The sequence below is a fragment of the Geotrypetes seraphini genome, chromosome 2 (assembly GCF_902459505.1).
Source record: "Geotrypetes seraphini chromosome 2, aGeoSer1.1, whole genome shotgun sequence".
In the NCBI taxonomy this organism is placed as follows: Eukaryota; Metazoa; Chordata; class Amphibia; order Gymnophiona; family Dermophiidae; genus Geotrypetes; species Geotrypetes seraphini.
The window spans coordinates 247,844,591-247,916,679 of NC_047085.1; the positions used below are offsets into that span (position 1 = coordinate 247,844,591).

General features: G+C 42.2%; 1 long non-coding RNA gene across 1 annotated transcript; it reads left to right on the plus strand.

The window, feature by feature from the left end:
* The first annotated feature begins 27,762 nt into the window (after window positions 1-27,762).
* LOC117356041 lies at window positions 27,763-56,694 on the plus strand. The gene is made up of 5 exons (XR_004538518.1): window positions 27,763-27,846; window positions 28,367-28,403; window positions 39,805-40,051; window positions 51,248-51,311; window positions 56,319-56,694. It is a non-coding gene; the product is annotated as an uncharacterized LOC117356041 (long non-coding RNA).
* The last annotated feature ends 15,395 nt before the right edge of the window (window positions 56,695-72,089 follow it).

Below are 72,089 nucleotides of genomic sequence, written 5' to 3' on the forward strand. Positions count from 1 at the left end.
AAGACTCGAACTGTCTGATTCATGAAGAAAAAAAAAAAGATGTATTTAGTTGTCTTATTAATTGTTTTGCTGGTTTTCAGTCAAAACTGCCAAAACAATGGACTAATACAAATACAATCTGTAACTTATATTGTAAAAGTTTTCACACCCAAGTATCCTAGCCTTTTCTAATGTGTGCGTGACCTCTCAGCATTGCTGTTACAATGCCGGCATTTCTGCTCCGCTGTAATAGCACAAAACTTTTCAACAAAATTTTTTTGGCTGTGCTGAATTTCTCAAGCACTGCCAAAATTATTACTTAACAGCTCAGCCCCTACCCCCAAATCAGCAAGGAGCAGTCATCTTCAGTGGGGGGGGGGGGGAGATCTCCCCATAACCCTGCCATAGCAGCTATCTTGGAGGGGGGTAAAATTCCCTTGCAATCAGGGCAGGATTAATTCGAGGCCCCCTAGGCATACAAGTCCACTGGACCCCCGACCCTCTCTCTTGTCCCTTCCATCCACTGCCCTCTCTGCTCTCTCCATCCAGTGTCTGCCCTCTCTCTTTTCCATATGGCATCTTCCCTCTTTCCATGTCCCTTCAATAAACTGTTGTCCTGTGCCCCTTCTCTCCTTTGTACATGATTCATTTCTCTCTCCTTTTCTTCTCTTCTATCTTTCCCTCCCCCTTCATGCTCTGGCATGTCCTCTACTTCCTTTCCCTCTGGTCTGGCAGCTGTCTCCTTAGATTCCCTTCCCTACCCCATCTTTCTGCTCTCCTTCTCTTCTATCTCCCTCCCCCTGAAGAGCGCAGCAGTCAAATTCCCCGTGTGCATGGCGGCAGTCAGCTGATTGCTGGCTGCCGAGGAACGTCGGGAGAAAAATGTATTGGCGCATGCGCGGGTTCCCGCACATGCGTGAAGATGCCCCAAAGTAGGTTGCACGTCTGGCTAAGGCACAGGAGCACGCCAAAGACTCCTAAAGGGCCAGGAAGAGCAGAAAAGCCAAGGGAAGCCAGAAGACAATGTCGGGTAGGTGTTTGGACCCCAGCCTGGTGGATGCTGGGGTCTGGAAGAGTAATTGTACCCCAATTGGGGCCCGAGTGTGGGGGATTTTGCCAGCAGGCATCAGGAGTGCTCAGCTCAGCATTTGGTAAGGAGAAGGGTAGCCGGCGCAGTGTTAAGGCCCCGCGGCCTGGGTTCAGTTCACTTGCGGGCGGTGGGAGGGAAGCTGACCTCACCAGGCAGTCAAGGGCCCCCTGCCCTGCTCCCCCACTAATGCCGGTCCTGGGGCCTCCCCCTGTTATTTTTGGCCCCGAGGCATGTGCCTACAGGGCCTACCCTTTAATCCGGCCCTGCTTGCTATCTCTGCCACAACAGCCATCTTTGGGGGGAAAGCCCCCAGCCCCCACCATAGCAGCCATCTTTGATGGGGAGAATCTGCCTCTTACACATCTTACCGCTGGCTGCCTACCCTGCATGGCCCAGGAGGTTCTGGAGAGCAGGTCCTTGATCAAAAGTGAAATGTGGGCTGCCCCAGTTGGTGCCTATAAGGGAAAACAGTTCTTCAGAAAGCATGTTTTGTGCCCCCTCACAGGTACTGCCTCAGACAATCTGTATTTCTCTTTGGATCAAGGACTCCCTGGCTGTTCCCCAGAACTAGTCAGGCCATGCAGAGCAGGTAGCCAGTGGTAAGAGGTACAGTGGGGTTGGTGTTGGAGATGCAAGGGAATGTTAAGATGCTATAGGAGTAGGGGAGTGTGTGGGGCTTCCCCCTGAAGATGGACGCTGGGGGTTGAGGGCACTGAACAATAACTTTGGTAGTGCTGAAAAATCCACCACGGCCAAAATTATTGCATTGAAAAATTCTGCACTTTTACAGCAGAGAGGAAATGATGGTGCTATAACAGTAATGCTGAGAGATCCTCCTTTGTTTTCTTCCTGTTTGGCTACTTTTAGATCATCATATTTGATCATCTCCAAATCCTGCTCCCCTTTCAATGCATAAAAGTACTTCACCTCCTAAACTGTACTACCCACTTGCCCCCCTCCCCCTTTACAAAAGCATACCACAGCTTTTAGTACCGGCCGTGGTAGTAACAGCTCCAATACCCAAAGAATTCCTATGAAAATCGGAGCTGTTACCGCCACAGCCAGTGCCATAAACTATGCTATGCTTTTGTAAAAAAAAAAAAAAAAAAAAGTGGGAGTTTAGATTTTTGCATGACCTTGCAATTTTTTTTAGCATTTAATCTTATTTGCCAAATTCTAGACTCATTCTTCAAGCTTTGCTAGGTCCCTCCTCATGGTATCCACACCATCAGGAGTACCTACCCCATTGCAGATTTTGGTATCATCCACAAAGAGGAAAGCCTTACCAGACAACCCTACGACAATATTGCTTACAAAACCATTAAAAAGAATCGGCCCAAGAACCAAATCTTGTGACATACCACTGGTATCCCTCAGAATGAGCTTTATTTACTACTAAACTCTATTGCCTTCTACTCAATCAGTAACTGACCCAGTCAGTCACTTTAAGGCTCATACTGAGGTCACTCATTTTATTTATTAGTTCTCTGTGTGGAACCATGTCAAAGACTTTGCTAAAATCTAAATACACTACATCTAGTATAATCATTCAATCCAGCTGTCACCCAGTCAAATAAATTAATGAGATTTGTCTTACAAGACCTACCTCTAGTGAAACCATGCTGCCTCAGGTCCTGCAATCCATTAGAAGCAACAAACCTCACTATTCAATTTTTTAGAAGTGTTTCCATTAATTTACTTATCACAAAGGCACCGTCAGACTAATTGGCCTATAGATCCCAACCTCTTCCTTACTTCTGCTTTACTGTAGAGAGACCATATCTGCCTTCTCCAGTTCTGCAGATCAAGTTTCCAGTTTATTGTTTCCTTGATATACCATCTATCAAATATATCTAAACAGTTTACAATAAGATACTGTAAATAATTAAAATTTGTATATACATAACAATAGACAATAAATAAATAACTGACATGATACCAGGTGGAACAGTGTGAAGGGAGTACATAATTACAATATAATAAATTTTAAAAAAGGAGGAGGGGAAAGGGGAGCACATAAGAACATAAGAATTGCCGCTGCTGGGTCAGTCCAATGGTCCATTGTGCCCAGCGGTCCGCTCCCATGGCAGCTCCTTAGGTCAAAAACCAGTGCCCTAACTGAGACTAGTCTTACCTGCGTACGTTTTGTTTCAGAAGGAACTTGTCTAACTTCGTCTTGAATCCATGGAGAATGTTTTCACCTATAACAGCCTCCGGAAGAGCGTTCCAGTTTTCCACCACTCTCTGGGTGAAGAAGAACTTCCTTACATTTGTAAGGAATTGATCCTAGAGAATGACACGGTGGCGGTTTACCCGCGGCCACCGCATTTTAGCCGCGGGTCACCCGCCGAAAACGGGGAAGAAAACTAGCAGTCGCTGCGGCGACGGGGACAAGGCCATTCACCGCCCGCGGGGCGGTGAATGGGTCTTGTCCCCGCAGTGAGGCATGAAGGATCGCGCGGTCCCCGCAGCTCACACCCGCCTGCCCAATCGATTCTAGTGTTTAGCCAGCTCTCTCCCTTCTCCTCACCTTAGTTTGTAGATTTTCTTTTTCGGTGACCCGCATGCTATCAGAGAGCCACGCACCCGCCGCTGCTCAGTTTCGATCTTCTGCTCTGACGCAACCGGAAACAGGAAGTTGCAGCAGAGCAGAAGATTGAACACTGAGCAGCCGCGCGTGTGCGGCTCTTTGGGAAAGCGTGCAGGTCGCTGAAAAAGAAAGCCTGCAAACTAAGGTGAGGAGAAGGGAGAGAGCTGGCTAATCACTACGATCGATTGGGCAGGCGGGTGGGGGCTGCGAGGACCGTGCGATCACCCGTGTTCCCGGCTCAAACTGTAAGGAGGGAGTGAAAGGGAAAAGGATTCTGGGCCAAGGGGATGAAAACGGAAAATGGATGCAGTGGGGACGGTGACGGGGCGGTGAATGGGATGGCAGTGGCGGTGACGGGGCGGTGAAAGGGATGGCGGTGACAGTGACGGAGCGGTGAAGGAAACGGTGGTGACGGGGCGGTGCAGAGGATGGTGGGCCGGTGACGGGGCGGTGACGGGGACAGATTTTTTCCCCGTGTCATTCTCTAATTGATCCCCTTTTAACTTTAGAGAGTGCCCTCTCGTTCTCCTTACCTTGGAGAAGGGAACAACCTGTCTTTATCTACTAAGTCTATTCCCTTCAGTATCTTGAATGTTTCTATCATGTCCCCTCTCAGTCTTCTCTTTTTAAGGGAGAAGAGGCCCAGTTTCTCTAATCTCTCACAGTACGGCAACTCCTCCAGCCCCTTAACCATATTAGTCGCTCTTCTCTGGACCCTTTTGAGTAGTACCGTATCTTTCTTCATGTACGGCGAGCAGTACTTTACGCAGTATTCCAGGTGAGGGCATACTATGGCCCAGTTTAGCGGCATGATAACCTTCTCCGATCTGTTTGTGATCCCCTTCTTAATCATTCCTAGCATTCTGTTCGCCCTTTTCACCACTGCCGCACATTGCGCAGATGGCTTCTTCGATTTGTTGACCTATACTCTCAAGTCTCTTTCCTGGGGGGGTCTCTCCAAGTACCGCCCCAGACATCTTGTATTCGTGTGTAAGATTTTTGTTACTGACATGCATTACCTTACACTTATCCATGTTGAACTTCATTTGCCATGTCACGGCCCATTTCTTGAGCATGTTTATGTCACGTTGCAGGTCTTCGCAATCCTCCTGCATCTTCACTACTCTGAATAGCTTCATATCGTCTGCAAATTTAATCACCTCACTCGTCGTTTATAAATTTGTTGAAGAGCACATGAGGTAAAGTTAGGTAGAGAAAAAGAAAAAAAAAGTTAACCTCCAAAATAGAAGATGATTCTCATGCATCGAATGCATCCTTGATTAAGAACATTTTCAGGAAGATAAAGGGGGCACACCAGCCCTACTGTGGCTTGTAACTGTTTTTGTCATGCCCATTCTCTTTTGATTCTGTAATAAACTATTGATATATATAAAAAAATAATATTTTGAGCTTAGATTTAAAGTTTATAACAGAAGATTCTAGTCTGAGATCCTGAGGCATGGTGTTCCATAGCTGAGGGGCCATAACAGACAAAATCGTTTTGTGTGTAGTATCTGGTGGATTAATGGAATTGCTAAGAGATTTCGTGAGTTTGGTCGTAATAATCTTGATGAGGTATATGGAATGAGAATTTTGTCAACAAAAGTGAGAGAATGCTCAATTCTAGTTTTAAAGGTGAGAAGTAGGATTTTATAGTTTATGTGATGCTGAATAGACAGCCAATGTGCCTTTCAGAGAAGGGGGGGTCAAATAGTCAAATTTTTTAGCTTTGAAAATAATTTTTACTGCTATGTTCTGGAGAATTTGTTGTCAATGAAGTTCCTTCTGTGTTATACTCTGATAAAGGGAGTTGCAATGGTCTAAGTCCACTCTTGACTCTACAAAGGCATTGCAAAGGTCATCCAGCAAAGCCACCAAAACTTCCCTAAGTTCTTTCAGTACCCTTGGATACATGTCATCTGGCCCAATTCTATGCCCACCTTTAGTTTAGATCAGGGATGTCAAAGTCCCTCCTTGAAGGCCGCAATCCAGTCGGGTTTTGGGGATCTTCCCAATGAATATGCATGAGATCTATTAGCATACAATGAAAAGCAGTGCTTGCAAATAGATCTCATGCATATTCATTGGGGAAATCCTGAAAATCCGACTGGATTGAGAGATTCCAGAATTTTATTTTATTTTTTAAAATTCCCTTCATAAGTATACACTAGAATAGATGACATGTACGTTGTGTACACAAGAGTCTGTCAATGTTATGAGCATCTGTGTGCTTAAGGATACAACTGCCCAGACAAGCATCATTCTTTTATGTGATTGATTCTTGATAACTAACAGCAAGTTTAGTTTTAATTTTTTTATGCAGTAGTTATCCTAACTTGAGCAACAAAGAAATCAAGGCTTTGTTACCATTTGGATCCTCTTATCTTTGCGAACTTGGATTTCAACTCTGACAGAAATTATTTTTTTTAAAAAAAAAGAGAACTGCAGGTAGTGGATGATGAAATGCAACTATTGAGCTACATTTTGAGTTAATTTGCATTCAAAAACAAGCAAATCCATTGCATTGATTACAATTCTATTCAATCTACTTTAGTTTCACCGTTGTTACAATTACCCATACATAGCTTAAAGAACTAGCTTAAAGAACTTAAATACGGTAATTCTCAAATTTAATTTTTTTGTTGGTTTTACAATTTTATAAGTTCAGTTATAATGTGCCACAAAAAAACATTTGCTCCGTTTAGTGTGCCGGAGCCAAAAAAAAAGGTTTGAGAGACACTGGCTTATTCAATGCTGCACCATGTGTAGGTACCAGCATTGAACATTTAGACCTGACTGGATAGTAAGTAGGTGCCAGGATTTATGGGGCCTGGCTGATATTCTACTGGGCATCCGCATAAGACTCTTTTGTGGGTGCCTGGCTGTACCAACATAAAGGTGACACCTGCAGGTATGAGGGCTGTTGGGGTAGTATACAGTTGGGTACAGTAGGTTTTGGGTGAGTTTGGGAGAATTCACCATATAATGTAAGAAGCTTATGGTGAGATGTGTACATGGGACCTTGTATGTGAAGTTCACAGCAGTGCCCTCTAGGTTGCTCCACTGATCTGCTGGGATATTTGTGTGGCCAGCCTTCTAAGAAAGCTGGCCCGCTCCTATGTCCCAAAGGCTGTTTTTATATGTTTTTCATTTAGGGCCTCTTTTACAAAGCCATATAGCGCGGGCTGCTGCGGTAATGGCCCCGGAGCCCATAGAGATTTAAAGGGCTTTGGGGCTGTTGCCATGCGGCAGCCACTAGCGTGGCTTTGTAAAAGAGCGGGATAGACTTTTTTTTTTTTTTTTTTAATGATTCAAAAAGAGAGACATGTCAAAGACAAACACATCTAAGAAACGGCAATTTTTGCAACAAAACAGACATTTTTCTGGTTTGAAACTGGTCATTTTCTCTACCGGATTTTTGGATGTTTTCTGCAAAACATTTAGGGCTCCTTTTACGAAGGTGCGCTACCGGTTTTAGCGCACGCAGAGTAGCGTGCGCTATCTGAAAATCTACCGCCTGCTTAAAAGGAGGTGGTAGCGGCTAGTGCACGCGGCACTTTAGCGCATGCTATTCCGCGCGTTAAGGCCCTAACACACCTTCGTAAAAGGAGCCCTTAAACTCGGTTTAGATGTTTTGCAGAAAATGCCCCTCTAGGTTTAGATGTCATATTGAAAATGCTCCTCTGTATTAACTGGCTAACCTTTAACTATATGTTTATTCATGCTTTAAAAAAATGTAGTAGAGGAGAGACTTCCCTGTTACAAATTTGACTTTCTTCATTAATTGGGATGAAACAAACATAAAAGAACATATACAGTACTCCCCCGAGATTTGCGGGGATTCCGTTCCAGGAACCCCTGTGAATCTCGAAAAACCACGAATAAGGTTTTTTATGTGGGAGCCTTAAGAGGGCAGTGGGAGAGGGCAGCAGGAGAGCAGCCAGAGTGTCGCGAGTGCAGGAAATCACTTGCGTTATGCTCCGACCGCCTCTTCCTGCACTAAGTTGGGCCTTATCCAATCAGGAGCTGCTTTGACATGCAGCTCCTGATTGGATAAGGCCCAACTTAGTGCAGGAAGAGGCGGTTGTAGCGTACCGTGAGTGATTTCCTGCACTCATGGTGCTCCGGCTGCTCTCTCCTACCTCTCCCACTGCCCTCTCCTTGTTGGCAGTTCGCGGTCAGAAAATACCGCGAATGACCGGGACCGCGAACCATCGGAGGAACACTGTACCTACTTTTACAAAACTGTGGTAGCTGCTGCGGTAATTGCTCCGACGCCCATAAGGATTTAATAGACATCGGAGTGTTTGCCATGCGGAAGCTGCTACCACATGATGCTGAAACAGAAGCAGTAAAACAGATGAAATGGAAGAAATAAATAGAGGCATGCTCCTTCATCTTATCTAAATTCCATTGTGCATGCAAGAATTAGCATACATGGCTGCAAGGTAAAGAATGGATGTTCTGTTCTGAATTCTTGGTTTTAATCATATCCTTAGTATAATTGTATTCTATTATTACACTGATATGTTATACTGTTTCTGCTTTATTTGATTTTCTACTTTATTCATTTAGGATTTAGTTTACCTAGAGTCAAAATTTAGAAGATAAATAGAGCTGTTAAATATTCAGTGACTTTGTAAACAGAAAATAATCACATCTTAGCTTTAAAGAGTTGACCCCGAGGAATAGAATATATTTGGGGGGAAGGGGGAGACATAACATGCATTTTTATGGATTTTTAAAAGCACCCAAAGAAAATAGTGTACATATTATCAGTTTCCTTGCACCATAGGTAAGGACTCATAATATCTTTACCAGGAGAAGGAGTTTCTGATTGCGAGAACAGAGTGTAGTTGATGAGAAAGGACTGAACTACGTATATGCTGAGGATGATACCTTGGGAAGTGATACGATTGTTCTCTTGGATATGATGTGGAGGGGAATTTTAGATATGACAGACCCCTACATACACCCCCAGTGATCACTGACCGCCCCCAGTGATCCTCCTCCCCAGGAATCGCTGACACACACACATACACACACCTCCAGAACATCAGCACATGGCATAGGAAACCCTAGTAGAGCTGCACAGAAGGGGATTAAGTAGTCTGGGGTGTGGACTAGTGAACTATAGAGAGGAGGACCCATAAGCCACTCTGACCACTGCATTCATGGTAAAAAAAAAAAAAATGCACCCATCACCCCACGCCTACTGTACTGCTATATAGGTGACACCTGTAGCTATAAGGGCTATTGGGGTGGTAGACAGGTGGGTATAGTAGGTCTTGGGAGTGTTTTGGGGGACTCACCATGAACTATAAGGGAGTTGTGATGAGATGTTTATGCGGCACTCTTTTTGTGAAGTTCACAGCAGTGCCCTGGTAAGGTGCCTCACTACTCTGTTGCCATGTCTGGGTGGCCAGTCCATCACTTTGCTGACCTCCTCCCACATCCAAAAGGTCTTTTACTAGGCATTTTGGGCTTGGACGATTATTTGGATGAGAATGTGGTATAAAGATAGACGACTTAGCAGTCTGGACGATCAAACGGCTGGACGTAGAAGTAGGTCATTCTTGGAAAAAAAAAATATTTTGCAAGTATTTTTCAAGAATGGACTGTGGACACTGCCAACTTTGGACGACTAGTGCCTTAGACCCAAAACGGACTTAGACTTTTTTTTTTCTTATTATTATGCTGCTCCACTTGTTTCCGAGGCTGATGTGTACAATCCTTTCCCCACATGCTTCTCTGTTCTGGTTGACGTTATGTGGAGTAGCTTTTTCATTTTTCTTGTGGATTGTATTACATCCTTCAATGGTCATCTGATCAGTTTGGGTACCTTCTTGCCACTTATTCGTTGTTAAAACAGGTCTAGCCCCAAATGTCCAAATTGTGCCCAGGACATATTCTAAAATGTTTGATTATAATAATAATAATAACTATTTTTATATAACGCCATACCACAAACAGTTCTAAGCGGTTTACAAGGGAAGAGACTGTATAAAGACAGCGACTTTACAGAGAACTTTCAAAATTACATTGGCCTGCTAAGTTTAGTCAGGTTTATCTAGAAGTGTTTTGGAAGTACATCAAGGTTGAAGTGGGGTCAAAGAAATTTGTCAGAGATAAGTTTTTATTGACTTTCTAAACGTTTGGTACGAAAATGCATTTGAGATGAAGTTGGTTAAACATTTGCTCCATTTGGATTATGGCATAAAAATGTCCAGGTCATAAGCCCATCCTAGTATGCCCCTGTGAGATTTAGATATATTTTCTACGACTGCCAAACTGCTGTAGCCTGATGATTCCGAGGCTTCTGCTCAGCGTCAGTCATTCCTGAAGAAGGGGGAGTGTTCCCCCGAAACGGAGTCCCGTAGGACGTTTAGTGACCTGCTGGCTGCTTGTTTCAGAGAAGCTAAGTACCTTCCTTTGGCTTTATTTGGTCGAAATTGGACACTTGAACTTTCTTGTTAGCCCCCCTGGATCAGGGGTAGAGACTACTTGTAGTGAGTGTGCTTTGATTTTGTTTGCACCCTTCAGCACTTTTTGTGTTATTTATCACTTAAATTCACGGAGAGCCCGGGGATGTTTCACAGTTGACACCTTTCTGGGTGTAAGCCAGTGGCAGCCGTTACCTCTGGGGGTCCGGAGGAGGGCTGTGTGACCGAGGGCTCTCTAAAACATTCACACAATTATTTTAGGTGGAGTGGTAATTCTTTTGCTACTACAGGCAGTCTCTCCCCCTGATCTCAGTTTCCTTCTTGGGGCTTGGGAGATTTTTTTGCTTTCACTTTAAGTCGGCACTTAGACATCCTAATCGCTGGAACATACAAGTGCAGATTTTCAAAACCATTTTCTGGGCATCTAGCGAGATATTTTGTCTTCTGTTGGTCCAGAGTTCAAGGGGGCATGTTATGGCATGTTTTGGATAGGCTGTGGGCATGCTAAACTTAGATGTCTTGTGTGGTTAATCAAACCTTTCCCAAGATGTCCTGGATGGCACTTAGATATTTTGGGCTAGAGCTCTTTTGGAAGCGTTTAAGTGCCAAAAAGGTACCCGAACTGACCAGATGACCACTGGTGGGATTAAGTAATAACCCCCCTACACTCCCTTAGTGGTCAATGACCTCCCTCCCACCCCCAAAAGATCTGAATGAAACAGTACATACCTGTCTCTGGAACAGCAGCATCTGGTATGGGAAATCCTTATAGGGCATCACGCAGGTGTCTTAAGTATTTTTATTTCTTTTAGTATTTATATACCACTTATTACCTAAGTGGTTTACATTCAGGTACTCAAGCATTTTACCCTATCCGTCCTGGTGGGCTCACACTATATATAATGTACCTGGGGCAATGGAGGATTAAGTGACTTGCCCAAGGTCACAAGGAGCAGCTTGGCCAATCAGGGACTTACTTAGCCTACTCATTAAGGAAGTCCCTGATTGGCTCAGGTGCCTCAGGCCCCTCCCAAGGGAGGAGCCTGAGGCACCTGAGCCAATCAGGGCCTTAGGCTCCTCCCCATGCATCACATGATATACCAGGGCAGGGCTTAAGTCATGTCGCTGGAGGCTTAGGAGCAGGAGGGACTGATCAACCCTCCTGCTCCCTTACAGGTACGGAGGAGGAGAACAAGAATAGGGAGGGGGCATTAGGTGGCAGGAGGGAGTTGGCATCCCTCCTGCCGTTTGTTTGTTTTTGGGTGGGGGAGACGGCCCAATGGCAAGAGAGAGTGGGAATCCCTCTTGCCATAATTTTGAAGCAGCAGCGGGCATTGGCAGGGGGCATTTTTTGGGTTCAGGGAGGGAGGGGGAGGGGGTACTTTGTTGGGAGGGGGGCAAAAAAAGATAGTGAATCAATCGCTGTTTTAAAATCAGCCAGGAATCGGCCAACAGCAATTGAATCGCTATCTTTAGTGAATCTGGGCCATAGTGAGTACTAGGCAGACAGTGGTAGTCATTAGCCACAAACTCTGAAAAAAGCTGTAAAGTACACAGATCTGTCTCAGATAAAGAGATGTATGATCTTTGAGTGATTTTTTGACACCTTCCTCCATTTCAACAAAAGGATTATTTTCTTTTTACTGAAGCACAGCAGCATGAATGTGATATTTTTTTTCTGTCTGAAAGCCTGAGAGAAAGGTTACCCTGCCCCTCATCCTTTGCTGTCTCTTCCTGCTGACATCATCACCTATAAGATTTAGATGTCATGCAGGTATAGGTATATAAGCTATTTGTCAAGAAGTTTCAATGTGGTTGGCTAAAGTGCCTGTTGCTTGCCCCCTTCTCATCCATCACCATCCCTAAAGGGCTGTGGATTTAATATACCGACTTTCTGTGGTACAACCAAAGTGGTTTACATTTATTACATATGATAGCTCCAAATATGTCTTGTGCTGAAAACAAATGAAACCAATGGCAATTCTGTTAAAATTATGGTTCTATTCATTCAGCTTGACAGAGGCAAAATGAACTGAAAATGCTCCTATTTGTCACATTTTCTCATCCATGCACAACCCTAATAATTCACCAGCTTACTCCGTAAGCTGACCCTGTGCATATCAGTCTACAGTTTGTGCAGAAGATTTTTCAGTGTGCTATAAAGTTGATGCAGCAGCTTAAATGATGGTATTAACCTTTGACAAGCAATAATCTGCAAATAACTGACTGCTCGGTCCAATAGAAGCACTGGTGCAGTCAGACGATATTAGCAGTGGTTTCATAGTTACAGAAAATTGTTTTGGGTGATTAGCAGCATCACTAATCCTCCTTGGGGAAAAAAAAATGCTTTATTAGCACTATTGACTTGGTTGTGATAGAAATTCTTACTCTTCAAGGAGAGTGCTTTCCTCCAATACCTCTTAGTTATTTGAAAGCTATTTTTGTCTGCAGTCTACCGAGTACAAGGGGTCAACAACAGCAAACGTGCACTTATCTTTATGTTCTGCGGGTCATTGAATTACAAGTATCACATGAGTGCTGTTCTAAGAACATACCTTAGTTCTAATGGCATTGTCTAAAAATGTCTCCCTCGAGGTCACCTAATGAGATTCCTCTATATGAACGGGTCATTGATTTTCTTTTTTTTAATCTTTACATCATACAAAGATAGGATAGTAAACTGTTATATCAGCAAACTATTCCCCCTTTTACAAAGCCATACTGCAATGGCACTGAAGCCCATTACGAGGGGGTGCTGAAAAGTTCTCGGCTCAACCAATCAAAATTCCTAAATTCTGAGCGTTATTTTGCCACTGTAGCTGAAAAAGTGTTATCTTATTTTGTTAAGTGCCAGGTTTCAGGAATGAAATTCTGGTGTCAGGTCAAAAGCGCGTCGGGACAAAGGCGCGCGCAGACAATTGAGCGTAGCGCGGAGGCGCGCGCCGCAGAAAATTACTGTTTTTAGGGCTCCGACGGGGGGGGCGTGGGGGGGATCCCTCCCACTTTACTTAATAGAGATCACTTTACTTAATAGAGATCGCGCCGCGTTGTGGGGGCGTTGTGGGGGGTTTGGGGGGTTGTAACCCCCCACATTTTACTGAAAACTTCACTTTTTTCCTGTTTTTAGGGAAAAAGTTAAGTTTACAGTAAAATGTGGACGGTTACAAACCCCCATAACGCCGGCGCGATCTCTATTAAGTAAACTGGGGGGGCTCCCCAACAAAACCCCCCATCGGAGCCCCTAAAAACTGTAATTTTCTTCAGCGCTCCTTCGTCTTGCGCTCAGTTGTCGGTGCGCGCCTTTGTCTTTTGCGGGGTTGTCTATGAACCGAAATTCTAGGTGTTGACATTCTTTCAGATCATTGATTGGACCATATTCACGTCATTCTCTTCTTGGTTGGGCTTAGAACTTTTCAGTACCCCTTTGTAATTCCCAGTGGGCTTTGGTGAGATTACCGCGTGCCGCTGCAGTAATCAGCTTTGTATCTATATGGCCCTGAAAAACTCATGCAAAAGAACTAAATCCTTTATATGTTATTTTTATGATATTTAACATGTTTATATCATATTATTATCTAAGTTTAATGGCTGCTTGATATTCAAAGCTTCTCCAGCCCAGTTAAATCACTACTGAATGCCTAAGTGCTGATATTCAGCAGCACTTAACTGAATAGTACCACTGGATATCACGACAGACCTTCCATGCACTGTGATCTCTTTTCCGTATTTTCATGGCCCTCTCTCACTTCTGTTTAGCTCCTGGGTGGCAATCCTTACTGCTTTATGGATAATATACAGTTCTTCCATTAACCACTACTATTTCGGTCTTTGCCAGATACTTGTGACTTGGATTGGCCTCTGTGAAGACGAGATACTGGGCTAGATGGACCATTGTTCTGATCCAGTGAGGCTATTTTTATGTTATGTTCTTAAGTGCTGCCTTCAGATTGCTTCATGATAATCATCTGTTCCTGAATTCTTTAAAATGTGAAACCATTCATTTTCCTAATTCTTGTGCCTCTGGTTCTCCATCCTTATTTCAAACCGCTTATTGTAATATCAAGGTTCAGTAAGAGTATTAGGTTTTGTTCTTGTCTCTAAGCTAACTTTTCTAAGCAGTCCATTTATTTATTTACCACATTTACATACCGCATTAACCAAAGCGGTTTACAATAAAACATATATAAGAAAAACATATACAAAACATAAATACAAAAAAAAAAAAATCAATAATACCAATCATACAATACAATCGACAGGTCATTGCAACACTTAAAATCCAACACATACCAACACAAATCAATCACCCACTGGAGAACGCTTGCAGGAACTGATAGGTGTTCAATGATTTCTTGAACTTCTGCATTTAAGGGCTGAAAATAATATAGCAAAATTCAAAATAAAAATGGAAATTTAACTAAAAAAAACCCCTATAACTTATTTAGAAAAACATGTAAATATCTCTCAATCAAAAATCAAATACACAAGTACGTCATCTGTAGAAAGGAGGCAGGACCTCAGACCATATTATTCCCAGATGCAGCACTATGGTCTATTTTGCATTAAGAATTTTACACTGATTCTCTGAAGAAGTTTTGGCGAAACAGGTCCGTCAGAATCAGTTCCTGTGACCACTAAGATAAGTGGTTTTTATATTTATAAATTTTTTGAGGTTTAAACAAACAATTAAATTATAGATAAGTTGCTGTTTTTTGCACAATATTTATTATACTGTGGAATGCTGCACATGCATTGGAGGGGATGGAAGAGGACCGATGATTAAAAACCAATTTGTATTGGTTGGACAGCCATTGGCTGGTATGAGATACAATATGGTCTGAGGTCCGGCCTCCTTTCTACAGATGACCTATTTGTGTATTTGATTTTTGATTGAGAGATATTTATATGTTTTTGAAACTAATATAGTCCAGTCGATCATTCCAAAGCTGTGGATCAAAAATGCTTGAGTTACCTGAATAATTTGTAATCCACATAGAATTGTAGGATATGCAGAATATAAATAAATAAATAAAAACAGAGAACATGCTGGATATTGTCTCAGCATCGTGCACCTGACACAAATCTGATACGATCACTTTCCTCTCAGCCGATCATAGTCTCCGAGCTGGCCAATAGAATTTAATTATCTGAAGCTGTCTCATGAAGACATTGAAAAATCTGTGTGAGAACTTTAAATTGAACTAAGACGTCTAATGGCAACCTGTGAAGCTGCTTCAATTTTGGGGAAATATGAACCAATCGACTCCTTCCCCCCTCCCCCCAGGATTTGCCTCCCTGCAGAGTTTTGAACAAATTGCCATTTCTATAGCATTATTAGACATATGCATAGCTGTACATTAAACATGTAAGATACAATCCCTGCTCAATAGAGCTTAAAATCTAATTAAAACAGATAGGCAGGACAAAAAGGGATTAGGGCATTTCTCACAGAAAGAATGATGGAAACAGACATGGGTCCTTTACATGTGAGTGGGCATTAGGAGTTAAACGCAGCCTTGAAAAAGTGGGCTTTTAGTCTGGATTTAAATACTGCAAGAGATGGAGCATGATGTACTGACTCAGGCAATCTGTTCCAGGCATAAGTTGCAGCAAGATAGAAGGGACGGAGTCTGGAGCTGGCAGTTGAGGAGAAGGGTACAGATGAGAGAGATTTACCCAGTGAACAAAGTTCCTGGAGAGAGGAGAGATACTGAGGAGCTGCAGAATAAATGCACTTGAAAGTCAATAAGAGGAGTTTGAACTGTACAGTATATGGAAATGGATAGGAAGCCAATGAAGTGACTTGAGAAGAGAGGTAATGTGAGCATAATGACACTAGCAGAATATAAGTTGTGCAGCAGAATTTTTAACAGATTGATAGGGAGAGAGAGGTTTAGTGAAAGACCTGTGAGAAGCAAGCTGCAATAATCTAAGCAAGAGGTGATAAGAGTGCAGACAAGGGTTTTGGTAGTGTGCTCAGAAAGGAAAACCCAGATTTTGGTGATATTTTAGAGAAAAAAACAGGCACCTAAATCCAAAACACGCCAATGACCCGCCCCTAACCATGCCCGTTTTTAGGTAGGCGCTTTGAACAAGGTGCCTAACTAATAAAGAATCACGCCTACCAAGGTAGGTACCTGTCAATTCCAATTAATGTCAATTATGAGGTGTTAAATGCCAGTTATTGGTGCCAATTAAGCATATTAATTAAGTTATAATGTTCAATCTTAGATGACTTATTTTTTATATATATTGTGGCGGGGCCAGGGATAAACCTAGCGCTGGCAACCCAGCTCCCGCCCCAGGCGTAGGACGGAGCGCTCCCTGGAGGACTCCCGCTGGATAATTTCAGTAGAATAATTAGCATACACTGCTCTCTTGGTAAAGTTCAAATTTTCCTCTTTATTATCCCCAGTTCACGGCACTGGGGCTCCAGTAGTCCCTCTTGGCTGAGTGGATTTAAAACAAACACCACATCCACAATGCTTCTCTTTTATCATACAGTCCAGCCTGTTGCTCAGGCAGATAAGCCAAAATAAACAAAAACGTTTTCTCTTCAGTTTTACTAATTGTGCCTGTGGATACTTCAGGAAGCTTTTCCCACCTGACCCACCTGAAGTACAATGCCCCCACTACCCTTATGCTCATGGGTAGGGGCTGGGGAACCATCCACCCTTTGCTGACTGGTGTAAGTCCCCTCCCAAAAAGTTCCCCTATTCAGGGTTATGTAATGTCAGATCACTGAATTCCCATTCAGGCTTTTCTGGGAAGCTAATTAGGGTTCCCACCTCCTTCACTCTCTCTGCAAGGCCTATCTCTCGGGCTCTAATTGACTCATTCACACTTTCTTACTGTCCTGAACGCTGCACAGAAATACGTTAATTTTCATTCCCCTCCCTCATTCATACCTTATTGACTGTGATTAGATAGGAGATCCCAGGCTGCTAGACTGCAATCCATTTCACTGCCTTCAGAGACATCTCTCTCTATCTCCATTAGGGACTCTCCGCTCTCTGAGGCTGGATAGGAATTCCCTTCAGTGCCCGTTACTGGCCAGCCCTGCTCTGGAAGCCTTTCTCCTCCCTTGAGCTTCTGCCTAAGAGCCAGAAGTCTGTTAGTTCGGGAGGGCTGTAAGACAGCCGGTTCCCTAGCCCTGGACTGGGAAAGAGAACTCCTAGCTGGCTCCTTCCTGCTCTGCACTGCACATCTCTCTCTAGCAGTTCCTGAATTCCCCCGAGTGTTCCCAGGTGTACTGGTTTTATGCTGCAGGCTCGTTCCCCCTCTCCCTCTGGGTTCGTCTTGCCTGTCAGCTCTGCCCCTTTCCTTAACCCTTCCTGGGCTAGTTTTCTTTACCAGAGGCTTTGCTGGAGAACTGCCCAAGGAGTTATAAAAGGGATTATAGTGCCCTAAACCAGATATTGTGGTTTCTGCCCTTCTCTCTCTGCCTTGCCCTGCCTGTTGCCTCTTCGTGATAGGAACAGGGTTACTGGGCAGCTTCCTGGGCTTAGGAATAGGGGCAGCCCTTTGCATGGCAGGGTTTAAAACCGGGTTTAAACTGGTGACAGGAGCTTCCCTGTCACAATATATATATATATATATATAAATATATGATATGCTCACTTAGAGAATCAACAGTAATACCAATAATATTTTTACTCTAAGGTCTCCTTTTACAAAGGTGCACTAGCGTTTTTAACGCACGCACCGGATTAGTGGCTAGCGCATGTGGCAATTTAGCATGCGCTATTCTGCGTGTTAAGGCCCTAGCACGCCTTTGTAAAAGGAGCCCTAAGCTTCAGAGCCTCAGCGGCACCACTCCACCACTCAAATAAACTTTCATAGCGGTGAGCTTGAAGCTGGTATGAATGACTAGTAAACTTAGGGCTCCTTTTACTAAGCTGCGTTAGGGCATTAACACGTGGAATAGTGCGTGCTACAGTGCCGTGCGCGCTAGACGCTAACACCAGCATTGAGCTGGCGTTAGTTCTAGCTGCATAGCGTGGGGTTAGCGCGCGCTAATCTGCTGCGTGCGCTAAAAACGCTAGCACACTTAGAGTAAAAATATTATCAGTATTACTATTAATTAAGTTAGGCATCTGCATCAGCTAGTTATACCGATGGGGGACCTTATAGAACCTTTGGGGGACTTTATAGAATTTATCCCTGTGTATATAAGATAGACATGGAAGATCTGGGGATTCACATAATAGAAATAAAATAACAATAATCTTGGTAGAATTTAATTTAAGGCTATTATCTGAAAGCCAGTTAGCAATAACGTTTAGCTTGTGAAAGATATCAGTAGTAGTTTGAACTGAACTTGAATAAAGAAAAAGATACCCACAGTTTGGATCAAGAGAGCTAAAGGGGCCAAAACAATGTTGAACAGATAGGTCCCAATAGCAAACCCTGAGGGACTCCACATGTCAAGCTGTGTTTTTTAGGTGAAGAATCAGACCAAGGGGCCTGAAAGGATCTATGTAGTAAACAGGAAGCAAACGAAGATCCTGAGATACCCAACAGAGAATGGCACAAATGACACAGGAACTCAATCTCCCCATCCCATCCTCATGAGTTTTGTCACTGTCCCTGCCCCATTCCTGTAAGTTCTACTTTAACTGTGCACATGCACAGGTCTTGCATGTGCAAGACCGGAGGGTTAGGACTACGATGGGAAGATAGGACTTCAATGAGAAACCAAGGTGGCAAGGGAGCCCCTTCTGGTGATTCAGACAGGTCGTGACCTGTTTGGGCCGCCGCGGGAGCGGACTGCCGGGCAGGATGGACCTATGGTCTGACCCGGCGGAGGCACTGCTTATGTTCTTAACTGCAAAAGCATTGAAAAGTTATGATTTTAAAATAGTTGAGGCTTGTGAAGATGAGGACAGAGCTTGCAGAAATGGGACAGGGACGGGACAGGAAAATGAGCTCCCACGGGGACGGGGGAAAAAATGTGTCCCTGTGTCATTCTCTAATGCCCAAGCCCATCAGGGTTCATAGACAATGGCGCGAAAGACAAAAGCGCGCGTCAACAATTGACCCGCAGCGCGTGCCGCCACACCGCCGCGCCGCTCTAAATTACAGTTTTTAGGTGCTCCGACGGGGGGTTTTGTTGGGGAACCCCCCCAGTTTACTTAATAGACATCGCGCTGGCGTTATGGGGGATGTGGGGGGTTGTAACCCTCCACATTTTACTGTAAACTGAACTTTTTCCCTAAAAACAGGGAAAAAGTGAAGTTTTCAGTAAAATGTGGGGGGTTACAACCCCCCACACCCCACACAACGCCCCCACAACGCAGCACGATGTCTATTAAGTAAAGTGGGGGGGTTCCCCCATGCCCCCCCGTCGGAGCACTAAAAACAGTAATTTAGAGCGGCGCAGCAGCGCGCGCTGCACTCAAATGTCTGGGCGCGCCTTTGTCCCGGCGCGCTTTTGACCTGACACCGCCCATCAGATGATGCAAAAGACTAGAGCGGCTGGTGAGATCTAAGACCTTCACTATAAGTTCCTATGCTGAGACCAAAGTTTCAATGACAGGACTGTATCTTGGAGGTATATAGCTTAACTGATATCATCCAAACACCACATTCCATCTTGTTACTGCGTTAAGACCTTCCAACTTACCTTGGTACTCCATTGGCCTTCTTTCATGTTTTCCTCTAACCTTCTGTGAAGTAGTCCGTCTAAATACCACTATCTAAGCAACAAGATTAACTATCACTGATACTACCATGCCCTATCATACATTCCATACCATATCATACCTGACACATGTTATCAGCTGCTGTTATGTATAATCATGCCATGCCACATACTGTCATTCACTGTCATTGCTGACACTTCCACACTTTGCCAGACATTCATTGTTATACCATACCTAGCATATATTATCATTCAAGGTTATGTATTGTCCTGTCAGACCTTGCACCATTATGTTCCTGCCATGCTCTAATACGTACTGTCTGCCCTACCATGCATTGTTGCGCTCTATTATGTACTGGCTTATCACGCTTCTTACTGTCAGGCACTATAATGTACTGTCGAGCTCTATTAGTTACCCCAATGTCAAACCAGATTCATAACCTCACCACCTCATGCTGTATAAGCTCTTGCCCTGTCATATCCTATTAAGTAAAGCCTTGCTTTTTGAGTACTATCATTCTCCCTATGTATTGTCCTATCATGTCATGGTCTAAAATGTATTGTCATGCTCTACATTATTATACCCAGTTATGTTTTATTATGTTCTGAGCTCTTCTGGGAAAATGGGATATAAATACAAATAAATCAAGTTTCAAGTTTAATTAATTTTAATATACCAACCATCGACGTGCACCTGGCCGGTTTTCAATGCTAAAAATGAAAGGTTAAAATAAATTATTATACGGGGAGGGGAAATGTGAACATTAAATGGACAAATTACAGATACGAACATGAGCTTGAGGGTGAAGGGGAAAATTAATAATTGCATTATTAAAAATAAATTAAAAAGGGGGAAGAGGGGGGAGGATATAACATCAGGAAAGGGGATCGCTTCTTGAAAGCGGGTCATATTTAATTCACTCACACAACATTGTGGTCACCCGTCCTATGTTGTTGCTTTATACCTCTGTCAATGTATTGGATTCTTAACTATTAATGTTGATACTGTACTTTGGTGTATTCCTATCAACATTGGTACTGCTTTGCCAAATTCTTCTGCCTTGGATTATTCATTCCTCTCCTTGTTCTGCTTCTGCGGGGTGGAGAGATGCCAGCGCCCCCACCGATCTGGCACTCGGGCAGTCCGCACCTCCTTACTACGCCACTGTGCACATGTACCAGCAGAGAGACCAGTAATACCGAGTGCCCACAGAAACACTCCTTGATTTTAAATGGGTACAAAACCAAAATTTATTGGAATATTCTTTCACCTTTGAGGCTACAGTTTCATCAGCTCATAAAGATTCATATGATATCTGCTGATTATATACACTCGATGTACGCCCTACATGTTACTCAGCAAAAATCGATGTGATAATCGAGCTCGGACAAGACTCTTGGAAGCATTAATAGCGTTTATAGCTTCAGTGATGCGTTCCTGCAGCTCACCCATAGTTGCAGGTAGTGGAGGTACATACGCTCTGTCTTTCACATACCCCCAAAGGAAAAAGTCACAAACAGTAATGTCCGGTGATCTCGGGGGGACACTTGAGAAACACCTGGTCATTTTGTCACATTGCATTGTCTGAAGGTTGTAACTTCTGCACCAATTGCAGTTTATAAGAGTGAAAGTGCAAGCGATTGTGTAAGATCTTGCTAACCGTGCTTTTTGGGACTTGTGTTTGCTGTCATCTTATTTATAAACATATTCCAATAAGTTTTGATTTTGTAACCATCGAAAATCAACGAGTGTTATTTGTGGGCAGGAACAACTCTTATATGCAAGACTATACATTGATATTCTGCAACATTTACCCTCAAATTCTATACATGTATATAGCACTATAAGTTGTGAATGCAAATGGGTGTGTACAGCTGATTTGTGCACAAAACTTAATTGGTGATTAACACCTCATAATTTATGCTAATTGGCACCAATTAGAAGTTACGCTCAGGACTTGGTAGCCACAATCTATAAAGTGCTGCATGTCATTTTTTGTGCATTTCCTTGGCCTAAATCAGGGGTAGGGAACTCCGGTCCTTGAGAGCCGTATTCCAGTCGTGTTTTCAGGATTTCCCCAATGAATATGCATTGAAAGCAGTGCATGCAAATAGATCTCATGCGTATTCATTAGGGAAATCCTGAAAACCCAACTGGAATACGGCTCTCGAGGACCGGAGTTCCCTACCTCTGGCCTAAATGGAAACACCTAAAAGTTATGACATGCACTGGCGCTAATGGCAATTCTATAAGGTATATAAGATAGCTTTTATAGAATTGTGATGAGCACTGTTCTATCCAGTGCCGATTTTATGGTGCTATATATAGAATCAGGCCTTTAATGGCGTAGTGCTACTGAATATAGGTGCCAATTTTTCAAAACCCCAAAGAAAACCGTTCTCCCTGGACTCAATCAAAATGTTTGTTCAGTAGTGGCGGTGCTCGCACTCACAGCACCCTCGGGGCTGGCTCCTATGCTGCTGAATATCAGTAGTAATCGATAAATTGAAACCCAGCAATTGTGTAGGTGGTCTGGGGGGTGGAGTTGGAACTTATGCGGTTAAGTGCTAACATTCAACACTTAACCATGTAAGTTAAGTGGACAAACTGGACCTCATAAAACTCAATCCTATCTTTATCCAGTTTTGCTTAGGCAGATAAGTGCTGAATAGTGCTACTTAACTGCATAAGTGCTGACTTCGCCCTGAACCCTCACAAAATAATTGGTATTCACTTTAGCTTGGAGAAGACATCTCAGGCAGGGCAGGATTAATTCTTTGAGGGCCCCTAAGCATACAAGTATACTGGTATCCCTAGCCCTGCCCCACCCACATCCCACCCACACCATGCCCCCTGCCCCGCCCACATTTATTTACCTGTTTTCTTATTTACTTCTTTATTTCCACTTGTATTTCTTTTTTTCTTTTATTATAAAATTCAAAACAAATAACAAAGATTACCATACCAGTGCAGTGTACAGTTTTAGTTCTATGCAAGCCCCAAACATCTTTGAACAAAATCCACCTTCCTTCCCTTCCCACTCAGCATGGATAATGAGACACCAGCGCACTCATAAAGCTGCAGCTGCCAATTAAGCTGCTAGCTTTCACTCAAGGTGTGCAAAATAACAAAAACATGGAAATGATGCATAACGCAAGGTTAACCAAAATAATTATTTATTGCTTTTATTTTTCCATCATGGACCTCAAAAGGCTAGTTGCGTTAGTGGGAGGTCGTTATAGTTACCAAAATGCTGGCGTTCTGATAACAATCTCAGTTCGATACTTCGAAGTTCCCCAATATATACCTTCATTCCAGTTTGACATCATTGGCCATCAGCCAATCAATTAACAGAGGCTGTACTTAAATTTAGAAAAAGACCTTCTTTTTAACATGGAATAAAAGTTCCAGAAATCATAATTTTTTTGTTTACATTCATCCTTGAATATACATTAACATTTTATAACATATTCAATATTCTTTTTGTCCTTCTTAAAACTTATTTCAGATAGTTTGTCTATGTATCAGGCAAGCTGCTGAAATATTCTCAGCCTTATCCTGGAGGAGGGGTACTCCCTCCTCCTGCTTTGAACAACTGACAGTTTCAAATTACACTGATACTTACACAGAAGCCTTTCTAAGAGTGGGCTTCTTCTATGCTAGAGACTACTACAGGTCTCTGATTCTAACTTAACCATTTCCAGATGCTGTGTTCAGGGTTTTTCCTTAGTGTTCTTTCTATAAACCATTTTATTTTTAGTACATCTTCTTTTATATATATTGTTCATACATCCATCCACACTTGGGGCCCCTTCATTCATCCATCCATATATTTCATTCATATTTAATGCATGTTATATCTCAGTTTGGGATACATAATCTAATATGCTCTTCCTAACCAGCATAAAGCACATCTGGTATCAATTAGAACCACAAGACTAAAAGCGGGAAAAACCTGAACAAAGACTAGGGATATAGGCTGAACACAAAATGGAGTAAAGCCAAGCAGAAGACAGAGAAAAACAGAGATGGAGTTCCTCATGATTTCCTCTATGATCTAGCTTAATAGCAAAGTACATAAAAAAGAATATTATTATGCTTTTCCTTAATATTAATCTGTAGTGTGTTTTTCTGGCCTTGGCTACATCCATATTCAGATTTTTATTCACCAATTTTTCGTACGCTTCTATTGGATGTGGCCTTAACTAACACATATGCTTGTATCTAACTAGAGTTACTCAGAATCATACGAAAAGAAGGTGCTTTTGTAGAAAAACTCCACAAAATACTGCACCATCATGTCCTGACGTCCATTCCATTACCGTCCCATAGACATTGCCCCCTACTGGCCATGAGCCACTATTCCTCACCACCTACTTGCCCAGGACTTTAACTCTAAACCCTTTCCATACATATATAAAAGTGTTCAAATGCATTGTAAAGCAGTAATACTATCCGAAACATAAGTCTATATTAATAACCAAGTTTGCAACTCCTCTTAACTGCCTCACTCTATGTCTTCCAACTGTAACCCATATGTATGTATAAAACTACATACATATGGGTAACTCCTCTAGTATGTTCCACTCCATGTATGTTAATTTGTAACAAAACAACAAGCCAAGTGGTCCACCAAAGAATCCAACGTGTAACAAAAGAAGATTGACAGCCAATAAGGAGATTCAAATCAGGTATATTCAAGGTGCTCCCAGGAACCATGCCTGATGCATTTCGCCAAACAAGGCTGGTCAACGCTAACAGAAAACCATGTCTTTCATACACACAGGACACAGAACCAGGACACAGAAACTAAACTCCCTACCCCCTTTTTACAAAAGCACAGAAGAGGTTTTTAGCGCTGGCTGGCGGGTTCTGTGCTGTTCTGACAATCATAGAAATTTTGTGACCATCGGAGCAGTGCAAAGCATTCAGCATGCTGCCTTATGTTACAAACTGAAGGAATGGTACAGTTTAGTGGTGAAGAAACAGTGGTGCATATCCCCCAATACTGAACAAAATATAAAGATAGAAGATGTACATTTGGGAAAAAAATAGAAATAACAAATCATTTTACAAATTAACAAATAAAAATAAAACAAAAAATGGAAAATAAAATACCATTTTATTGGACTAATACATTTTGTAATTAGATTTCAGAGGTCAAACCCTCTTTCCTTAGGTCAGTAAAGTATACTGCTGTTACAGTATCCTGTCCTGACCTGAGGAAGGAGAATTTGGTCTCTGAAAGTTAACCAAAAATATATTAAAATTAGTCCAATAAAAGGATCACCATTTCTATTTCTAAACATTTACCAACACAGCTACAATATACTACTTTATCCTAAAGCAATACAATTAAAAAATATATATATATATTTTTCTACCTCTTTCATGTGGTTTCTGCTTTCCTCATCTTCTTGTAATTCGCTTCTTTCTATCCAGTGTCTGCCCCTTCCAGAAAATCTCTACCTCCCTCTTCCATCTCTCCTTCTGCTCCCCCAGCCCCCTTTGGTCTAGCATCCATCATCATCCCTCTGTTCCCCCCATGGTCTGGCATCTCTTTCATTCCATCTCTCCTTCTCTCCCCCCTGTGGTTTTTAGCGTCTCTCTCTTCTCATTTCCTCCATTAAGATCTGATATCTGTCTCCCCCGTTTTTGGGAATTCTCCTCTCTCTTCCCTTTTCTTCTCTGTTCTTCCTTCTCTATTTCCTGTCTCCGTCTAAATTAAATTATTTCTTACTATTCAGTCCTCAGTTTCCCTCTTTTCACTGTGTCTACTCACTGCTTGCCACCCCTTTCCTTCATCCCTCCTCTATCTCACTAACTCTATCTTATTCCCTCCATCCAGAATGGTGGAAAGCAGCAGCAGTGGTGAGGAGGTGAGGGTCCCATATGCACCTGAAGCTGATGGCACAAGTTCTCCCATTTCCATCATCTGTCCCCTTCTCTCTCTCTCCACCCCAGGCAATTCCATCAGTTATCCTGCCCCCCTCAGTGAATTGCCTGGGGTGGAGGGAGGGAGAGAATAGGGCAGATGATGGAAGTGGGAAGAACTTGTGCCGTCAGCGTCAGGCGCATATGGGAAAGCAGCAGCAGTGAGGGGCTAGAGGTTATCTTCCTCTCATTCATGTCCTTGTTAACCCCGTCCCTTGGTCGGTCCCACAATTTCACAATTTCTAGCATATTCCCTCCCTCCATTCTTGTAGCCCAGCATCTCCTCTCCTGACATCTCCCTGTCCTTTTTCCTTCACTATCTTCCTATCCCATCTCTATTCCCTTCTGTCCCTCTCCCCATAATCAATCATCTCACCAGCTCTCTCTTCCTTCCCCCTCAGGGTTGAAGATTGCTTCCGCTCTCTTTCCTGAAATTCTCTCCCCCATCACCCTATGATCTAGCACCCTTCCTGCCCTTGTCCAACATTTTCCCTTCTCTCCCTCCCTCTCATCCCCTGTTCCAACATAGCGTATTTCGACAGCCCTTCCATCTTCCCCTCCCCAAGCCTGCCGACTTCCATTCATTCACTGCTTTCTCCCGCCTCTGTCGAAGCCTATAAATAACTTAACACACGCCGTAAAACTCTAGCAGTGCACGTGCTGCTGACGGCTTCCTTCCTCCTTCCTCCCCTCCATGACGTAACTTCCTATTTGGTTGACGGAGGAGGAGGAGGGAAGCCTGTAGCGTCACACACACTGTTAGAGCCCCGCAGCGTGTATTAAATATGTTTACAGGCTTCGCAAGCAGCGGGAGAAAGTCGCCGGCCCTGTTTCGCTGCTCAAGGGAAGCCCTGTTTCGCCGATTGAGGGGGAGGCCTGATGTTGCCAATTGAGGGGGGGGCTGGTGTTGCCAATCGAAGGGGGGCCCGGTGTTGGGGATCGCTGTGGGGGGGCCGGGACTTTGCCGTCTGAAAATTTTTTGGGGGAGTGGTCTCCTTCAGTGGGGCCCCCTGACCATTTTGGGCCCCAGGCACGTGCCTACTGGGCCTATCCTTTAATCCGGCCCTGATCTCAGGGGAGATGATAGAGGCCTGTAAATTAGTGAGTGGAGTGGAACAGGTTGATGTGAATCATTTGTTTACTCTTTCCAAAAATACTAGGACAAGGGGGCATGCATTGAAGCTACTAAGTAGCAAATTCTTCACTCAGTGTGCAATTGACCTCTACAATTTGTTGCCGGAGAATTTGGTAAAAGCAATTAGCTTAGCAGGGTTTAAAAAAAGTTTTAGATAAATTCCCTAAAAGCCCATAAGCTATTATTAGGATGGACTTCGGAAAATTCATTGCTTATCTTAGGATAAGCAGCATAAAATCTGTTTTATTCTTTTGGGATCTTGTCAGGTACTTATGATCTGGACTGATTATGGTTGAAAACATGATACTGGGCTTGATGCACCTTTGGTCTGTCTCAGTATGCCAACTGTTATGTTCTTATGTACAAGAGAAAGCTGACCATACAAACCTGGATATTCAGTGCTGGTGCCCAGACAAGTCCCAGTATTGGCGTCTAGAAACCATTCAGTGCTGTTGGCAGAATATTTACCCTATCATATTTAGTTTTTCTGGTTCTCAGGGGTGTTCTCATAGCATAAATTAATGCTGACTTGCATTGGAAATCTCAGATAAAATGGCACAAAATGATTATTTTAACATAAGCAGGAGTACTTTTATGTTATTTGAATATACCAAACTATATAAAATCATGCTTTGCTCTAAAATCTTTTCCCCAGAGTCATTCTCTCTGTGCTTTCAATTTAGGATTTTATCTTACAAAACCAATTTCTAAATATCTGCAAAATCTTGGATTCATCCACAAATATACAGTTATTTGAGTAGATTAAAATCTTTAAAAGTATCCATTATACTGTATACCCAAGGTGCCTGTAGGATAGACACAGCTATGATTATTCAGCTTATATGGTACTGCAGGGAATACAAAGACAGTTGTCATTTTATTTTATTTTTTTTCTATTCTGTTAGCCAACTCCCTCCTGATAATCATCTTTCTTAGAACATGACCTTGCTTTAAACAACTGGATTTTTAGAGACATCTACATCTAAAGAAGTGATCTGCTGAGCTTCAGTTCTTCCAAAGCAAAAAAAAACGTAAGCATCGCCAGTAATTCCTCATAGCAATGTGTTGTTTTGCTAAGGCCTTCTTTTGTTACAGGGTGTTCTGCTTTAGGCAAGTTCTTCACATATCTTGGTACAGCTAAATGTTATTTAGCAGATGGTACAATGTAAAAATGTTTTAGGGTAACTTACAAATGCAATAGGATGTTACAATTTATGGTTTACCCTCTAAAGCTGGCACAGATTCAATATCCCCTTTAATTTCTATAACCTACAGAATGTTCTATAACATAGAAACATAGAAACATAGAAATAGACGGCAGATAAGGGCCCACGGCCCATCTAGTCTGCCCACCTTAATGTCCCTCCCCTACCTTTGCCCTGTGAATAGATCCCATAATTCAACTACTGGAGCTCAAATTCTGCGACTAACCTTTAAAGAACATAACATCAGATAAGAACAAAACTATTCCTCCTCACTTATATGATTTCAATTCTCTCCACTAAGATTTTAGTTCTTTGTTCTCAAATTATTCTATGTTTTTCTTTCCAGGTATCAATAGACTCACATTTAACCAGGATTCCTTCAGGTAAGTATACTACAATACACATTTACCAATAACTTAGATCTGAAGTGTGTTTTGTTGGAAAAAATATGACCTATTACAACACATTCTTGTGCACACAGTGTTACCAGTCATAGAAAAGTCACCAGAAACATTGCAGTTATCTCATGTTTAGTACCATGATCCTTTGGGGTCCACATCTCCGCAGGCAGTTGGGATCAGCTCGCCGACTCAGGAACTCTGGGGTACCTACTGACCTAACTTAAATCAACAAAGCAAAACCCTAACTGCTGGTCCTCAGTCAGTGAAGGGGGATTTCTGGCAAAGAGACTGTATAGACTACATATAAAAGAAAAGAAAATATGCGGCGGGAGGGGGGCATTCCTAATTAGCCTTCCCCAACAGCAGTGACTTCTGTGTTCCTTTCAGTTTGGCTCCTCCTACCCTTTCTGTACTAGCTACAATCACTAACTATCACTAAGCCTAGAGGCAGGCTTTAAATCAAGTTCTTGGAAGCAGGCCTTAAAGTCAAACTTCTCAAAGACAGGCTTTTACAATAAAGTTCTTGGAGGCAGGCTCCTGAAGAAAAGTTATCAGGGGAATGGGCTGTAGCTGCTTGGGGCTCATCTGTGCTTTCTCTTTCGCTCAGGGGTCCCACATGCAGCTCTCCTCACTGTTTCCCGCTGGCCTCTCTCTCTCTATCCCTCCTGAAGCAGATGTAGGGCATACCTCCTTCATTTACTGCATAGCCTTTAAACTTTGAATGTTACATTTTGCATCAAATGTTGTGGTCAGTGCAAGGACTCTCATAGTAAAAGGATTCTCATATGTGTTATGGTCACCTTAAGCTCTTAATTCTTACAGTCCCACATTGTGGAATACTTTACCAGAAGAAACTCCTAAAGGTATTAGCTTACCGTCCTTTTGCATAAAATGGGAAGCTTCTCTATTTGTTCAAGCTTTCTCAGTTTGAAATGAAGTAAAAAAAGAAATGAGGAAAGATTTTGTTTTTATTGCTTGAGGGATTTGATATGCTTTTAATTTGTACAAAATGTATTCTTATGTTGTTTATATGTGAACTAAAAAAACTTAGAGCTTTTTAAATGTAATCTAATATATCAATTAGAATAATACATACATAAATACATATAAACATTTTATTATCTTGGTTAAAAAAATTAGTGATATTGTAAAATTTAAGATTATTCAGTTCAATGTAAAAATTCATATGTGATAGGAAAAAAAGGAAAAAATCTATAACTCAAATCAAAAAGCAGCCATAGCATCAATATTAATTGATGTATTTTACTGTTATGTTCTTGCTTCATAAAAACTTCAACGATTGTGTTTATAAAAATAACACTAGGAATCATTGAACAGTTCTGTTTATATTTAACTTTCACGTTGATTTCATTTCTGGTTTGCAAATGCAACTGTGATCAATCTTTCTCATTTGCTTCCTTATGTTAAGTATCGTTGCTATGTTTTCTTTTATTACTAGTCTCTTTTCAATAACAGGCCTTCTATTATTGGGTTGTTGTTATTTTCAAATAAAAATGTTGTAATAGTTGTCGGAGTGGAACCGAAGCATGCCCTTCTAATATCAAAGTTGAGCCAATACCATATAGAGAAAGCTTTTAATAAAGTTCTTCATGAGAGGCTCCTGAGAAAATTAAAGATCAGATAGAAAACAGAGGGTAGGGTTAAATTGTTATTTTTCTCAATGGAGGAGAGTAAACAGTGGAGTGCCGCAGGGGTCTGTACTAGGACCAGTGCTATTTAACTTATTTATAAATGATCTGGAAATTGGAACGGCGAGTGAGGTGATTAAATTTGCAGATGACACTAAACTGTTCAAAGTTGATAACACGCTTGCAGATTGTGAAAAATTGCAGGCAGACCTTAGAAAATTGGAAGACATGCTGTCCAAGTAGCAGATGAATTTAGGGCTCCTTTTACTAAACTGCATTAGGGCTTTAACGCGTGGAATAGCGTGTGCTACAATGCCGTGCGCGCTAGACGCTAACGCCTGCATTGAGCTTAATGCGGACAAATGCAAAGCGATGCACATTGGGAAGAATAAGCCAAATCACAGTTACCGGATGCTAGGGTCCACCTTGGGAGTTAGCACCCAAGAAAAGGATCTGGGTGTCATTGTAGACAATACAATGAAACTTTCCACGCAATGTGTGGTGACGGCCAAAAAAGCAAATAGGATGCTATGAATTATTAAAAAAGGGATGGTTAACAAGACTAAGAATAATAATAATAATAATAATAATAACAATTTATATACCGCAGGACCGTGAAGTTCTATGCAGTTTACAATGATTAAAGATGTTACAGATTGAGTGGAATAAACAATCTTAGTGATTTACAGTTCTAGAGATCGTTTGTTGAGGACTAAGATTGTATAGGTTGGTTTCCTAAGTATTTCAGGAATAGATGTGTTTTTAGGTGTTTTCTGAATTCTCTATAGGTAGTAGGCACGAGTAATTGTTCTAGGTCTTTACTCCATAGTGCTGCTTAATGTGAGAAAAGATGTTGGTGATGACTTTTAAATTTACAACCTCTAACCGGTGGAGAAACAAAGTTTGGGTGTGAGCTTCGCTTGTGTCTGTTGGTTGTGAAAGAGAAAAGGTCTGTTATGTATTTAGGGGCTAAGCCATAAAGTACCGTATTTTCACGCATATAACGCGCGCGTTATACGTGTTTTTACAAACCGTGCATAACCTTGCGCGGTATACGCGTGAGCGCGTTGTACAAATTTTTTTTTACATAGTTCCCCCCCCGACGTCCGATTCACCCCCCCCCGCAGGACCGCTCGCACCCCCACCCCGAAGGACCGCTCGCACGCACCCGCACCCCCACCCCGAAGGACCGCTCGCATGCGCTCCCACCCGCACCCGCATCCCCACCCTGAAGGACCGCTCGCACGCACTCCCACCCGCACCCGCACCCCCACCCTGAAGGACCGCTCACACGCACTCCCGTCCTCTTGCCCCAGCCAACCGCAGCACCCCTGACACGATCGGGGCAAGAGGGAGCTCAAGCCCTCTTGCCCCAGCCAACCGCGGCACCCCCGACACGATCGGGGCAAGAGGAAGCCCAAGCCCTCTTGCCTCCCCCTACACGATCGGGGCAAAAGGGAGCCCAAGCCCTCTTGCCCCGCCGACTCCCCAACTCCCCGACAATATCGGGCCAGGAGGGAGCCCAAACCCTTCTGGCCATGGCGACCCCCTACCCCCACCCCGCACTACATTACGGGTAGGAGGGATCCCAGGCCCTCCTGCCCTCGACGCATACCCCCTCCCCCCAACGCCCGCCCTCTCCCAATAACCTCCGACCGGCCCCCCAGCCGATCCTCGACCCCCCTGGCCGACCCCCACGACACCCCCACCCGCCTTCCCCGTACCTTTATGTAGTTGGCCGGACAGACGGGAGCCAAACCCGCCTGTCCGGCAGGCAGCCAATGACGGAATGAGGCCGGATTGGCCCATCCGTCCCAAAGCTCCGCCTACTGGTGGGGCCTAAGGCACCTGAGCCAATCAGAATAGGCCCGGGAGCCTTAGGTCCCTCCTGGGGGCGGGGCCTTGGGCACATGGTCGGGTTGGGCCCATGTGCTCAGGCCCCGCCCCCAGGAGGGACCTAAGGCTCCCGGGCCTATTCTGATTGGCTCAGGTGCCTTAGGCCCCACCAGTAGGCGTTCGTGTCGCGTTCGTGTCGGGGGGGGCAAGAGGGCTTGAGCTCCCTCTTGCCCCGATCATGTCGGGGGTGCCGCGGTTGGCTGGGGCAAGAGGGCTTGAGCTCCCTCTTGCCCCGATCGTGTCGGGGGTGCCGCGGTTGGCTGGGGCAAGAGGACGGGAGTGCTTGCGAGCGGTCCTTCGGGGTGGGGGTGCGAGCGGTCCTGCATTGGGGTGAATCGGACGTCGGTGGGGGGGGGATCAGGTTTTCAGGGTGGGGACAGGACTTCAAGGGGGAGAGGAGAGTCGGGGCGGGCGAAAGGAGAGTCGGGGAGGCCAGAGGAGAGTTGGGGCGGGCAAAAGGAGAGTCGGGCGGCGATGGGAGAGTCGGGCAGCATGCGCGGTATACGGGTGTGCGCGGTATATAAAAATTTCTGTACATAGATTTGTGTTTTCCGCGCGCTATACCCGTGTGCGCGTTTTACACGGGTGCGCGTTATCTACGTGAAAATACGGTACATTGAAGCAAAAACAACCAAACTTGAATTTCACACGTGCCTCCATCGGCAGCCAGTGTAGAATTCGATAGGAAGGTGTTACGTGATCAAACTTCTTCAGTCCACAAAGTAGTCTAACCGCTGCATTTTGTACCAGTTGCAATCGCCGCATATTCTTCTGGGGGAGTGCCAACTAGGCGATGTTACAATAATCGAGTTGACTCAGTATAAGGGATTTTACCAGAATTCGAAATGATGAGACATCGAAGTAAGCTCTGATGGACCGAAGCTTTCAGAGGGTGAGAAAAATTTTTTAAATCAAGGAGTCTACCTAGTCTTTCATGGTCAGGTTCTGGTCCAGTGTTACTCCCAATATCTTCATAGTGGGTTGAATGGGATAACTAAGGTTACTGATGCACATTGATGCTTTAGTGTCAAGTGGGTGTGGTGAGAGGAAGAGGAAAATGCGGTAAGCTCTTGTATGAAGGAGAATACAGTAAGTAAGTCCTTGTATGATACAGATGAAGCAAAATAAGCCCTTTAGATAAAGGTAAAGAAACAGACATCAAAATGGCAGAATTCCCTTTCTCCTTTCCTGCAATAATAAACCAGTATATTAACAGTCTAAAAATGAATCATGAGACATTCTGACTACACTTGCTACACTTGTCAGTTGTCATATGCTTTTTGGGAAATATCCTGCTAGGAGAAGCGAAACTTATGATTAGCAAAAACAAGCAAAAGTTCAACTATTCTGTTACTGGCAACAGGCACCATGTCTGCTAAAATATCATAAAGGATTAACACATATCCTGGTCAAGAATAGAATATCAAAGAACATTATTGAGCAAAAGTACCTTGTGATAAAAGGGCAGAAGGGTAAGACTTGAAATTACTGACATTGATAAATTAAAAGGGCATATACGGGAAAAGGATAGATTTTCTGGTAAACAGGACGTACGTATAGCATGACACAAATATTATAAACCAATTAATGAATTAACAAGTGTAATGACGTGTAAGAAATAACCAATAAAGATTAATCATGTGATTTAGACCAATGCGGTGCTGGCCACCTAGAAATGTATAAAAATAGGCCTTTTAGAGGAAGTAACTAGAACAGACGTCAGAGGATCCTCAGGCCTGAAGATCACATTCTGTTACTTTATATGCTGAATGATTTATTCTTGTAAGCTGTTACTGATTTATTAATAAATATACTTATTGATTGATACCAGTATATAGTGTGTGAGGTCTCTATCTAGGTGTAGGCTCCAACAGCGGCCTACATCAGTGGCGATGCTATGAAAACTTTGTTTTCTCTGAGTTTAATGTTTTAATAAGAACATAAGAACATAAGAATTGCCACTGCTGAGTCAGACCAGTGGTCCATCATGCCCAGCAGTCCACTCACGCGGCAGCCCTCTAGTCAAAGACCAGCACCCTAACTGAGACTAGTCCCACCAGCGCACGTTCCTGTTCAGCAGAAACTTCTCTAACTTTGTCTTGAATCCTTGGAGGGTGTTTTCCCCTATAACAGCACTCCAACTTTCTACCACTCTCTGGATGAAGAAGAACTTCCTTACATTTGTACGGAATCTATCCCCTTTCAACTTTAGAGAGTGCCCTCTTGTTCTCCTTACCTTGGAGAGGGTGAACAACCTGTCCTTATCTACTAAGTCTATCCCCTTCAGTACCTTGAATGTTTTGATTATGTCCCCTCTCAATCTCCTCTGTTCGAGGGAGAAGAGGTCCAGTTTCTCTAATCTTTCGCTGTACGGCAGCTCCTCCAGCCCCTTAACCATCTTAGTCGCTCTTCTCTGGACCCTTTCGAGTAGTACAGTGTCCTTTTTCATGTACGGAGACCAGTGCTGGACGCAGTACTCCAGGTGAGGGCGTACCATGGCCCGGTACAGCGGCATAATAACCTTCTCTGATCTGTTCGTGATCCCCTTCTTTATAATTCCTAGCATTCTGTTTGCCCTTTTTCCTGCCGCCGCACATTGTGTGGACGGCTTCATCGATTTGTCGATCAGAACTCCCAAGTCCTTTTCCTGGGAGGTTTCTCCAAGGACCGCCCCGGACATCCTGTATTCGTGCATGAGATTTTTGTTACCGACATGCATCACTTTACACTTATCCACGTTGAACCTCATCTACCATGTTGATGCCCATTCCTCGAGCTTGATTATGTCACGTTGCAGATCTTTGCAATCCCCCTGCATCTTTACTACTCTGAATAACTTTGTATCATCCGCAAATTTAATCACCTCGCTCGTCGTACCTATATCCAGATCATTTATAAAGATGTTATAGAGCACGGGTCCAAGCACCGAGCCCTGTGGCACCCCACTGGTGATGCTCTTCCAGTCCGAGTATTGTCCATTTACCCCCACTTTCTGTTTCCTATGCTCCAGCCAGTTTTTAATCCACGTGAGTAATGCCTCTGTAACGCTCCATGGTGTGACCTCAAATAGAGTATTGTGTTCAATTCTGGTCTCCTTATCTCAAGAAAGATATAGTGGCACTAGAAAAGGTTCAAAGAAGAGTGACCAAGATGATAAAAGGGGATGGAACTCCTCTCATATGAGGAAAGCCTAAAAAAGTTAGGGCTCTTCAGCTTGGAAAAGAGATGGCTAAGGAGAGATATGACTGAAGTCTACAAAATCCTGGGTGGAGTAGAATGGGTACAAGTGGATCGATTTTTCGCTCCGTCAAAAATGACAAAAATTAGTGGACACTCAAAGTTACAGGAAAAATACTTTTAAAACCAAATATTTTTTTCACTCAGAGAATAGTTAAGCTCTGAAACGCGTTGCTAGAGGTTGTGGTAAGAGCAGATAGCATAGCTTGTTTTAAGAAAGGTTTGGACAATTTCCTAGAGGAAAAGTCCATAGTCTGTTATTGAGAAAGACATGAGCAAAGACATTGCTTGTCCTGGATCAGTAGTATGGAATGTTGCTACTCCTTAGGTTTTGGCCAGGTACTAGTGACCTGGATTGGCCACTGTGAGAATGGGCTACTGGGCTTGATGAACCATTGGTCTGACACAGTAAGGCTGTTCTTATGTTCACTCAGCCAGTCAGGTTTCCAGAACAACCCTAATAAATATGCATAAATGCATATAAAAGCTAAATGCAATTCTTTATAAACTGGTAAAGAACATAGTTTATGATCAACTCACACAATGTGTTGAAGTTTCTTATCTTTTCAGTCTGATTTTCTTAAGGCTTGCGCCGCTGAAACTCTCATTGATTCCTCTCTTAAGAAAACTGTCAAAGGCTTTGCTAAAATCTAAATACACCACATCTAGCACACTCCCTCTAGAGAAGCTGAGCCACCAGAACTTCCTTAAATTCCTTCAGCAACCTCAGATGTACACCATCCAGTTACATTGCTTTGTCTACCATTAATTTAGCTAGCCCCTCATGAATACAACCCTCTGAAAATTGATCAGGGTCTACCACTTCTCTATCTCTATTTGCATTTGTCTTCTGCAGTCCTGCTCCTGGTGCTTCAACTGTGAACACAGAACAGAAATATTTCTTAAGCAATTTAGCCTTTTCTTTATCATCTTCCACATTTCTCCCCTTCACCTTTGAATCTCACAGTACCACTTTTGCACTTCTTCCTATCACTGATATATCTAAAAAATGTCTGGTATCCCCATTTTACCATGTCGACTATTTATTCTTCTATTTGTATCTTTGCTTTCCTGACTACTTGACCAGAAAAACAGTCTCCTCACATACACACACACACACACACAAAAAAACTTAGAGAACCAGTCAGGATAGAAACATAGAAACACGATGGCAGATAAAGGCCAAATGGCCCATCCAGTCTGCCCATCCGCAATAACCATTATCTCTTCCTCTCTCTAAGAGATCCCACACGCCCATCCCAAGCTTTCTTGAAATCAGATACCTCTTTTGAGAGTCTGTTCCATGCATCTATCACCCCTTCTGTAAAAAAAATGTCCTTAGATTACTCCTGAGCCTATCACCTATTAACTTCATCCTAAGCCCTCTCATTCCAGAGCTTCCTTTCAAATGAAATAGGCTTGACTCATGCGCATTTATGCCATGTAGGTATTTAAATGTCTCTATCATATCTCCCCTCTCTCTCCTTTTCTCCAAAGTATACAGATTAAGATCTTTAAGTCTGTCCCCAAGCACCTTATGATGAAGACCACGCACCATTTTAGTAGCCTTCCTCTGGACCGACTCCAGTACTATTTTAGGCTGAGACAGGAAGATGCCACTGAATGAGCCCTGTATGTACTTTGCAACATCTTGGAGATAATTATGCAACAGGGGAGCTTTATGTTTGTTGATTATTTAGACAGCTGCAAATTATGCTGAAACGCGCATATACACATATATCTTTAAATGGATATTGAGCAGTTATATCTATATAATTTAGAGTAATGAAATTGCAGAATATATTATTTCTATAGCTTATCAGGTCAATATTCAGCTGGCAGCTGTTGTCAGCTAAATTAGGCCATATTTTTCAAAGGAAATGTTCTCCTATTCAAGTTACAGGTTTTTCTGGGGGAAAACAATGTCATGAAGAAATAGCTTCTTTGTTTGTTATTGTTTATATGTGTGTTTATATGGAAACGGTCTAAGTATAGATGGTATATACATTTTTTAAAAAATAAATAATAAATAATGCCAGACCAAGTCCAGGCACTTGCTGTATAAATATCGGAGGCTCACTAGACCCCCCCCGCAGGCTGCTAGAGTTTATGTGGGATACGGTAATATTCAGCTGAGGCCCTCATAAGACAGTTATGCAGGACACAGATTTATTTATTTAAAACATTTCTAATCGGCCTTTATCCAAGGTGGCTCTCAATATCACATACACAATTCAAATTTAGACATCTTAAAAAAAATCACATACATCAATAAAAATCATAAAGTTATACCATCTTAACATATAGATTACATCTCAACCATTATGAATATCTTTCATAACTTGCATAACATTCAAGAAGGTCCTCTGCCCCTCTGATCCCCCTTCCACCCCCCACCCCCAGTCACTATAGCCTTCTGGGACCACCTAAGATCCTGGGCCTCCATCAGGAACAATGGTGCATGAGTGAACCCCACTTACTGTTGCCCATAGCAGCTGCTTCAACAAAATGTCTGCCAAGATCTCTGATGGCAGCCATTTTGTTGAGGCAACTGTAAGAAGCAGAAACAAGTGGGGATCATTCCTGTCCCCATCAACCTTGCTGGACCACCAAGGATCTTTGATAGGCCTGGGGAGGGGGCTATTGCGACTAGGGATGTAATTAGGATCAGAAGGGGGACTATTCTGGGAGGGAGGGGATCCAAACAAGGGGACATCATAGCGGGTAGGGGGGGGGTCAGAGGGGCCGAGGACCCTTTTGAATGTTATGGTCTGGCTTATAGCCTGAGTGAGGAGAATTAGAAGGGTGACTGTTCTGGGGGGAGGAGGATTGAAATAGCGGAGCAAGTTTCTCCTGCCACTATCTAGAGGTTACATAAGAATGTAAGACAGTCATACTAGATCAGACCAATGGTCTATATAGCCCAGTTTCCTGTTTCTAACAGTGGCCAATCTATATCACATTAACTGGCAGAAACCCACATAAAAGTAATATTCCATGCTATTATTCCAGAGCAAGCAGTGGCTTCCCCCATGTAGTCTCAATAGCAGACTATGAACTTTTTCTCCAGGAACTTGTCCAGACCTTTCTTAAACCCAGCTATGCTGACCACTGTAGCCACATCCTCTGGCAATGAGTTCTAGAGTAACTATTTTTGGAGTAAAAAAAATATTTCCTCCTATTTATTTTTAAAGTATTCCCATGTAATTGCATTGAATGTGCCCTGTTTTTGTACTTTTTGAAAGGGTACAAAATCGATTCACTTTTATCCATTCTACACCACTAGGGATTTTGTAGACCACAATTATATCCCCACTCAACCATCTATTTTCCAAGCTAAATTACCCCAAGCTTTCCTTATATGAGAGGCGTTCCATCCTCTTTATCATTTTGGTTACTATTCTTTGAACCTTTTCTAATTCCGCTATATCTTTTTTGAGATACAGTGGCCAGAACTGTGCTGAAGAGGATGGTCTTTATCCCTTTCTTATAGGATGAGGGGTAACTAGAGAGGCTGAACATATATCAAGGTAGGGAAGGTGATTTATGTCTTGTTTGGTTTCTGGTGGTCATACCTTTTGTTTGTGTGTGTTTGTGGGAGGGGTAAGGTATTTTCCAAATAGATAGGTTTTCAGGATTCTATAAAAATTCTGGTAGGATGGGATGTTTTGCTGCCAGGTATGGGAAGGTTGCAAATTGAAGGGTTTTGTATTTGATTTCTCTAGGATTTGGGAATCTTATTCTCATATGATTGCTGATAGTTAAATAATGCCGCTATCTGCATAAACTTACTTCCCAGCTTCTCCTCCTGATCGAGGGATACATGTTTGCTTTTTATCGACTTTCGCAACTAAATGAATCTGTTGAGTAACCTGGAACATTCAAATACAAGCACTCTATGAAGTCAACACCCAACACTGGATTTAATTTGAATTTCCTAGCTTACTCAACAGATGCATTTTGTATTAACCTTACTGTTTTCGCTAGACACATACCTTCTTTTGAAAACTGACCTGAGGCTTCCTGGTTATGGTTTACCAAGGCCAAAAACCAGTGAGGGAGTACCGGTAGTTACTTTCTTAAAGATAGTCTCAGTTGTAACAGCTCTTTCTTATCCAGAAAGTATGAGAGCTTTCACACTTGGAGTTGCTGTATAAATGATTAACGCTCTGATCCAAATAAACCAAAACAAGAAAACATTTAAGCAACTTTAAAACAAAACCTGCATTTGCTGCTGATTCATTCATTAGCCTTTATCAGTCTCTCAGGTCCTGCAGCAATTCAGACTGTTTCACACACAATTGCTGCAATAAACAACTCTCCCAACTGCATCATCTAAATCATGCCATCCCCCTGAATTAACTTAATCTCCCCATTCATTCTACTGTTCTCCTTTCTAAAGAGCTGTAAAAGCTAGACACACAGACCAGCTTGTGATATACACAAAGTGTACATATGATTGGCTTAAGTAGCTAAGGGCCCCTTTTACTAAAATGTGCTAGAATTTGAATTTAATGTGTTTTATGGTGGGATTTTATCTTGCAAAAATTGCAAATTTTATGCAGTACTTTTTGAGGAGTTTACTTCTTGTTTTTTTTCAGGTTGTGTACATGGTACCAGCAGAACACTTACCACATGTGAAGGAGTCTATAGGACTCTACCACTCTCCCTGCAGGATACTCCTTCACAGTGTCAGAGCTACTTTAACTTAGGAGGTGATACAGGAGGGGAGGAAGCAACTGCAAGGGCCAAATCAAGGTTAAGAGGGCACAGGGGAGGAGAAGAAAGAGAAGAGTGAATCTAACCATATGCCTTGACTACAATCATTGGACATTCTGCTTGGCTGAGGTAAGCCAACTATTTTTGCTGAAGTACTATGAAGCAAAATGAGGAAGGAGGGGAAGAAGACCTGTGCAGGTACATACAGGTGAAGATAGGTAAGCCCTCCATGATACTGGAGGTGAAGACAGATCCCCTGAAATCCCCAGAATAATAGAAATATGACGAACCGCAAGGCACAGGCGGAATAGAAATCACTAATGTAATGTAATATATTTTAAAGGCCTGAAAGTAGGCCTAAAAGACACCCTGAATAAAAACTGTCAGCTTTTACACAATCTATTCTTGCTAAGATAAGCAAGCCAAGCAAAATGCTGAGAAAGTAAGTCAAGTGGAACTTATTCTTTCACATAGTGACTGACATGAACATCTGTTGATGTATCATAAAAATAAGGAAGTGAACACAAGAGGATTAGCACAGACTATTGACCAAGAATATAAAATTAGCTGTTATACAAGAAAAGTCCTGAAATGGGCGGACCCTTGGCTAGAAATTGATGACCTTGATGTTAAAATGGCATCTGTCAGGAAATAGGTAGCATTTCTAGCAAATGGGCGTTATGCACAGTATGACTCAAGAAAAATAAAATTACTAACCAATTAAGAAACTGATAAGTGAAATGACAATTGTAAGTAACCAATGAAAACTAAAAATGTAATATATACCAACGTGGTCTCAGATTGTCAAAAATATATAAAAGGACAGTCTCTTGAGGCCTGTTTAAGGACAGACACCCAGATATACCCAAAGCGCTTGATGTATATTAATCTGTCAGCTCCATATGCTGAAAGACTTGTTCTTGTAACCTGTTATTGATTATTAATAAAAAATATACATTACTTATACCAGCATATCAAGTGTCGTGAGGTCAGTTATTGAGAAGCCCAAACAGGGGGCTTTTCTCAAATCTTCTGAGATGATGAGGTGAATTTTAGATTACATATCAAGAAGGACTTGTCTTCAGTAATACTTCTAGGTTGCAGCAGCAAGTCTCTATTGTTATGCAAAGCTCTTTTAAAAGCCATGCCAACTAGTTTCTTTGGGTAGCCACATTGGAGAAACATCTCCTTAATCTGTTCCACTTGCTCTGTCTTAATTGTATGGTAGCTGAAAATGTACATAGTTGGAGGCATGGAGGTCCTAAGAAAACATGCTAATAACCCAAGAAATGAATATTAAACATTATGAGGCTCATAATCGAAACAGAAATATGTCTAAAAGCCCACTCAAGTCGGCATTTGGATGATCTAAAAGACAGATCAAGTACTGATAATTGAAATGACTTTATAGACATGTCCACGGACTTTTTAGGCCTCAGAATCCTGCTGTGCGCCCATAGCTAAAAGGGGCATTTTTGGGGTCATGGCAGGATGTGGGCCGACCTAGACGTTCTGCAGTGATAATCGAAGGTTTGACGAGACTGCCATTGTTTGACGAACTTATACATTGTGAGTTAGATGATGGAAAGATATGTATAAGTGCCCAAAAGATATCCAAAGTGACCAGAGAACCACTGCAGGGACAAAGTACAGACCCCCCCACACACTCCCCCTGTGTGCACTGACCCCTTTGCACCCCCACAAAGCGCAGAATAAAAATGTACATACCCGCCTCTGGAATATTAGCACTTTACGTAGGAAAGCCTAGTTGAGTTACACAGAGGTGGCTTAAGTAGTCTGGGGGGTGGGCTGGTGGATTTGGGGGAGCTCAACATTACATATATGGGAGTTCTGGTGAGATGTTTATGTGGCACTCTTTTTGTTAAGTTAACAGCAGTGCCCTGTAAGGTACCCTACTGCTCTATTGCCATGACTGGATGGCTAGTCCATTACATTGCTGGCCCCTCCCACATCCAAATGGTCTTGTTTTGGACGCTTCTGACTTGGTCAAGAATGTGGTATAAAGATAGATGTAGTGGCGGTCTGAACGATCAAACGCCTGGGTGATTCTCAAAAAAACATACTTGACGTATTTTTCAAGAATGGACATTTGTAACCCACCAGGTTTGGGCGACTAGTACCCTACAAACAAATTGGACTTAGACATATTTTTTTATTATGCCCCTCCACTTATGTAGAAACCACTGAATATTAATAACACTTTAAAAATATTCCCTTTATTAAAGTTCTGAAAGCCATGAATGCAAATAAATTGGGCTAATGCTTTGAAGAAAAGAAACAGAATCCTATACAAATAATGCAGTGTAATGTAATCTATTATTTGTGCATCACGCTATACCTACAAAGGTTCAAGGTGACTTACAGCAAGAAATGGCGAACACTTTAGATCACTGGAGAAACCTAAGGTGGGCATTGCAATGGAACTTTGCAGGACATTACAAATTGGACATTACATTTTGAACATTACTGAACATCTACTAGGCTGAAGGAGAAACAACCATATATGTCTACAGTGTTCCTGAAGAGTCAACAAACTAGGCAATATTCAGTGGCTAGCTGGCAAAGTCTTAATGGCCAAAGATATGCCACCCTTTTAGGTGGTTGTCTTTGGCTACTGAATTAAGCTGGTGAGCCACTGAATATTGGCAGTGACCGGCTATGTTGCACAGCATAACCAGTCACCAGCCAATCCATTCTCAATATTCAGTGCAAGATAGCCGGCTATCCAGGATTAATATCAGCAAATAGCCAGTTATGTGCTATTTAGATGACATTAGCTATTCCCAGGTATCTAAATAGCACTGAATATTGGGCCCAAGAAGTCCAAAGTTTTCTTATCCACTATAACAGTGGAAATGTTGGGGACCCTGCTACAAGAAAGATTGACAAATGAAATAAATCTCTATTGACAGGCATGAGAAAAGTATTCATATTTATAGGGAACCTGTCAGGAGTGATAAATGAAAATGGCTGACCTGTGTTTACAGCTGTAATGCATCATCAAAAGATGTGCAAATTAAAATAACAGTGATTGAACTGTAGCTCATTAAGAGCAAAGATGAATTCTAAAAGCTAAGAGGTTTTTTTTCTGTGGATTCAGAAACTAGAGAGGATGAAAACTTTGAAATGAAGCATCATTTACCCATAAACATACAGACAAGCTAGATTGCATAGTCTTTTCATAAGCTTTTGATTGATCCTCTTATTTGCTTTACTTTTTTTTTCCATTTTTTACCAGCTATCATAGTATCACTAAATAATCTGATAAAGGGATGCATGTCATTAAAAATTGAGGTTTATAAGCCAGTTACAAATTATTTTAATTGTTTCCACCTTATCCCATGCAAGAACTGTACCATTTGTTCCTCAGTGTGTCGAGTTCCGTATCTGGTAGTCTTCAAGTCCAGGCTGAAAGACCACTTTTTGAAGCTGCCTTTAAGTCTTACCCTGCCAACTTGTAAAGCACCCACATCTGTTGTCATTCCCTCTTACAACCCTACCCTTTCACCTCTTAAGTCTCTTGTAATTCCCACTAAGTATCATGTATAAATTCACCTTTGTCCTCTATGTCTGTCATAATTAGACTGTAAGCTCTTTCAAGCAGGGACCGTCTCTTGCATGCTTAATATATAGTGCTGCGTACATATGGTAGCACTTTGGAAATACAGTGATAAATAGTGGTAGTAAAGGTTCCGAAAATTAAAGATTCCAATAGTATTCCACCAAACAAAGACCTCCTTTTATCAAGCTGCGTTAGGGTTTTTTATCGCTGGACGCTACGATAAAAGCTCCGATGCTCATAGAATTCCTTTGAGCGTCAGAACTTTAACCACAGCGGCCAGTGATAAAAAAAAAACAACTCTAACATGTAACATGACTTGATAAAAGGGGGCCAAAGCTTTTTCCTTCCTCTCTCCTTGATATCCCTTCATCATTTGCTATCTGTGCTATCCTTTTATTAAGTTGCGAAATCAAAACCTTATCAATCTGACATCCAGGCATTAAATTTGGATATATTATGACACTGTAAGAAGTTGGCTTTCATCAAGTGGTATATATGTGTTTCTTTATTTAATGAATAAAAATAAACAGATAAAATAAATTGTGGGATATTATTCAGCAACTTGTAGGTCGTTTTCAGCAACAGGCTGATTCGATCTCAGATGTTCAATGCCCTGACTATCCAGGAACTGGACTGACTCAGATGTTAATCAGGCACTGGCTTATATTCAGATTGGTGCCTGATTAACTCAGTGCCTACAATTAGGACAGACTTTCACTAAGCCATGGTAGAGGTTTCTACTGTGACCTGGGGGTGCTACATCGGAACCTATAGTGCTCTGGGCCGTAGTAGAAACCTCTACCATGGCTTAGTGGGGTGGGGGGTTAATGCGTTTACTCAGCTGGAATTCATCAATGGATGCTACCACGTTAGTGCATGCTAATTTGTAAAGATGCCCATTATAATCCTATGGACATTTTTAACGTTTAGAGTGTTCTAATCGTAAGTGCACGCTAATGTGGTAAAGCCTGTTGATGAGTTTCCCCAGATAGTCTGGTGTCTACTTCCTAAGTCACGTGACATAGTCAATCATTGCTGATATTCATCGACTCGCCCTCTAAGTTCAGTGGCCACACAGACATGCCTATCTTTGGCTGCTGTGACGTAGCTGGCCAGCTGAGGAATATTGGCATAGCTGGCTTTGTCATGGCCGGCCTCCCATAAAATGTAGAGTCAATGCAGGTCACCGGATGTGATACCAGCATTGAATTTCCAGGTTCACCACAGACAGACAGCTACCTACCACAGTCTGAATATCAAGTGGACTGATTCTGTCCAATTAAGGGGGACACTCCAAGTACTAAGTGCGACTACCGTATTTTCACGCATATAACGCGCGCGTTATACGCGTTTTTACCTACCGCGCATACCCCTCGCGCGTTATATGCGTGAGCGCGGTATACGAAAGTTTTCAAACATAGTTCCCACCCCGCCCGACGCCCGATTCACCCCCCCAGCAGGACCACTCGCACCCCCACCCCGAACGACCACTCGCACGCGCTCCCACCCGCACCCGCATCCACGATCGGAGCAAGAGGGAGCCCAAGCCCTCTTGCCCGGCCGACTCCCCGACGTCCGATACATCCCCCCCCCGGCAGGACCACTCGCACCCTCACCCCGAAGGACCGCCGACTTCCCGACAATATCGGGCCAGAAGGGAGCCCAAACCCTCCTGGCCACGGCGACCCCCTAACCCCACCCCGCACTACATTACGGGCAGGAGGGATCCCAGGCCCTCCTGCCCTCGACGCAAACCCCCCTCCCCCCCAACGACCGTCCCCCCCCAAGAACCTCCGACCGCCCCCCCAGCCGACCCGCGACCCCCCTGGCCGACCCCCACGACCCCCCCACCCCCCTTCCCCGTACCTTTGGAAGTTGGCCGGACAGACGGGAGCCAAACCCGCCTGTCCGGCAGGCAGCCAACGAAGGAATGAGGCCGGATTGGCCCATCCGTCCTAAAGCTCCGCCTACTGGTGGGGCCTAAGGCGCGTGGGCCAATCAGAATAGGCCCTGGAGCCTTAGGTCCCACCTGGGGGCGCGGCCTGAGGCACATGGTCGGGTTGGGCCCATGTGCCTCAGGCCGCGCCCCCAGGTGGGACCTAAGGCTCCAGGGCCTATTCTGATTGGCCCACGCGCCTTAGGCCCCACCAGTAGGCGGAGCTTTAGGACGGATGGGCCAATCCGGCCTCATTCCTTCGTTGGCTGCCTGCCGGACAGGCGGGTTTGGCTCCCGTCTGTCCGGCCAACTACCAAAGGTACGGGGAAGGGGGGTGGGGGGGTCGTGGGGGTCGCCAGGGGGGTCGCGGGTCGGCTGGGGGAGCGGTCGGAGGTTCTTGGGGGGGGCGGTCGTTGGGGGGGAGGGGGGTTTGCGTCGAGGGCAGGAGGGCCTGGGATCCCTCCTGCCCGTAATGTAGTGCGGGGTGGGGTTAGGGGGTCGCCGTGGCCAGGAGGGTTTGGGCTCCCTTCTGGCCCAACTACCAAAGGTACGGGGAAGGGGGGTGGGGGGGTCGTGGGGGTCGCCAGGGGGGGTCGCGGGTTGGCTGGGGGAGCGGTCGGAGGTTCTTGGGGGGGGCGGTCGTTGGGGGGAGGGGGGTTTGCGTCGAGGGCAGGAGGGCCTGGGATCCCTCCTGCCCGTAATGTAGTGCGGGGTGGGGGTAGGGGGTCGCCGTGGCCAGGAGGGTTTGGGCTCCCTCCTGGCCCGATATTGTCGGGGAGTCGGCGGTCCTTCGGGGTGGGGGTGCGAATGGTCCTGCCGGGGGGGGGGGGATGAATCGGACGTCGGGGGGGGGGTGAACGGAGAGTCGGGACAGCGCACGGAGAGGCGGGGCAGTGCACGGAAGTCAGGGGGTGAACGGAGAGTCGGGACAGCGCACGGAAAGTCAGGGCAGTGCACGGAAGTCAGGGGGGGTGAACGGAGAGTCGGGACAGCGCACGGAAAGTCAGGGCAGTGCATGGAAGTCAGGGGGGGTGAACGGAGAGTCGGGACAGCGCACGGAGAGGCGGGGCAGTGCACGGAAGTCAGAGGGGGTGAACGGAGAGTCGGGACAGCGCACGGAAAGTCAGGGCAGTGCATGGAAGTCAGGGGGGGGTGAACGGAGAGTCGGGACAGCGCACGGAGAGGCGGGGCAGTGCACGGAAGTCAGAGGGGGTGAACGGAGAGTCGGGACAGCGCACGGAGAGGCGGGGCAGTGCACGGAAGTCAGGGGGGTGAACGGAGAGTCGGGCAGCATGCGCGGTATAATCGTGAGCGCGTTATACCAAAGTTTTTGTGCTTATCATCGTGATTTCTGCGCGCTATACACGTGTGCGCGTTTTATACGGGTGCGTGTTATTTGCGTGAAAATACGGTAATTCAGGGATAGAAAAAATAGCAACATTAGAACTACCAATTCAAGAAATATTAGTAATTCATCTGCTTAAAATGACAACTTTCCTATTTTTATCCCAAAGACACCATTGTTTTGGCTGATAGCCTACACAGAAAACTCAAAACATAAAATTACACAGTAATGGGGATAAAGGGAACCTTTGATAAGTTTCTATATCAAGATGAAAAGAGTCTGGCAATGCTGTTTACCTGTATATATGCCTTGGAGTTTTATGCAGCCCTTTGATCATAGTAATAAAACCATCTTCAAACTCAAGATAGTCTAGTGCTTGGAATAGATATCCCCACTCAATCAAAAGTCTTTTTGACATCTAAGGAGAGAAGAACAGCTGGCTCATTCCCTTGTTTTTATATATTACACAGCAGTCTCCCATTAGTAGTTGAGTGCCACCTATTCATTAAACCTGATTCATCTGCAAAAAATGAGAGCATCTCTTATCCTTTGTAACCTCTGTGCTTAAATTTTAAAGTAAATTTTATATTTAAACTTGAACATGTAAAACATAAAGGGATTGGGGTTTTGGTAGTTAACTGGAATGGAGAATGGGAAAGGATGCATGAAGGTTTAGAAAAGTAGGTTTTTTAATGCTAAGATTATTGATTATGGGATAGATTTAATAAACTTTAGCACCATGTTTATGCAAGCTAATATGTATTAATGCATATTATTTATCCAAGCAGGTCAACTGAACGATTGGCTGGGTAACATTATTACGCACTCCTCATCCTATTTAAGTTTCAGAAAATTAGTAAAAACAAACTTGTTTAACCGATTTGTAACCTAAGAACTCTTAAGCCCTATCTCTTTAATACTCTAACCGAATTGTTACCTAAAATCTCTTATGCCTTACCTCTGTATTCTGCTCACTTGTATTTGATGACTTTACATTGTGCCTATTTTCGCTGACTGTCCAGCTCTTCTTTATTATAAACTGCCTTGAACTATTACGGCTTTGGTGGTATATAAGAATAAAATTATTATTATTATTTACTAATACCCCCAAATTCTATAAATGGTGCTTTCAGTTGCTCATGCAACCTAATTGAATGATGAGTCAATTAGCATCGACAATTGTCTTCCTAACAAGCAATTATTAGCATTAAAAATATACTTCCCTCCGACAACTCCGCTCGTCAGACAAGTCTCTCCTCTCTGTACCCTTCTCCTCTACCGCCAACTCCCATCTCTGTCCTTTCTACCTTGCTACGCCGCCTGCTTGGAACAACCTGCCTGACTCGCTACATCAGACTCTGTCTCTGGCGGTATTCAAAGCCAGACTAAAAGCTTTATTTGAAGCTGCATTTAAACACTGACCCAACCAACACATCTGTCTGTCATTCTCTTAATAGTCCCCCCTACCACCTTCTAGCCCCTTCTATGTGTCTGTTATAATTAGATTGTAAGCTCTTCTGAGCAGGGACCATCTCTTATATGTACAATGTACAGCACTGCATGCACCTGGTAGCACTATAGAAACAATAAATTGTTGTTGTATAATTTAAAGTCATATACATACATTTTGGAGGAAGATATGCACCTAAAATTTACACACAGCACCAAAAACTGGGATTTTCCTCAAAGTTATTATAGAATAAGGGGCATCTGTGCCTAACTTTAGGCATGAGGTCTTGCACCACATTTCCTTCAGTGCAAATGGTTGTAAAGTTAAGTGTGGCTCCCAGGTGTAAGTGCTGTTCTATGGATGGCTGGATTATGCCACTGAGTTGGTCACTGACTCATGGCAACACACACAGTGAGAAATCAACCCTGTAATATTTCATGACAGAGTACAGGAGTGGTTTGCTGTTTCCTTCTTCTGTATGGCTTCACTATATTGCAGCTGTGCAACATGAAGCCCCTCAACCTACAGCAACTAGTATTTTCAGGTGGTCTCCCATCCAGGTACTAGTTAGGCCTAATCCTGCTTAGCTTCTGATAGGGTGGCCAGTCTGTAGGCAAGTGCTATTCTATAAACTGTAACTTTATTCGCCTTTTAAAAAAATAGCATTTGATGCCAATTTTTTTAAGCGCGATATAAAGAATTCAGGGCTGCATTCTCTAAAGTCATCGTTCATTTAACGATGGCACTAAACCATCATTAAATGCACGTAATTTACTGCCTGATTATCGAAACGGCTCACTGTGGTCTTTCCTGTGCTTTCTAGCAGTCTCTGATTGTACTATGCAAATGTAGTACAATGAGGTCATTAATGTTTAAACTGTAGTATAACGAGGCCATTAATATTAAAGTGAGCTCTCCGGGTGATTCTCCAAAAGGAACAGATTTTCTATTTATATGGAATCAGAGCTGATATTTACCAGCAGGGTCTGAGTTGTCGTAGCCTTACTTTCCTGTCAGTGCCTGAGTGCTTATTGGCTCAGGCACTGACAGGACAATAAAGCAGCTCAGACCTGCCACAATGGCTGAAATTCATCATAAATGGAGCCCAAAAGAAACCTGGTGGTCTAGTGGGCCTCCGCCATTGCTGCAGCCCCCCCCCCCCCATGCCCCCGGCAAATGCCCCCGCTTGCCCTTGGTTGAAAAATGTATGTATAATAAGTAGGGCTGCATATTTAATGTGTTAATAACGCAAATATGTTTAATGTGCGTTAAAAATTTGAATGTATGTTAACACAGGTCCCCTTACCTCCTCAATCCACCCTGCTGCTGCTTTATCTGCCATTGCCATGGTCCAGTATGTCTCTGGAATCCTTCCCTCCCTCCCCCTGTGGTCCATTATCTCTCTTCTCCCCTCCTCCTCCCCTCCCATGTGATCTGGCATATCTCTGGGGTTCCTCCCTCCGACCTTTCATAAGCGTCCGGCAGTGCCAGCAAATAAGGCAGAGCACTGCCGGCCAACTAGTAGGCTCCAGAGTCTCTTGCGGTCTCTAGCAAGTCCCAGTTATATGGAAACTAGAAGTTACATCAAATAAGTTCCTGTTCCCATATAGTTGGGACTCACTAGAGACAGCGAGAGACTCTAGAGACAGCTAGGAGTGCCCTGCCTTATTCATTGGCACTGCCAGCAGTGTATGACAGGTCAGAGGGAGGAACCCCAGAGATATACCAGATCACATGGGAGGAGAGGAGGAGGAGGGAAGAAGAGAGATAATGGACCACAGGGGGAAGGAAGAGTATTGAAGAGCACAGGGAGATCTGTCAAAGGAGAGGCAGAAATATCATGACAATGGTAGGTGAGGGAGAGGGCTCAGGAGCACAGGATGATTTGCTGGGAGAAAGAGGTATGGATGGGGGTGATGTTTGAAAGGGTCAGATACTAGAAATAGGGGATGTAAAAAACAAGGAAGATGATGATGGGGGAAGGCGAGAAATAACATAACATAACTTTATTCTTCTATACCGCCTCAATCAAATGATTTCTAGGCAGTTTACAGAGAGTGATAGAGATAGGCAGGAGAGGGAAGGGATTAGACGATGGTGTCCATGAATGACGTGGAATAGAAGAAAAGGAAATGGCAAATCTGAAAAGGAGGAAAAAAATGGAAGAAAAGTTGATTGTGATATTAGGCAGAAAGTAAAGAGGATCAAAAAAGAAAAAGAGTAAACAGGATGCCCTGGAATAGAGCACAGGGAAGCAGAACCAGAGATGAGGAACCAGATGATTCGAAAGATAAAATCACTACTAGACAACAAAGGTAAGATAAGTGATTTTATTTTTAGATTAGTAAGGAGGTAGAGGGATTTGATACCCTACCTTTCTATGGGACAATTGAATTGAATTGTGTCAGTTTTTGAGAATTTCCATCTGCTATCTATATTTTGCACTGTACAGGAGGAAATGTGAGGGGCACTTTATGCAATTAACTGTGTGATTACAAATTTTAATCACAATTAATTGTGTGATTAAAAATTTTAATTGATGTCCAGCCCTAATAGTACATTGACTTGTCACTCATGCTAGGTGATTATTCATCCCCTTATTATTACTAAAAACATGCCAAAGTCATACCAGCATTCCATGATGACCTTACAATGACTCTTTGGGGGGCTCAATGAAACGGTACTGTTGCTCTGTTCAGGTCACATTTTTAGCCTTTTCTATAGCATTTAGAATAGATGGGCATATTTTTGCCACTCTTAAACCAACACTCATGCCCCACATTTCTATAGTATAATCTCTCTCTTGCTTGACCACTACTCTTGATTCTGTCCCAAAGATCCATAAATTATGTATCTTTATTGATTACTACCACCTCTATCAAAACAACATCTAGTGGTAGGTTATCCTAGGTATCCACCACCTTCTGTTATATTTATTTCAGAATCTGCCTTTGCTAACTTTCATGTCTCCTGTGGTTTCTTTCTGACCATGTATCTTACTTGTGTAATAGAGCAATCGGTTCCCTCCGACAGCAATGGATGTCCTATACCTTAATACAGTACTATAAAGAAACAGTGAGTACCATTTCTCAGATCTATATTTGTTTCACATTGCCCCAGTACACCATTATGTATATAATACAATGCTTCACAGCAGAGAACTTGTTAGAAGTAGCAATGTACTTTCAAAGATAGAGATAGGCATTTCATACAATATAAGATCTGCTATCAAAAGACACGGGAAACATTTTGGTGTGTTTTTTTTTTTCCTTTAAATAACTGAGATCAGTGACTTCTCATTGTCTGGTGTTCAACTGAATGGCAAGGGTAAACTTATCCTGAAAAAAGATTCTAAACAATAACACTTGTATTTTCAAGTGAACTTTAAGAAAATGTAATACTTGATCTTTTGGATGCCAAACTACTGTATAAGCTATAGTATGTTGCACAGACTTTTTTTTATGGCTGTTTGCAATCAGAGATTAGTCTATTAGTGTTGAAGAAAAGTCACACATACAACATAATGTGCAAACTATGCCAAAATCTGAACTCTATTTCTTATTGATTAATAGCTTTATTAAAAAAAAAAAAAAAAAGTATTGTTAATAGAATTATTGAAATTCCAGAAAGGAACCTCAATTCATTTGTAGCATATTGCAGATCACAACTAAATAGTTTTAGTTTTCACAAATGAATCTGTAGTAGCTATTTATTTGAAATGATGTACGCTCTATTTTTCTTTTCCACAAAGCACTTTTTAAAGTCATAACTTCCAAAAGTCTTACAGAAGACTCTATTCTTTTCCTAGTCCATCTTTCCTACAGCTGGTAAAATATAGCAGAGAATAAAAATGAAATATAGTGGAACATCGATTATCCGAACTTCAATTATCTGGATGTCCAATTATCTGGATTACTTTGGGAGGTCTCAGTTTATATTTGAGCTCCCCCCAAAATACTATTCCTACCACTCTCCCTCCCACTAGTGCTCCTTCTCTGCTTCTGCCACCCCTGCCATCAGCCCAGCCCAGTCCAGCACCCCCGCTCTCTGAACTGGGAGATTTTCCCTTACCATCAGCATGCCCCCTGCAATATTTGGATGTTAATTTTTTTATTTTATTTTTAATTAAAATACCTTCAGTGCAACCCCTCCCCCTCAACTAGAAAAGGTAGAATTCCCCCTCCCTCCCTCCCTGAATAAGCACCACAAACCCCCTCCCGGACCCACAGGAAAGACCCTAGGCCTACTGGTGATGTAGCAGCGCTGGAGCAGGAGCGATCTTACCTGCTCCTGCCCATTCTCTGTCAGCGACAAAAAAAGCTGCCAAGACATCCAGGGGTAGTCTTGCGAGGCTATACTGCCCATGGAAGTCCCGGCAGCTATTTTTGAAAATGACAGAGCATGGGCATTAGCAAGTATGATTGCTTCTGCCCCAGTGCTGCTGCTAGACCACCAGGTAAACAAGGTAGGCCTGGGGTCTTTCCTGTGGGTCCAGGAGGGGGTTGGTGGTGCCTGTTCATGGAGGGAGGGAGAATGCTGCCTTTTCTTGTCAGGGGGGGGGGTGCACTGAAGGTATTTTTTTAAAATTAAAAACAATAGAAAAAAATTAATGTCCAGTTAGCCAGATTTTTAATTATCCAGATAATCGGTGTTCCACTGTATCTGTAAATATAAAGCTTTTGGGGCATAATCCTCTTAATATGCATAGCTGCAAGTCCCATTTCTTTGTTAATAGGAAGTGAATTAAGAAGGTGGCACAAGGAAAGCTTGCCAACATAGGCCCTATTTACTAATGTTTAAGATATAATGAATCAATTCTCCCCAACCTACTCATGAACCAATTACAAAATTACACTCCTACTTCCATAATCACAGGTGTTAGGTGCAAAGCCAGCCCATGAATAAGACAAATTAGCAAATAACTTTAGAGCCAACTCTGACCCACACCTGCCTCCATGCCTTCTCCTGGACCTCTCCTCTTATTTACTTTTCAAAGCCTGTTGGTCTAGCAGTAAAGTAGGGCAGAAATGATGTGCAGAAACACGAACAAAAATGGCTGCCATGAGTTCCCCGCTGTAGTCTTGCGAGACCATGGGAACTCACAGCAGCTATTTTTGTTTGTGGTTCAGCATGGAGCCAGAGCTTAGAAGATCACTGCTTCCCCACTTCACTGCTAGACCACCAGGCTTTAAAAAGTAAATACACTTCTTCCTCCAAATCCGCGGTTTCACTATCCGTAGATTCAGTTATTCATAATATTTTTTTAGAAATAATTTCCTTTTTGGGGGCTATTTTTTAGCCATCTGAGCCTCCCAGGAACCTTACCTGGTGGTCTAGCGGGGAAGCGGGGCAGGAGCAATCACAACGGGAACTCACAGCAGCCATTTTGGTGATGGATCTGCACGGGGCAGGAGCATAGGAAGATCGCTCTTGTCCCACTTCAGCGCTAGACCACCAGGTAAGGTTCCGGTGATGCAGGAGGAAGGCGGGGGTGGGTCAGAGCTGACCAAAAAGTTATTTGTGGTTTTTCACACTTCACGGTCCGGCTCTGCACCTACCCCCCCCCCCCCCCCCCCCCCCCGCGGATACAGAGGGAGAAGTGGAAGTGGAAAGGTCTGGGAGGTGGGGTGGGTCAGTGAGATGAAAACTGTGAATAACTGAAGTCATGAGTGCTGTACCCCTGAATATGGAGGGGGATCTGAATCTATATGTGACAGACTATCTAAAAAGTGGAAAATTATTAAGGGCCAGATTCTGTATAGTGCAATCAAAGTTGTACATGCAAATCTGTGTGCATGGCCAATTTACACATGCAACTTAATTATTTAACTAGTCAATCGGTGCCAGTAATTGGCAATTAACATTTAGTAATTAACACTAATTGGCACTAATTAGAAGTTATGCACAGAACTTTCTAAGTATATTCTTTAAAGTGGTGCATGTAAATTCTAGTGTGTGGCTCTCAGAAGGGGGTGTGGCCAGGGGAAGAGCATGGGCAGGTCATGGGTGTTCCTAATATGCCCAACCCATGCATAACTTAGGAACAGGTATTTAGGCTTTGTTTTCATTGGCATAAATGGTAGCACCTACATTTTAGCTATGCGTTCGAGCGCTATGCATGATTCTATAAAGTGTGCCTAACTTTAGAGGCATTTTATAGAATTGCACTTAGCACCATCCTTTACAGTGCTAATTTTTGGGGTGCCATATAGGGCCCAAGAGCATAAAAACTCAATTTTCACCTCAAAGGTTTCATAATTGGTTCGAGTGTTTTATTAGACACACAAATCGTAGTCCAAGTCAAGTCCAATTTATGTTTATATAATATATTTTAAAATGCCACTTTTTAACACAAAAGTAGATAGTTAACATCATTCCATGCTGTTCATAAACCATGCTACGGTTGCAGTTAAACATTAAACAGGAAGGTAGAGAGAACAGAATCCTGTGTACCCCTTTCTCCTAACTTGAAGTTAACATCAGGGTAGGTTACAATTCAAAAATTAAGAGGTTAATATTCAAAAGGGTTTAACCTGTCAGGAGAACTCCTGTCTGGTTAAGCCCCACTGAGCTGGTCAATCCCAATTATTCAGCAGCATTTAACCAAATGGTGCCACTAAATATCCCTTATGAGCACCAAAGTGCTAACTAATGGAATTAAGGTTTGATAAGTGCTGTGCATCCTATTTTACACCTATGGACCAAAAACACCTAAAAGGCACATAGGGCTAGATTCACAAAGCAAATCGATCGTGTACCGATCGGTTTGCGACCCCTTTGCGACCAGATTTCCCTCGGGCCCCATTCACTAACCTCTCCTGCGATCCGATTCAAATCTGTGCATGCAAATGAGGAGAAACGCATGCAAAGTAGGCGGGGACGTGATTCACAACACTTTTTCACAATCCGACTGTGCTGGCCGATCATCTCAAGTAGCGACTGCTGGGGACCAGTCGAAAACGTCTTTCCGACTCTCCAGCCTTGCTCTCTGCACGCCCTGCTCTCTGCTGCCCCGAATCTCTCCTGCCTGCCGCCCCGATGCTCTTTTCCTGCCTGCTCTGCCCCGATGAAAAAAGCAGCAAAAAAGTTTAAAAAATAAAAATAAACTGACCCCCAAAGCCTCCTGCATCCCCAACTCTCCCGCTGCCCCGGATCGCCTGCCTGCCCAATCACCTGCCTGCCCCGACTCCTGGGGTTAAAACCACAGGCTCCTAACGTTTAAAAAAAAATCTATGCCAGGCCTGGAGGTCTAGCGCATGTGCAAACCATCTACAGATGGTCTGCACATGTGTGGGGATCGCACAACAGAGATCCGTGCCTGCAGATAGAGGCCTCATCTGCATATTTTGTTGTGCAGAATTTGTTGGACCTGCCCAGATCGAACCCGGATTGAGCCCGATCAGGCAGGTTGGTGAATCCGGGCCATAGATTGGCATGTCTGGCCAATCTAGGTGCCTAATTTAATTATTTAGGCCCCCTTTTATCAACCCACATTTGACATTTTTATCGCGGGTTGATGCGGTAAAAGCTCCGATGCTCATAGGAATTCTATGAGCACCAGAGCTTTTACCACAATGACTCATGATAAAAAAAACTCTAATGCAGCTTGATAAATGGGGCCTTAATAAACTTAATTGGCACTGATAATAAGAAATTAGCTTAAATTAAAATTAATTGGGTGCTATGTGCCTACCGCTTATGGGTATGCGCCTAGCCCAAGGCACCTACCAAAAGTAGGTGTTGTTAAGGGTGGATCGTGGGCGGATCTTGGGTGTGTTTTGCATGTAGGCGCTTAAAATGGACTTAGGCACCGGTGATACCTAAGGTACTTTGTGTATCTAAGTGCTTTGAAAATGAGCCCCTAAATCTATCATGGACACAGTTGCTACTGATGTGAAAGATAATATTCATCAAAGACTGGAACAAGTAGAACATTTTAATAGGTTAAAACTTTAGTATCCTGAACTTTCTTATGACTATATGAGTGACCCTATTGGATTTTTGAAAAAAAATATCTACTTGAGATGTTAAAATTTTCCACAGAGATAATTCCCCTCTTAATAAAATATATCATTTGCCTAGGACTACTTCAGAAGACTTGGAGCAACAGCAAGATCAATCCGGAGTCCAACATGATGAAGAAGAAAATGTGGATATTAAGGACATCTCTGCAATATTGGAAGACTCCTTATTGGAAGTTTCAACAAGAGCTACTTTGCTTGTATCATTTGTATTTGAACAAAAAATGGATGCAGTCCAGATTACAAGAATTCATAAAAGTTATTTTGTGGTCTAAGACTGGATATTTCCTGAGGTTACTAGATTTACTTAGGAAAAGAGGAAGATGTTTTTGACTATGAGGAAAGAGACTAGGTCCCTGGGGGCTTCATTTCTGCTAGCATTTCCATGTAAATGTATGATCTGGTATTTAGGTATTAAATGTTTTTTATTGCCTGAACAACTGAGATCTTTTCTGGACCAAAAATGCTAACCAGGTGTGATGGATCATCATAGAAGGTTGATTGTATATTTTAGATTGTGGGTTATTTAGGTCAGGCTTTTGCTTTTCTCCATAACTTAATGTGATCTCCTTATTTTTATTTTCATGTCTTCCTTGGTACACTGACTGCTCTGTTGTTGGATCTCCCTCCTCTCCACAGACTTCCCTTGGTCTGAGTTATTCTTCCATTCCTTATTGCATTGCACTGTGGGTTCAAACCTAGCCGATTGAAGTCTGAGTTGGACACATCTGATGCAGCAGTCAGGTTGTGTAGTGTACCCCAACTGTGGGCTCAGTCAGTCTTCTACTTCCCCAGACTCTTTCTGAAAGGAAGATCGCAGGGTCTTGCTTGCAAGGCTCTTTTACATATACCTCTAATTTAGTGAAGGAACTGCTATCCAGAAAATGAAAGTCCAGCCTTCATGAAATCATTTTGCAGCTAGAGTTTTTATTAGGATCAAAGACTCCAGAATTTTTTTCTTCATGGACATAGAAGGTACAGTTCTGAGCTTTTCCTTCTATTTAGGATTGCCAACTGGTTCCCCAATTGTCTGACAGGTTGATCCAGTCCAGTATTTACCCCACTGCAAGCAGGGACTTGAAATTCTGATTTCCCCATTGCATTCTGTAAGAAAAGCAAACTCAAGACAGGATTAACCACATTGGGCAAGTCTGAAACCACTTGACAACCCTACTTCCTGTCAAAATATTTTCATTCATCACACAACTTTAGTTTTGTCTACACAAAAGCACACACATTATTTTGACTTATTCCCCCAGGTCAGCTACATACATCCTAAAGTTCAATAAAAATGAAAGAAAAAAACAAAAACCCTATTTACCAAATAACGCCAGTGGCCACCATCTTCCTATAATCTACAATACACTGTGAACTTGCTGGTGTTGCTCTCACACTTCACAATTCACTACATTAAATTTAGTCAAGCTACATCAGTTTGTCATTTCAACCCTCAGTAAATCTGCAGAACTGTTCAAGACTGAGGGCATTTGTTAGCAGCCGGCACTGTACCAATATGTTTAATGTCATCATTGCTGTTACCCTTTACCTCTTTGTATAAATCATTGACAAACAGAATGAAAAACCAAGGCCTTAGGCAGGTTTTTGCATCAGCCTCATTCCCAGATTACAACAGTAATAACCTATGTTATTAATCATCAGTACCTAACTAGTTCATTAGTCATTGGTCCGTTTTTGTTTTTTGCCAAGTGGTGCAGTTTTCCAGCTTGGCCTTGTGCAGGTCACCAGGGTAAAAGATAGACACTTATACTGTATAACATTACCTTTATCGAAGTCTCTGCTAACAGTCTCAAAGAAGTCTACTTATTTGATTTAATGTGATCTATTTGTGCTAAACCTGTGCTACAATTTAATTTCCTGTTGACATTTAACTCCAACATGCAATTTCCTCCAAACATTTCCTATATGTAATACCCTGTCTTCATTTTATTCCCTCTCTCTTATAAGGGGCTTAATTATCAATAACTTTTGAGAAAAAGGCTTCCCCAAGGCCATGCTACCAATGCTACCAATAATGCATGATAATTAGAATAGTTATTATTAGCAATAAATGTTTACTGGCAGGGAAAGCCTTCAAAATTGCTTTTTATAATGAACAAACAAGTACTGTAATATGATTTTTTTTTTTAAATCATAGTTTTTGGAAGCCTTCCTAGGGGAGGTCTTTCTCTGGTGTCATAAGGTGTATCTCCTTGCTCGCAAATGTATATTACAGTGTTGGACCACTTCCGAACCTCCGTCTTTCTGGGGATGGAGATCTGTGGTGCATACTCTGGCTTCTCGAGAGGCCCAAGAGGCGGTGGGTCACACTCATAGACATAGATGTTTTCTGCTTGTTTGAGGGGCTTATTTGTCTTCTTTACCACATCGAGGTTGCAGCCTTATTTTAAATACTCTTTCTTAAGGAGGCTGGTGGACATTGTGTTGTTGCTTGGGATCGGATACTGCATATTATTTTTGGGGTTTTTTGTTTGTTTGTTTTTTGTGTGTGGGGTGAGTAGTAGTAGCTCGTGGCCAGTAGGGGTGATGTCTATGGGACGGTAATGGAATGGATGTCAGAACATGATGGTGCAATATTTTTGTGGAATTTTTCTATAAAATGGCCTGTTTTTCGTATGATTCTGGGTAACTCTAGTTAGATACAAGCATATGTGTCAGTTAAGGCCACGCCCAATAGAAGCATACGAAAAACTGGTGAATAAAAATCTGATTATAGATGTAGCAAAAGCCAGAAAAACACACTACAGATTAATATTAAGGGAAAGTATAATAATATTCTTTGTATGTACTTTGCTATTAGGCTAGATCATGGAGGAAATCAGGATATACATGGACTCCATTTTGTTCACTGTCTCTCCATTTTGTGTCAGTGACTTTCTGTCTCTGTCAAGTCTTTGTTCAGTTTTCACGCTCCTAGCAACGTGGTTCTAATTGATACCAGATGTGCCTTAGGCCAGTTAGAAAAAATATTAGATTACTTATCCCAACCTGAGATACATATAAATGGTTTAACTAGAAATGAATGGTCTGAATGGATGTGGGGCCCCAAGCAAGTGCTGAATGGATGGATGAAAGAATCTATATTTAAAATGAAATGGTTTATAAAAAGAACACTAAAGAAAAAAATCCTGAACACAATATCTGGAAATAATTAGTCAGAGGCTGCAACATGAAGCTGTTAGGTTTCAAGGAGAGGGGGACAGCCCCTCCTTCTCCTTCTCTTTGACTGCCTTCTCCTTTCCTCCAAGGCTGACCAATTTTCAGCACTGTTTGTAGGTGTAATATGAAACTTAGTTGTTTAAAGCAGGCTTAGAACATTTCAGCATCTTGCCTGACACATAGACAAATTGTCTGAAATAAGTTTTAAGAATGATAAAAGGAATATTGGATATGTTATAAAATGTTAATGTATATTCAGAAATGAATGTAAACAAAACAAATATGATTTCTGAAACTTTTAAACATATAAGAGGAATTTTCTTTGTCTAATTTTTAAGACCACCTCTGTTCGTTTTGATTGGCCCACACAGCCAATGATGTCACACTGAGCCAAAGGTATATAATGGGGTGTTTCGAAGTATTGAGTTGAGTTCGTTATCAGAAGGCCAGCATTTTGGCAACTATAACGACTCCCACTAACGCAACTAGCCTTTTGATGTCCATGATAGAAAATAAAAACAATAAAATTAAACATTTTGGTAAATCTTGCGTTAGTGTCCTTTTTCATGTTTTTTTGTTATTTTTCACACCTTGAGTGAAAGCTAGCAGCTTAATTGGCAACTGCAGCTTTATGAGTGTGCAGGCGTCCAATACCCATGCTCAGGGGGGGGAAGTTTGTGGTTGCCCGTGGGTCACAAGGATATAGGCCTCTGGAGTGATAGAGACTTTTTGGTCATCTTCTGCTTAGTTCTCTTCTGGTGGGGGGGGTCAGGGATTCTGGGTGGTAGGGTTTGGGTTTAGGTTGGCAGGGGAGGGATGCATTTCTTATCATGAAAACTTGTTTATTTTTGGTTATTAGTTTGCCTGCATTGTGCTTGTTTTCTCTTTTGTCTTTACTCCACAATAAAAAAAGATTTGAACATTTTAAAAAATCATATGGCTACAAAAGTAACAATACAAAAATAAAAATAATGTGCCCAGAATTCAGAGATACCTATCTAGGTAGCAGGAGCTACCTGAATAATTGTTGTTGACTAGAGCCACAGACAGGTTTTTATAGCAGAGTTTTCTAAATCAGAGGAGCTACAACCCAGTTGGGTTTTCAAGATTTGCATAATACACATACATGAGATCTATTTGCATACAATGGAAGCAGTGGTCAACGGAAAGCAGCACAGACAAAAAGTGTAGAAACCAAGTACAATTTTATTGTGCAGACATCAAATAAACTCATCATATAAAACCTGACACAGGCTGTGTTTTACCCACATTAAGTGCTGCATCAGGGGTTAATAAAACTAGAAAACAACAACAAACAGAAAATGAATATCATATATGCAATCATCAATATAGAAACTACATGTCATAAGAACATAAGAACATAAGAAGTTGCCTCCGCTGGGGCAGACCAGAGGTCCATCCTGCCCAGCGGTCCGCTCCCGCGGCGGCCCATCAGGCCCACTGCCTGAACAGTGGTCTCTGACTAATTTTGTAATTTACCTCTAATCCTGTCCCTATAACCTTACCTCTACTCCTATCTGTACCCCTCAATCCCTTTGTCCTCTAGGTACCTGTCCAGTCCTTCTTTGAAGCCCTGTAGCGTACTTCTGCCTATCACATCCTCCGGCAGCGCGTTCCATGTATCCACCACCCTCTGGGTGAAAAAGAACTTCCTGGCGTTTGTTCTAAACCTTTCCCCTTTCAATTTATCCGAGTGCCCCCTTGTACTTGTGGTTCCCCTTAGTTTGAAAAATCTGTCCCTGTCCACTTTTTCTATGCCCTTCATGATCTTGAAGGTTTCTAGCATGTCTCCCCTGAGTCGTCGCTTTTCCAGGGAGAAAAGCCCCAGCTTTTTCAGTCTGTCAGTATATGAGAGGTCCCCCATACCCTTTATTAGCTTAGATGCTCTTCTCTGGACTCTCTCAAGTACCGCCATGTCTTTCTTGAGATACGGCGACCAGTACTGGACACTATAGTTCAGAACTGTCCCTATAATATGGATTCTTACCTTTGTCAGCAATGCAATTATCTGCATTGATGTGTATTTTTTATATATAGGTTTTTCTTATACTCCCCATGTCCTGTATAGATCAGAATGAATAAGTCATAGTTTGAAAAATGTGCACTTGATTGTCTGGGAAATATGGGGACTAAAGGAAAGCAGCGGGTTTAGAATAATACCTGAAATACATACAGAATGAACAAGCGGAATAGGAACATCATCCAGTAAGAATGGCGAGGATAAACTTGTTGCTCCTGTGGGGCTTAAAATAACTGATTTGGATTTGTTTGGGTTAAGTTTAAGGTTATGATGTGTAAGCCATTTTGTTATATGGGTAAGATTACTATGAATTGTGCCAATTTCTTGAACGGTGCAATTTTCAAGTGTGTGGAGAATCTGAATATCCTAGAGATTGTGCTAGTGTTAGTAATGGGGCTATGAAGATATTGAATAAAGTAGGTGATAGTAATGAGCCCTACAGACCTCCAGAGCCAGGGTTGAAGGAAGTGGAGAGTTTTGAACGTTTACTATATATGATCTGTTAGAGAGATAAGATGAAAACCAGTCTCGGGATGTATCTGTGAAGCCGATTTGCTCTAAGTGAAGGGGGGAGAAGTGGGTGATAATCTATGATGTCAAAAACAGCTGAGAGATCTAAAGACATCATTAGTACATTCAAAAATTGGTCAAAAGCTCTATAAATGTAGGTAGAAATACTAAATACGGTAATACAGTTGCTCTACTATGGTATTGGTGAAAAGCTGTCTTTTCAAAGAGTCTCAAGTCGGGGTACTCTTGGCCTTTGCCTAGCCTGGTTCAGGAAGGTGTCTAGTAACATCTTTTTCTTCCCACCACCATTTTGGAAAATCTAGTGGTGCTGGGGATCATTCTGCCAAATAAAGAATTGCCTTCATTTTGAAGCACTGTCTTATTTGGTAGATTGACCGATGGTTCATCCTGATGTATCACTAGGGGTCAGGTGCTGTTATTATCCAAGAGGGTGGTAGAATGAGGAGGCCATTGGACACAGATACATATAATTGGCCCAGAGGGCAACAGAATGGAGGATCTGTAGTCAAGGCCCTCCTTGATACAGGTGTATAGGCCAGGTGTGTCCTGGACCAACAGGCTTTGGGGCTGCAGTGTCTACTGGATTCCTTTGAACCACTTATCCTCTGAGGTAAAAGTACTGCACTTCCCCTCAGATGCATCCACTAGTCCTGCACAGGATCTTCCCTTAAGCCCTAAAGAGAAAAGAAAAACCATGCCAAAACTTCATGGGTTTATTTTTTTCTTTTAAATATAGAAACATAGAAACATGATGGCAGATAAAGGCCAAATGGCCCATCCAGTCTGCCCATCCACAGTAACCATCATCTCTTTCTCTCTATGAGTGATCTCATGTGCCAACCCAGGCCCTCTTGAATTCATACACAGTCTCTGTTTCCACCACCTCTTCCAGGAGACTGTTCAATGCATCTACCACACTTTCCATAAAAAAAGTATTTCCTCAGATTACACCGGAGCCTACCACCTCTTAACTTCATCCTATTCCCTCTCATTGCAGAGTTTCATTTGAAGTGAAGGGGACTCGACTCATGCACATTTATATTATGTAGGTATTTAAACAAATCTATCATATCTCCCTTCTCCCGCCTTTCCTCCAAAGTATACAGATCGAGATCTTTAAGTCTGTCCCCATACGCCTTATCACAAAGACCACACACCATTTTAGTAGCCTTTCTCTGGACCGACTCCATCCTTTTTATATCTTTTTGAAGGTGTGGCCTCCAGAATTGTACACAATATTCTAAATGAGGTCTCACCAATTCCCAATGTGTTGCATTTGTATGTGATAATCACATGCCAACCATAATACCCTTTTGCAAACTAAAACAAACACTGCATTGGGAGTAAGGTTAGTGTGCTGCCACAGTAAAGGATAACACAGATTTTGTCCCACTGTACTGACACAGAGGTCAATGTCAGTACAGTAGGACTTTATATATATTAAGAGCACAGAAGCATCCAATGAAAAAGATTATTTTTTAATAGCAAAACGTGACTAAATCCCATACCATGCATGGATTACATGGAGATAACACATTAAGGGGTCCTTTCACTCAGCTGTGGTAAGAAGTGGTCTGCGCTGTCATTCCCATGAGCTGGAGGCCACTTTTAGCACACACTAATTTCCCTATTAGAGCATGAGCCCTTTCCACCACTTATTTTATAGGTGGTAAGGGCTCCTATGTTAACCCTGTGCTAATTGGTCAGCACATGACAATTTTACTATGTGAACCGATCAGCGGAGGGCACGCCTGCTCTCCACCTCCAAATATGTCCCCTGTGATAAATAAAAATACAATCTGTTTTTTAGCATGTCGGTAGCATGAGCCGATCTCACAACTACCACGGGAGGCTTGAGCGCGTCCCACAGAAGTGACTTTTTCACTGGCAGTAAGCTTGCATTAGTGCTTACTGCATCTTAGCAAAAGTAGCCTTACATATGTTGCAGTTGCCAAGCATTTATTACAAGAGATTCCGGTATTAATGAGATATTAAATAATACTGTAGTCTGGTTTATGGTCTATGGTTTAATTTTATTTAAGATACCTCCCTTCCGTACACAATAACAGAGCGGTTTATAAAATTACAATTAAAATAGAAAGGAATTCCCTATTCTTTAAACAAAAAAAAAAGGCAAGGGATAGCACAGAATAAAAAAAAATGAAGAAAGAGAAAAAATGAATATACATACACACACACACATATATATATATATATATATACACACACACACATATGTATGTATTTTTATGTGTGTGTGTGTGTGTGTGTGTGTATATATAAATATATATATATATATACAGTATTTTAAAATATTAAAAATAATTTTAAAATAATTTTGCAAACAGTCTCACTAATAAACCCTCATCCACCCCAGTGTCTTGTCTTTTAGAAATCCATTTTGTTCGTATTCCGTGATATCCAGCAAATAACATATATTGATATTTTGTGAAACTGTGATGAACTGAAGCAGAAGCAGTTCTTTGTTTTTTTGTTGTTGTTTTGTTTGTTTGTTTGTTTGTTTGTTTAATGATCTAAACCTTTCTGGAATGAGATTTGCATGACCAAAAGAGTAACAAAAATATTTAGAGTTAAAAACATAATCCATTATGAGAGCAGTCATTGTTCTGTTGTTCAGTAATAGTGGTTCCTTTATCCGTTATTTCAAGGACAAGGTTATTGGGCTTGATATAAGTTAGAAAAACAGAACCAAAGCAGCAGTTTTAATGGTCAGCAGTCCTTACTTCCACTGATCATATGTCAAGGTCTTTTTGTTCTGGTCTGATATATTTTCCAGCCAAGTGAGCAGAAAGGAGCTGGAATACTTCATTCACAGTATAGTTCAATGTGAGCTCCTGGTGAAATTCTTTGAGAATAAATTGAGTTTTGCAGTCCACAACTAATGCACTTGATTGAGGGCATTTTTTTCCAAGGTTTACTCTAAGAGTTCTATTCGTTTTAAACATTTATGTGAATTTTAACATCTCCAGGACAGAGTGATGCATTTTCTATTTTCACAGAACTCTAAACATGTCAGCCATTTTCTCAATGATAAAGTTAAAAAAAAAATGTATTTTATGAAAATTGGGGGGAGGGGGAAGAAACTCAGATAAACATAGCAAATACAGGGGGCCTTCTTACAAAACAGCGTTAAAAGGGCTGATTCTGTAAGTGGAGCCTGACATGGCAGGTGCCTAGAAAAATGACACTTGCCATGTGTCAATCACGGACAGGTGCCGCTTACAGAATCACGGCATGCAAGGACCCTAGGAGCTGGAAATTAAGGACAGGGTTTGTTACAGGCTTACATTTTTGGCACCTTGTAGAATCATGCCAGTGGTACTCAGTGACACCAGAGTCCAGCGCTGCCCCCTAAACATGCCCACTTCTATAATAATAATAATAATAACTTTTATTTTGTATACTGCAATACCAGAAGCAGTTCAGAGGGGTTTACAGAGGAAGAGACTGTACACAGAAAGAGAATATTGTCAATTACATCGGTAGAGTAGTTGGATATGTAATAAATATATCGGAGAACAACAAGGCAGGGAGGAGTCAGAGAAATTTGTCAAAGAGGTAGGTTTTGATTGATTTCCTGAAGGCTTGGTAAGAGGGTGCGTTAGGAATGAGGGTGGATAGACATTTGTTCCATTTGCCTGCTTGGAATGACAGTGTTCTATCAAGGAATCTTTTGTAGGTACAGCCCTTCAGCGAGGGGAAGGCAAACAGGTAGGTATTACGTGTGCGGGAGGTGCCTAGAAATACAAAGTGGTGTGAAAGGTAGATCGGGGATGAACCTGTAATGGTTTTGAAGCAAAGGCAGGTGAACTTGAAGATGGCACTTGCCTCCATTGGCAGCCAGTGAAGTTTTCTGTAGAATGGAATAACATGGTCTAATTTTTTGAGACCATAAATAAGGCGGACAGCAGTAATTGTATGATTCTCAGACGTTTGATGGTTTTCTTAAGGGAACCCAAGTATATGATATTTCAGTAGTCTAAGGTGTATATGATATTACAGTAGTCTAAGGTGCTTAAGATTAGTGACTGAACCAGCTTTATTGGCTTTATGGGCTTTGGTGTCACTCAGAGACTGATCCCGGGCTGTGGTGCTAGTGACACCTAATTTTTTTTTAATTAATTTTCAATTGTTCTTTTATGATGCAATCAATGATAGCACCACTTAAAACCAATTAAAACACTTAAGTTAGATGCCAGCAAGTGCAATTTAGGCACCTGCCGGCACCTTTCAGTGACTTTTTTGAGAATCCAGTCCTAACTGCTTACTGCAAAATGCATTAAAGTGTTTTGCCGAAATTTGCCAATCAGCACACCATAATCATGCAACTATACTGATTTTGTTTTGGGTTTTTTGTTTGTTTGTTTTTGAAGACTGCATTTCAAATAAAATTTTGATCATATGATTAAAGATGTGTTTTTTATTTATTTCCCCCCCCCCCCATTTTAGCTCCTCGTGAATTTTGACAAATCATTTAACTTTTCAACGCTCAGATTCACAAAGAGCTGCAATGAGAAAATAAATATCCCCCCCCCCTTTTTACAAAAGCACAGAAGAGGTTTTTAGCGCCGACCAGCGTGCTGAATGCTCTGCGCAGCTCCGACAGTCACAGCGTTCTTATGAACATCAGAGCAGCACAGAGCGTTCGGCGCTAAAAATCTCTTCTGCACTTTTGGAAAAGGGGAGGGAGATAAATGAATAACATACCATTAATCACGATGGTCAATTTTAATTGAAATAAAGTCCTAAAAAATTAAAGAATACAAAGTAATGAAAAGGTAAGAAATACAAAACACAAACTGAAAAATTAAAGAATCAAAAACAACATGCAGAATAGTTTTAAACGGCTTTGTAGTTTTCACAGCTTACTTCAGAAAAGCAAGCCTATATTTTATATGGAAGGAGTATATCAGGAGTGGGAAATGGGCATAGAAGTGTTATCCAGCTAGCTCATTTGCATTAGCATGTACTAACTGGATACCACAGACTTAGGAGCCCTTTGTATCAGGGCATTACGCAAGAAGAATTGAGAAGATTACAGCAATAAAAATTATCACCAATTCAAAAAAAATATGATCATGTGGTACCACTTCTGAAAAAAGCAGACTGGCTACCAATTTCTTAAAGAATCACTTATAAAATTGTATTATGGATCTTTAAAATCTGACTATCAACTACACCATTATTTCTTGACCGTCTTCTTATACCATATACCCCCAGTTAGGACACTCAGATCAACGGATCAGCATCTTTTGACGATCCCTAAAGGTGGCACTAGGAGATCTTCCATTTTTTCAGTTATAGCTCCTCAGCTCCACATTATCTACGTGGGGAAACATCGTTAGAAAAATTTAAAGGCTTTTAAAAAAGTTTCCTTTGTAAGGATGCATTTGAGGCATAGACAAGACAACCAGTTTATGTGTCAAACCTTAGATCTTATATTCTAATCAACTAATTCTAATCAGTCCTTACTTATAGGACTCAGTCTTCCTCTTATTCTTCTTTTCATTTTTCTCTTTTTTGTTCGTTTATTTATTTATTTTCTTTTTTAATTCAATCTTCCTTTTTCACTCCTTGCCCCCTAATGTGTTACCCGTATGTGTCCTCTTTCTACTTTAATGATTGTAGTTCACCCCCCTTTCCTTTTGTGTCTGTATTGAATTTTGTATGTATATATTATTTGGTGATAAATTTTAATCTGCAATACGCTTTGAAATATTTGACATTGCGTACACATCAAATTTTAATAAAACTTGAACTTGAAACTTTTACAAAGCCATGCTAAACAGTGGCCTGTGCTAATTTAGCACGTGGGTAACCCATGCACTGAGGCCACTATTTAGCATGGCTCTAAAATAGCTGAAATTTGTCTTTCCTTATTAATGGCCACTGTGTGGAAACAGTAAGGCAGATGATCCACTAGGGAATCCAATGTGAAAAACAAAACAACAGGTAGAGGATGAATAGGCTTATTGAAAAAGTTCCTAGGAGCAGTTCCCAATGGGTTTTGCCTGTGCAGCTTCTTCAGGGTCATATAACTAAATGATAAAACATATAAACATAAAAACAACAGAATCCAACTGACTTAAAAACAGATTAAAAGATAAAAAACCCCAAATACTTCTTATTAAAACTTCAAAAGGAACATGTCAAGAACCAATTCAGAAGATGGCTTACCTATCAGAAGTTAAAAATTGCTTTTGCTACCATAAAGTAACTAAAGCTGGAGTCCAGTGTAACACTCTTCAGGCAGGGAGTGTGCCACAAAAGTGAACTCACTTATTATAAACAGAATTCTGAAAAACTTCCAATAAATGTAATGTAATGTAATGTAATTTATTTCTTATATACCGCTACATCCGTTAGGTTCTAAGCGGTTTACAGAAAATATACATTAAGATTAGAAATAAGAAAGGTACTTGAAAAATTCCCTTACTGTCCCGAAGGCTCACAATCTAACTAAAGTACCTGGAGGGTAATAGAGAAGTGAAAAGTAGAGTTAGAGGAAAAATAAAAATAAAATAAACATTTTAACAAGACAGCATTGATCTAAATACTTTGGAAGGTAGAAGAGAGGAGAGAAAGGAATAGAAGCAGAAGGGGGAGCCGTTGAACAGTAGAATTCTGGAGAAATTTAAATGATAGAAATAGAACAAAACAAAGACAAAAGGCAAAACAATAGATAAGATTAAAGATAAATCATAAGCTGGAAAGAAAAATAAAATAAAACTTTGTCTTCAATCCACGGTTTCAGCGTCAGTGATGAAGTGGAGCAAGTAAGTTTAGGAGGAGCGATTGACGTTTCCAGAAAGGGCTTCTTCAGGGAAGAGACTTGGCAGACAGTCCCAGGATGCCTATGTCTCCTCCCCTGCGATGTTCTCCCATCCATGCATTCCCTCCCAGACACACTGCCCGTGCCCCAGCCGCTCCAAGGAGGCTGCCCCAGATGAGGCCCACTAAACTACTTTAAGAACTACTTCTGGTGAAATAAAAGTTTTTAGGAAAGGTTTTTTGGGGTTTTTTTTAATCTTTATTCATTTTAAAGCCAAAAATAAGTGCAACATATTTTACAGACATTTTACACTTTAACAACACTTAGGGCTCCTTTTATCAAGCCGTGCTAGCGGGGTTAGCGCGTCGGACATTTCATCACGCGCTAACCCCTGCTGCCGGCATAAAAACTAATGCCTGCGGTTTAACCCCTACCGCAGCTTGATAAAAGGACCCCTTAAATTCTATCAAATTATATTTATGACAAATATATATATCAACCTCCCCCGTTATATATATCCAACAATTGCACTCTAAATAAAAATAACTCCCCACCCTCCCTGGATGTGCATGATCAAAGGGCAAAATCAATAATCACTCCTTGCAGAATTCTGTCAATGGCTCCCAAACATCCATAAAATTTTTATAATGTCCCTGTTGTATGGCCATCATACGCTCCATTTTAAAAATGTGGCATAGAGATTCCCACCAGAATGTATAATTTAACCGATCCCAGTTTTTCCAATTCCTCAAAATAAGCTGTATGGCAACCCCTGTCATAATACATAGGTTTATTATTATGGGAAGATATTTGGCTTTTGGCCCTCATTAACATGCCAAATAGCACGGTATCATATGTTAATGCCATTGGATTTTCCAATAATTCATTCACTTGAACCCAAATGGATCTCCAAAATCTCAGTATCAATGGACAATAGAACAATAAATGATCCAATGTCCCTACCTCGAGATGACAGTGCCAGCATCTATTCGACTTAGAACTGTCCAATTTCTGTAAACGAACAGGGGTCCAAAAAGCCCTATGTAACAAGAAAAACCAAGTTTGTCTCATAGATGCAGACACTGTACACCTCATTCTCCAAGTCTAAATTTGTGGCCATTGAGATGCAGAAATCTGCTGCTTTATCTCAATGCTCCAAATATCACGAACTCCAGTCTTTGATTTCTTATTCAAAAATTCAGATATTAATTTATACCACTGAGCGGCCTCATGTCCCAGGAAATCTGTCTGGGAGCATAGGACCGGCAAACTATACTGATTTTTAAGATTTTGCCAGTCAGGGAACCCCTTCTGAATGGCTTGCTTCAACTACAACCACCTATAATTTTGAGATTTAGCAATACCAAATATTTGTTGCAGTCATGAAAAATCAAGCAGTTTCCCATCTGATACTACATCATCCAGAGTACATATGCCCACCTTCATCCAATGCTTCCAGATGACCTTAAACCCACCAATTTGAATCTTGGATTTGACACGTGGATTTATGAACCGGAATAGATGTTAAATTATTAATAAAATTTAATGTTTGCCAAGTGTCTAATAAAATTCTATTGTCCTTATATAGCCTTGGTAACTTGATACTCAATATGTGACCCAATCTCAATGGAGACTGGAGTTGCCATTCCAACCATAACCAATCTAGAAGATTTTCCATGAGCTCGGGGAGGATCCAATACATACCCTGACACATTATATAGGCTTAATGATACCTATAAAAATTGGGAAAATTTACCCCACCCGCCGCAATTGGTTTTGTAAAGATACTAAAGGAATTTGAGCAGTTTTACCCAGCCAAATAAATTTAGTAAGAATACTATTTAGCTTCTTGTAAAAGGGCCCCTGGAAAAACACTGGTAACATACTCATTTGGTAACAGACTACAGGCAAAATCATCTTAACCATTTGAACTCTCCCCCACCATGACAAATGTAAAGGGTTCCATTGCTCACACATTTCTGTGACCATCAGCAGTAAAGATTTTTCATTTACTTTCGTCATCTCTTCCAACGTTTTTTGTATCCAAATACCTAAATATTTTATACCCTCTTCCTTCCAAAGAAAAGGGAATGTGTCAAATAAAAATTACAAAAAAAGTGCAGCAGAAAGTTTACAGAGTCCTGGGTTTGTGAGCATCAACCAGACTAACTTGCTCATTCAAGCAACCAACGTACCAGGAATCCGGTATCATGCATGCTATTAGGTAAAAGTTAAAAACATTCTAAAAAGACATTCTAATAAAATATAGGATTTAAAAAGGTACTAAAAATTTACAGATGTCCAGCAAGCAGCTCATAGAGTCCTGGGTTTGTTTGTGAGTGTCAAACAGACTAATTTGCTCATACAGTCAAACTTTTGTGTCAGAAGTCTGATGTCCCACATGCTAATAAGTGAAAGTTAATTCAAAGCCCTTCTCCCTCCCCCCTTTTTACAAAGCCGCACAAGCAGCTATCACTGCAGTAACTGCCCCGAAGCCCATAGAGATTTAAAGGGCTTCGGAGCTTTTGCCACATGGCAGCCACTAGCAAGTCTTTTTTATAAGGGAGGAGGGGTTAAAAAAAACCTTTAAATAAATAAACTAAACGGTTTACATAATTTACATACATAATTTTAAAACAAAGACATGATAAAATAAACATACAAACAATCTTCAGAAATAATAACGGGTGGGTGGAAACAGGAAGTTGCGTCATTGGAGAAAGACCAGGCAGATGCGGAAAGCAGGAGGAGGAGTCGCAGGCATTGTCGTTGAATTACTGCCAAGGCCGTCAGATTTTTCAGCTTGACGGAAGATAAAGCGACATCGGACCGGACAGGAGAGAAGGGTGAGAACATGCTGTTTTTTTAAAAGTACAAAATGGGGCAGAGGAAGGGGGGTATTAATTAAGAAGTGCCAGATTGAGCATGGGGGGACAGGGGAGAGCTTATTGGGGCGGGGACATTAGATAAATGCGGGACCGAGGGGATGAAGAGGGAAAAAATAAAGATGCCAGACCTCTGGGGCAGGGGAGGGGAGGACAGAAATGCCAGATCATGGTAGGCAATAGGAGGAGGAGGAAAGAGAAGGAGAGAAGAGGAAATATCAGACCACAAAAAGGAAGAAAAGGAAGGAGAGAGATAGACAAAAGGACAGGAAAAATGATTTTATTTTTAACTTAATGATTGAAATATGGTGGTTTTGAAAATGTACATCTGCTGTCTATGCATTTGTTTCTATTTCTCTGGTGTACTACATGTATGCAGAGTCTAGCATTAGGACTTTTAATTTG